The 60,948-nt window shown below is 45.9% G+C and overlaps 1 protein-coding gene across 1 annotated transcript; it reads left to right on the top strand.

The window, feature by feature from the left end:
* The first annotated feature begins 19,164 nt into the window (after nt 1-19,164).
* ETS2 (ETS proto-oncogene 2, transcription factor) lies at nt 19,165-33,627 on the top strand. The gene is made up of 10 exons (XM_009089549.4): nt 19,165-19,469; nt 22,512-22,583; nt 25,263-25,383; nt 26,950-27,069; nt 27,522-27,722; nt 28,349-28,432; nt 29,088-29,330; nt 29,562-29,825; nt 30,492-30,610; nt 32,066-33,627. Exons 2-10 carry the CDS (start codon nt 22,512-22,514, stop codon nt 32,279-32,281), a joined length of 1,440 nt encoding a protein of 479 aa, XP_009087797.1. The 5' UTR covers nt 19,165-19,469; the 3' UTR covers nt 32,282-33,627.
* Nucleotides 33,628-60,948: the final 27,321 nt, after the last annotated feature.

Here is a 60,948-nt window from a genome sequence, read left to right as displayed (position 1 = left end):
GAAGTCATTCCAGCCCAGGAAGCTGAAGAGCTGACCCCGTCCAGATGTTTCCACAGGACATTATCAGTTGCTCACAGAGAGAGCCCTTTGAGAAGCTGAAAAAACACCTGATAAAGTTGAGAGGCAGCCGAGCTGCAGCCACCCTGTGCCAGGCAGCATTCCCAGTGCTGATCTGGGAAGCAATCATCCCAAGCAGTTTAACACCTTGGCTTAGGGAACAAAGGAGAGCAGCAGTCTAAATTGAAATGGAGGGAAACTAGGCAGAAAACAATTAACAGAACTGGAATTCGGCCAGGACTGCCTGGATGGAGAGTCTGACATAAAAACAACCACGGGATAGTGATGGAGGCTGAGCAGAGAAAATCCCAGTTTTCCAAAAGGCTGCAGAGTCCTACCAGGGCTTGGATGGGACCGAGTTTCATGAATGGTTGAGAGCAAGTGTCAACTCCTTAATCACCAAACTGCTTCCGGCAGCACCCACGGGCTCAGTGATGAAACCTCAGCAATTATTGATTAGACTCAGCCCTCTTGAACATGCAAGATCAGATAAGGTCACAGCCTGAAGTGATTCACGGCTAACCTGGAAAAAGGGCTTCATTACAAAGAGCAACACTCATTAGCCACACTGCTTAATGGAAAATATGCATTTTAAAGGGGAAGAAAAACCATTGCCAGGATTACTGTTCTTAATTCAGTTACACACAGCTAAGCCTGAGTGCTTACACGTGGCTTTTAAATTGTTTCCAATTTGAGAAAACAAAAAGCAACCAACCCTACCAAAATCTCTACCTGGAAGATCTGAAAGATGCATTCCTCTATAACTTTGGCACTGAAAGAGGGCTTCCAAGGATTTCTTAGGCCTTTAATCAGCATTTTAAAAATTCATTTATCATGAATACATGTAGAAAATTTCATCAGATCACTCAGGTGTTTATATAAGGATTTTTTCTTTCAGAGCATCAGACACCACTTACACTGACTCACCCGTCTGCATTGTCTTCATCCAGATTGCAAACAACAAAGAACAGTGACTTTGATTAGAAAATTTCCACTTCAAACTTTTATTTTTCCCCCAACACAATATTCACCAGCCATCACAACAACAAAAAATTGCCTCGCTGAAAGTTCTCTGGTGACAATCAAAACAAGGGAAATGCAGAAAAAGTGTGATGGACTGCATCAGGCAGCAGGAACAGAACAGCATTTGAGTGAAGTGCAGCTTGGATGGATCCCAAAGAAGAGATGTGCTGAGATTGTTTACAAACACAGAGATGTGAGTGCTCAGGCTGGAGCTGATTGGCACCAGGAGGAATTCTCCAGGGGTTACAGCTCCCCTGTGGCAGATGCACTTCACTGCAGCACTGGGAAAAGGGAACCTGCAAGAAATGTGGAAGTTTCTCTCAAAACAGGCAACCTTCTCCCAGCCTTTATTCCCAGTCTGTGTTTTCCTGTCATCCCAGAGCTTCATTGTTGATCATGAAGGAGAACTGAGGCAGCCACTTGCTCTGCTGGGATGCTGGGCCTCTCCTAGTTTTGGGATGATTCCTTAAAGTCAGAGTCCATCTCCTGCCAGTGCTGCAGCCCCTTTGCACTTCTTGAAGATCACAGAGGGTCCATAAAAGTGACCACTCTGCTCCCTGGAAATTCTTCTGCAACACCTGGAATTTTTGTAGGGTGGCATCTCTGCACCATTGGGTTTGTAAGCCCAGAATGTCTCTGTTTCTCCAGGATGGGTGTGTGCATGAGGGAAGCTGCATCCAGGTGAATTCTCTGAACCACCATTCTCCAGCTTTCTTCCAAGAGCCAAATTCCCTCTCTGAGCAAGCTGCTTACACAGGAATATCATCCTTACACTTTTATCCTTTCTGCTGAGGCTCCACAGAGCTCTGGAGGTGAATCTCCCTGGCTGAGCATTTCACATGGAGTCAGAACCTCAGAGAATCCTTTCTGCAGTCAACAGGAAGGGAAAACAAACTTCTGGATTTATCCAAGCTCCTTCAGACACTGGAAAACCTCACATCCTAATGGGAATCTGCTGAGTATAATAATCTTTCCCTGTGGTGACCCTCAAGCTGCCATGCTGAGCAGAGAAAATCATATTTTGCTGGTTTTCTCAGCAAGTTTAATTTATGGAGAAGCAAAAGTTTCTGCTGAAAGAATTTTAATTATTTCTTTTCTTTGTAAGTGACGTCAAAAAATTCTGAGCTAACACTGACCTTTATCTGAAGGGCTGAGTGAGTCCTGGCCTGGGCTATCAGGACTATTAAAATGAAATTTAAAAAGAAAAAAGAGCAATAAATTTAGGCTTCAGCCACAGGACCAGAACTTACACTGGTGTGGACTGGCAAAATTCAGTGGAGACACCTATTCAGAATAGGCAGACCAAGCTGTTTTGAGTATTCAGTGTAGAAGATGTTGAAATCTTGCTTTAATTTTACACCTGGGCCTTTCTGTAGATTTCAGCAGCCCAACACCCCAAGATCCAATCCCCATTTGCACTGATTTATTTCCACAAAATTGGACTTCTGTTTTGCCTTGAGAAAGGTGTTCCTTTAGGAGCAGGGGGTTTAGGAGCAGGTCCCTCCCCAGCTCAGCATACAGGTCAATACCATAATTGGGAATATTTCAGTCCCAAAAAGATAAAATGTCACTGGATTCCATGAGGAGAACACAGATTTCCTGTCTTTCCTTGGACACTTGCAGGGATGGGGACTCCAAACCTCCCTGGGCAGCCCCTTTTTATGCTTGACCACCTTCCCCATGAAGAAATTCCTCCTGATGTCCAACCTGAGCCTCCCCTGGCACAGCCTGAGCCCATTCCTCGTGTCCTGTCCCTGTTCCCTGGCAGACATCACTGCCAGGGCAGCTGTGTGACCCAAAACAGCATCCCCAGGGCTGGCCACAGCTGTAAATGGTAACTCAGGAGCAAAAGCTGTGCCTCTGAGCCATAAAATGACCACATTAAATAGGAAGGAAGTGAAACAATTATTCCCGTTGCTTAAGGTATGGGCTGACAACATCAAAAGGGCTGATCATTAAAAATACAGTAATGTTTTCCCAAAGTCTCTCCACTCTTATTTCCTCTTTTGAGCTGCCTGGTCGGTGTTTTATGAAGTGTCATTTTATCAAGTTCTAAAAATACCTCCAGACTTGTTAGGAGCTGTCCTTGTCACCAACAGGACATTGAATCACTCTCTTTGCTTTAAAGGCACAAACCCTGCCTGGGCAAAGCCCTGGGGCAGGGAGATGGTTTGATGCATGTGCCCAGTGTTAACCTGGCAAAAATTCCACACAAGCCACAGTCTTGGAGTGCCTCATTCAAATGGGATTTGAGAAAAAAAAAACAAACAGAAAAACAAACAAACAAACAAAAGCCCAGACATAGGAAAAACTTAGAGAGCAATTATCCAAGTTCTGGAAAATGCATATGTGCTCCTGAGAGGAAAATCTGACAATCTTCTCTTAACTTTCTTGGGGTATAAACACCAAAGCTTAAAAAAATTAAAGTAATAAATTAATTAACTGAGCTTTCAATGAAATAGTTGAACCAACTTGTCTCATAGTACAAGCTCAACAGGTCTTTAAAAAGACAACAAAAAAGTGTGTAAAATTCAAATTGTTTGACAGCGAGCTCACCTCGGGATGCCACACACACCCAGGCACAAATCCACTAATCCAAGTCATGCCTCAGGCACAGAGAGAGGAGAAGTCTCCATGAGAGGAGGGCTTGGTGTCCCCACAGCCCTCCCAAGTGCCCAGCCCTTTTATCAAGGCACCTGTCCTGGGCTGCCTGTATGATGCTTTTATCCCCAATTGTCTGTTCTGTTTACACTGAATAATAAGTTTTGCACCTTTCAGACTTGTTCCAGAGGGTGAAGGGGGCAGAGAAGAAGCTGCAGTTTGTTTCAGACCCTGCCCTCACTCCTCCACATTCCTGCTCCTGCACTGTGCTGTCTGCAGATGGACAGACAGCAGGACAGAGCTCTCCTTTGCTCTTAGTTAGTTTAGCTAGCTGAGGCAAAGTTCCCTCAATTGTGGGGTTTTTTTTTTCCCTTTTCTTTGGAGCTGTTTAGGCCTTCTCCAGACTGAGCACCCAGCAGAGCACCGGCAGCTCCACCTGGGCCCACCGGGCCGGGCCTGGGCCGCGGCATTTCCAGCACTGGAGGGGCTGATCAGAGACTGAGTGAGCTGAACTGCAACTTCTCTGAGTTTGTCAGCTCTTTTGGAGCAGCAAGGGGTTTTATTGTTTTATATTGTTTAGGTTTTATTGTTTAATAAACAGGTTTTTTCCACTTTTCTCCAAGGAGGTATTTTCTCTTGGACTATTTGGGAGGAGGGGCCGACTGAATCTGCTTTCCTAGAGGAGCCCTTTGGGGGTTCTCTCCCAAATTTACCCTGAACCAGGACAGCACCCCAATGATACTGGTGGGTACCATGACACATTTTCTCAGCTCCTGGGTTGGGAAAGACTCTGATAGCATAATCCATGATGGCATCATGATGGCACTGAGGGCGCTAGGCCAGCTCTGCTCTGCCAGGCCGCCTTGGCCACCTTCCCACCAGCCGTGGTGCCCTGAGTCACCCGCCCGCCTTTCCCCAGCTGCAGGCACATCTGATGGCAGCACCCGGCTCCTGCAGGCAGCCTGCCCTATCCAGGCCATCTCCCTGCCAGTGGAATGCCACCAGGCAGGGCTGGGGAGGCTGGCTCTGGTTTCTCCATGCTCAGGGTGATTTCTCCCACACGTGGCGTGCCTGCCGCGGCGGTGACGGAGGGCTGAGCTTGCCCAGCGTGGGTGTCCCATCCCCTCGCTCCTTGAGAGGTGAGTGATGTCCCATCCCCTCACTCCTTCCTGGAGTAAATAATCAACAGGGAGTGGCTCAGGGAAGCCTGGAGCTCAGACAAATCCATAGGGACAAGCACCAAGGGGTGAGGAAGCAGGACTGTTACTCTCCTGACCACACAAATTAAGGATTATGAATAAAAAGGATGAAAGCCAAGAGAAGGGAATTTTTTAATAGCTTGAGGATTCATCTGGATACCCTGAATTTATCATGCCCTGCTATAATCCATTGGGCTTTCTGTCCCCAGCATGGGTGTCCCATCCCCTCACTTCTTCCTGGGGTAAATAATCAGCAGGGAGTGGCTCAGGGAAGCCTGGAGCTCGGACAAATCCATAGGGACAAGCACCGGTGGCACAGCAGGGTGAGGAAGCAGGACTGTTACTCTCCTGACCACACAAATTAAGGATTATGAATAAAAATTATGAAAGCCAAGAGAAGGGAATTTTTTAATAGCTTGAGGATTCATCTGAACGCCCTGAACTTACCCTGCCCTGAAATAATCCGTTGGGCTGTGTGTCACTCACCTAGTTTATGACCTCTGGAAATTTGGGCAAAAAAAGAAGGAATTCCATACTTGCACCACCTCACCTAATTTGTATTTACAGAATTAAATACCAGGCTGGTGTTCTGTCCATCTCTGCCTAGAAGATTAGCAATTATTCCACATTTTCAAGAAGCCATATTGCAAACAGTCAGTTCTGCTAATTGCCTTAATTATTCACCCCCTGATTTAAATGCAAGTTTTTCAGCATACTGCTGGCGACTTAATTAATTATAATTAGGTACAGGTCACGTTTCAGATATATAATCTTTATAAATGATAGACAGATGAGTAAGGATAGGAATCCAGATCACCAAACACAAGTTCAGCCCCCAATTAAAGAACCGTGCGCATCCCGAATTTAAATGCTGCATAATAATTATTTCTATAAATAATAGTATCTAGAGAAGGAGCTGATGACAGAGCTGTATCCCAATAATTATGAATGACTCCAACTCTGTTTACTATTCCCTAGAGATGCATGCCTCTTGGTTTTGTTTTTAAATGACCAGTTCATCCAAACACCTCGGGGTGTGCTATCAAATATTCAGGCTGTCTCTTCAGCCACCTGCCCTACAGATTTAACATTATCTCCCAGAAAAGTCATTCCTGGGGTGGAAATAGTTTGTTGTCCCAGTAAGGAAACCAAAATATCAGCCAACAGCAGGATACATTTATTCTCAGAGTTTTTCTCTCAATTTTTGGTCCATCAAAAGCCATTTCTGGAATGTTTTTAGCTCAAAAAAGAAAAAAAAAAGGTTAAGTACAGCATGTAACTCACTAAAGTGCATTCAACAGATGTTTAAAAGCTGTTGATTCTGATATTTTGCTATTTTAATCACATTTTTATAAGGAAATATGTGATCATGCTATATCTCACATGATTGGGCTGTTTTCCTATAATAAATTTTGTTCCCTTACCCAACTGCAGTCCTATTTGGCAGACAACGAGGTCAAGAATTAATTATGTTCCTACCTCTACTGAAAATGAGCAACTGGGTAGAGGAAGAGGGACCTTGTCAGAGTCCTCCGGTAAAGAGAAATTTGAATTAACCAGGAATCCAGGGACAGGGAAACAGGCTGCCAGTAACTATTGCTGGGCTTTGAGCCAGTATCCCACAGAGGAAGAAGAGGAGACACAATTCTCCAAATTTCTCTTCCCTTTGGACTGTTCCAGTCTCTCCCAGGTTCAAGCCTTCCCTCAGAGCTGAGCTGAAAATGCTGCCACTGAAGTCACCTGGTTTGTCCTTCCAACACCGTTTTCCCCCAAGGTTTTCCATCACATCAGCCACAGAATTCCAGGGATGTGACTCAGGAGACTCAGCCCCTCCTCCATCCCAGCTTTTGCACCTCCCCAGCTGCTCCCACAGCTCCCACTGCACTCCTGCAGGATCTTTGCTGCTTCTCCCCCCTGAAAAATGCCAAGCAGCTGGTGATGCACTGGGTTTCTTGTGGAGAGCACAGAAAGTGGGTTTAAATAAAGGTGTCGGACAGCAGGCTGATTAGTTAGTTAGTTCTGTACTAATTAATTCTCCTCTCCTGTAAACCTTGGCTCAAAACCTGCCCCTTATGTGGCACCAAGTACAAGCTATTTTTGCACTCCCCTGCCTTTTCAAACTCCACAGCAGGTCTTTGGGAAAGGAAGGAATTGCTCTCCTCGTGTAAAGCCCGACCTAAGAGTCCCCAGGCATGAAAACTGAGAGCCAGAGCACAAAGAAAACACAGGGCATAATTGGTAATTCGACCTTTGGAGTTTAGGGGGAAGATTAGGGTTAAGAGCTTTACAAAGTTTGCTCTTGAATTCGCTGTTTACAAAAGATGCCCGAGAGATAAGCAGAGATTTATTTTTGGAAACCCAGAGACAAAAGATGTGCAGGTCCCAAGTTCAACATTGCTAAGCTCATGTTTGAGGTCATCACCTGCATGATGAGTGTCACAAATATCACAAAACTGAATGGATCTCCTGTGGCCCTGCTAACAGGCATGGAAAATATAAATATGTGATTGACCATTCTTACTGAAATACCAGAAACTGGTAGGATTTGGGAGGGTACAATGAAATCAATTAGATTGTCACAGCAGAGAGAAAAGTGTCACTTTTCCCACTGGGATGTCAAGCATGAGGTCCTCACATTACCTACAGAACTGGAATATATATTTAAAATAAAACTAAAGAAGGTGTTGGAACCCTAGCTGCTGAGAATTTTAGATGGTTTATACTAACACCCAAGAAAACACTACATTTAATTTAAAACCATAAAAAATCTTTTAAAATTAAATAATAGAATGAAAATTATAAATATATAATTTAAACAAAATATATATCACATAATAAAAATTCAAAAATAATGTTTAAAATATGATAATATATATAATAAAATAAAAAGGATTACTTTTTAAAACAAAAAGCAATCCTTCTTCTTCACCTTCTTCATAAATTGAAATAATATTGTATAATTAAAGAAAAAATCCACATTACAAACCACAAATAATTAATTATTAAATTAAAAATAAAAATAATTTCAGTATAATTTCTTAATTAGACAATTTATCCTTAAAAACCTTATTAAAATACAACTCCATTTTATAGTTTATTAATAAAATACACTAAAACTCACAACTTATAAAACTATAACATAAATAAAAACTAACAAACATCTAAATCCAAACCAAAAAATACCATCTCAAACATTTAATCCCAGCCTTAAAAAAAAAAAGAAAAAAAAATCAGCAGGAAGGCATTAATGGCATTCCTGAAAGAAGGTGTGTGACTCAGCCTCTAGGCATGGATGGGTGCCCATTTTCCATGCCTGATCACTCATTCCTGGCAAGATCTGGCAAAGCCAAGTATCAATAGCAGTGGCCATTTGCCAAATGGGCTCCCAAGTGAAACTGCCAGCTCACTAATTATTGGAATTGGACTAACCTTCAGACAGTCAGGACTTTCAGTCATCCCTTACCTCCTCTGGGGAAAGGCTTTTCATCAGGGCTCGTAGTGACAGCACAAGGGGGAATGGGCTCAAGATGAAGGAGGGCAGGGTTGGATTAGATTTTAGGAAAAACATCTTTATAGTAAGATTGGGGAGGGCCTGGAACAGTCCCCAGAGCAGCTGGGGACTCCCCATCCCTGGAAGTGTCCAAGGCCAGGTGGGACAAGGCTTGGAGCAGCCGGGGACAGTGGGAGGTGTCCCTGCCCATGGCAGGGGGTGGAAATTGATGGCAATTAAAGATCCTTCCAACCTGAACCATTCCATAATTCCCCACTTCTGTGATTCTAGGAATGTTTCCATTTGGCATTTCCATTAAAGACCCTTCCAACCTAAACCATTCCATAATTCCTCATTTTTGTGACTCTAGGAATGTTCCCCTTTGGAATTTCCATTAAAGACCCTTTCAACCTAAACCATCCCATAACTCCCCACTTTGGTGATTCTAGGAATGTTTCCATTTGCCATCTCCTCGTGGAGTCACCCAGCCCCACCACTTGTAGGCTTGGAGCAGATTTCAGGCTGATCCTCAGGGCTGTGCTCTTCAGGCAACACTGAGACAGCAACACAGGTCTCTCACACCCCAGCAAACATCCCCACAGAGAACTGGCTCAGGCAGAGCCCAAGGAGAGCTGAGCAACCCCTGAACTGAGGTAAATATTACACCTCACCACAGCAGCACGGCCTTCTGCCAGCAGGAGAACAAATGATGCTGGGCCTTATCTCGTCTCTAATAACACACAAATTCTTATCTCTAGCCTGGTAAGATGTGAGCCCTGATCAAAGGTTCCTGTTAATAGCATTTATTTCTTGTGTGATTCTCTGGAAACAAATACAGTCGACCCCACGTTTCTTGCCTTTATCTCTGTGGGGGCACAAGGTCTGGTGTCTTTTATCTGCTCTGCTGCCTCTTATTTCTGAGATGTGTAAGAACTTTATTTCCCTCAGAACAGGAGATCCTTCCCAGCTTCGGTTAAAATTGACCAAATGGTTCAGAAGTTGTTTGGGGGAAACAGGAAGCCAGAAGAAAAAAAAAAGCCTGAGTGACTCCGTGACTCCCATTTCCTTCAGCTCAACCCAAACTAAAACACATCCTTGCAGAGAAAACAAGAATCCTTGGAATAATCACTTGGTAAACAAACTTCTTCTTTAGGGACGTGCTCCTTTCAAGGGAATACACACAGAGGTGGGAGAAGGGAATATCCTAGAAAAACTAAATTCCTTTAGGTGTTTTCTGTGTGCCTAAGAACAGCAAAAGGAGAGGAGTGTGCTCATTTAAAATCCCTTCACCTCTTCCTCAGCAACTAAACTCTCCACTGGAGCGTGTAACGACGCAGGATACAGAGACCTAAGGAAAGTGAGGGGAGGTTTTAATGTCAGAATATCAGCTGTGGGAAGCCAACACATTACTAAGGATTATGGGACATTTTCTATGTAATCCTCAAGGGGGTTTTTGGTTTGGTTTTTTTTTTGGTTGGTTTTTGTTTTTTTTTTTTTTTTTTTGGTTGTTGTTGTTTGTTTGGTTGTTTTGTTTTGGGTTTTGTTGTTGTTGGTTTGGGTGGGCCTTTGTTAGTTTTGGGTGGGTTTTTGGTTTGGTTTTTTGTTTTGGTTTGGTTTGGTTTTTTTCTTTTTTAAATCAGAATGGTGCTACTACATGAATTCTGGGCTTTATGGGTTAGAGTCCAGCAAGTCCCATCCATGCTGGAAGCATCATCTGTCCCTCTGTGCTGGCTCTAAGAGCCCCTCGAGGGCTGTGCCCAGTTCTGCTCCTGCAGGAGAGCCCTGGAGGAGCTGGAGCATGTCCAGGGCAGGGAAGGGAGCTGGGAAGGGTCTGGAGCCCCAGGAGGGGCTGAGGGAGCTGGGAAGGGGCTGAGCCTGGAGCAAAGGAGGCTCAGGGGGCCCTTGTGGCTCTGCACAAGTCCCTGCCAGGAGGGGACAGCCGGGGGGGTCGGGCTCTGCTCCCAGGGAACAGGGACAGGAGCAGAGGGAACGGCCTCAGGCTGGGCCAGGGCAGGCTCAGCTTGGCCAGCAGCAGGAATTTGCCCATGGAAAGGGGGCTCAGGCCTTGGCAGGGGCTACCCAGGGAGCTCTGCAGTGCCCATCCCTGCAGGTGTCCCCTGGAGGTGGCACTGAGTGCTCTGGGCTGGGGACAAGGTAGCCATGGGGCACAGCTGGCACTCCATGGACTGGGAGGGCTTTTCCAGCCTCAGGGATCCTGGGGTTCTGTGATTCACAACTCTGCCCCAAGTGCGTTTGGTGTTTGGGAGCTGCAGCAAAAGCTCAACCAGCTTGAGGCTGGGCTGCACACTGCAAAAACATTGGGAAGAGACAGAGGGTCCAAGTCCAGGGGTATTTAAGAATAACTGCCAACCATAAACCCTGGCACACGCTGGGTCTGGGTTCCCAGAAATGCCAGGTTATTGGGAAAGCACAGAAGGATTTAAAGAAGGTGAGATCAAAATCCCTATCTCTAAAAATCTGTTCCGTTTCTTTCCTGCCTGGCCAAAGTGTGTGTTCCCCTGAGATAAGAGCTCCACACAACTCCAGTTTCTCCTGGGTTTACTCAGGAGCACTGAAATAAATACAGGTTCTGCTTCAAGAAATCCAATGGGAATCAGCAGAGCTCCCCTGCACAGCACCTGAGAGTGTATTGCTTCCAAAGTTCAGTTTCCATTCAGAGCCAAAGCTAGGATGTGAGGGGCAATAGCTTATCACATTGCTAAAAAAGAAACTGAATTATTGCCATAAAGATCATAGCAAAATCTATATTCTCATTTAAAGGCTTCTGGGCAACCCTCAGCTTACTTTCTGAATCAGCCACGTGAAGGAAACCAGATTGCACTGAGACAAAGGAGAGAGACTGCACTACAGGAAAGAAAGGAACAATGTGGACAGTTTATTTCACTCCTAATTAAAAGATTTCCAATGCTGGCAGAAGCAACAACAAAGTCCTGTGGCTGCTTATCTGCCCCAGGCCAGAGAGCAACCCACTTCACACCTGGGAGTGAGCAGTGACTCCAGAAATCTCAGTGCTGTCAGCAGGACAGCTCAGCTATGGAAACACTCATCTCCTGTGAGGAGAAAAGCACATCTGGCCCACAGAGGGGAATTCATGCCACTGGGGAAGACTCTACATGGAGATCTGTGTGGAGAGGAACTGCTCACAGCACTCCCTCCCTCTGCTTGGTGTGTCCAGGGCTCCACCAAAACCCGCTGTTTGTGAAAAAAGACAACTCAAAGTGAAAACATGTTTTAAAACATTTAAAATAAGATTAAAAAGAGCAAAAAGAATACAAGGGTTTGATCAATCACAGCTTGGGTTTACTTTGTTTGTTGGGGTTTTTTTCAAAATGCAATTCACAGAGGGGTTTTTTTGAGCCTGACTTTGTTGTTCCTAGGGGAGGAAAAAGCCCTAATGCCTAAGGTCCAGCAGACTCTCAGGGCTAAGGAAATGAGTTCCCATTGTTTTATGCCAGCCTGGCACAGCCTGTGCCCCTCAGAGTGTTTGCTGGCCAGTGCCATCAGTCCTTTGTGTCACTAAGATCCTGCTGAGTGGTTGCAGCATTCAAGCTTCACACAGGTGGCCACAGTGGACAGGACAGGGACATGTGGCCCCAGAAGTGGCCCTGTCACACCCTGCAGGAATGTGTGTTCTGCTGGGAACATGAGCAAGGCAAGGGGACCACAGTGCTCCGGGGCCTCTGACACTGACAGAGCTGCACATGGGGTGGAACAAGACTTATGGGTTGGCCCCAGCTGGACACTAGTGTGGGATATCACACCCTATAACCCAGCCTCCCCTCCAAAAAATGAATTATTTCACACTCCAAATACATAATTTGCTTCCTAGGATTGATCTACACAGCTAAGTTCACTTTTTACTCTGCTAATAATAGCCTGTGAAACCAGGATTGTTCCCAAGATCTTGGTACACAGCATATGTCTTATGTTCTCCACAAATATTAAACATACCCCCGCCCATCCCTTCCATACTTCTCCCTCATTCGTTGCTGTGACAAAGATATTCTTTAATGAATCTCAGTGACTCATCCCAAATGTTGTTTTTTTGAATTGTGATAAGCACTAGACAGGGTGACTAATGGGCTGTGTGCAACACCTAGACAACGTGAGCAATTCCTTGTTTGCCCAAACCATATTAGATACTGATAACAGATCCAGGCATTGCACCTGCTCCATTGTAAAAAAGGAAAAAGCAACCAGGACAGATAGAGCAACTGCTGCTTGTATTTGTACAAAGTGAATTTATCTTGTCAGTGTTCCAGAGAATGTATGTTGGGGCTGCCATAAAGCTCCCTGCTCCTGTAAAAATGACTAATTTGACATTGTGCCCCTGGGGAAGTAAAAGCAGAGAGACAGCCAGCTTGGCTAGGATGGAAGTGAGCTTCCCAGAGATGGCTGTGAATGAAACACAGGCAGTTTTCCAAGTCTGCCAATGTAGGCACCAGTGGACACAACCACTTTCTCATCCACTTACAGCTCAACCTGGCATTGCCTTTGCTTTTCCTCCTTCTGTGGGAGTAGGGATGGATTCCCTCATGGACAGGCCTGAACAGCCTTCCAACAGAGAGGAGGTCAATCAAACAGGATGTAGATCTGACATATAGATTGTTTCAGTCAAAGTCACTCAGTAGATGAATTTTTGCTCAAGACACTTCAGGCTGAGATCCTCAACATGCAGTGGGATGAATGCTCCTCACTACAGTGCTCTACTCCTGAATTTTTGCTTGGGTCAGGAGAGAAGCCACTGACTTCTCCCTCACTCTTAGAACTTAGAAACACATATCCCAGTAGAATCCCAGAATCATTTAGCTGGAAAAGACCTCCAAGGTCATTGACCCATCCCCACCTTGTCACCAGCCCAGAGCACTGAGTGCCACATCCAGGGCTTCCTTGGGCACCTCCAGGGATGGGGACTCCAAACCTCCAAAGCTTAACAGCTCTTCAGTGCAGAAATTCCTCCTGATGTCCAACCTGAGCCTCCCCTGGGACAGCCTGAGGCCACTCCCTCTTGTCCTGTCTCTTATTCCCTGGGAGCAGAGCCTGATTCCCCCTGGCTGTCCCCTCCTGGCAGGAGTTGTGCAGAGCCACAAGGTCCCCCCCGAGCCTCCTTTTCTCCAGGCTAAACAACCCCAGCTCCCTCAGGTCCCAACACGCAGCACCTGCCCGGAATGAATTGCAAAATATTGTGTAAAAGAGATATTCTTATTCACTGACCACAGAGAGAGTCACTGCTGTGCTTTTTGTGAGGCTGTGTCTATGCACTGAACATGGGTGAAATCATGGCAGTCACTTGCCAAAAGGAATCAAGTGATTAGAAATTACTTTGTTCTCACTTTCGGTGCCACGAGTTCTGCCACTGCCCAGCACTTGGCTTGCACCGCTCACGCCGCAGGCCAAGGGCAATGAGGGGAAAAGAGAGCTGGGAGTTTGCTCTGGGAGGTGAGGGATTAATCAGAATATCCTGAGTTGGAAGGGACCCACCAGGAATATTAAAGTCCAGCTTCTGGCCCTGCCCAGACCACACCAACCCCACCCTGGGCATCCCTGGCAGTGCTGGCCAAAGGCTCCTGGAGCTCTGGCAGCCTCGGGGCCGTGCCCATTCCCTGGGCAGCCTGGGCAGTGCCAGCACCCTCTGGGGAAGAACCTTTCCCTAAAATCCAACCTAAATCTGCCCTGGCCCAGCTCCAGCCAGGATCCTGCCCCTGTCCCTCTCCCAGACCTCAGAGCTGTCCCTCGGGAGGAGTTGCAGATCCCAGGGAGCTCTGTCTGCTCTCAGTGTCCTCTGCTCCAGCTGAAAGAGGATGAAGTCAGCTGAGAATAATAAAGAAGGTAAAAGAAAACATAAAAGATGAACAAATTCTACGATGTCAAGGCTCGAGCCCTGACACACAGTGGAATCTGAAAAGAGCATGAAAAACATAATCTTAAGTCACTGTTCCAAAAATATTCCCAGTGCTCATAGGGACAGTTCCCACTTAGAGAAGCTCAAGAGCAGCAGTGACAGAGCTCTGAGCCATGGGCTCTCACACTCTGTGCTGTGAACATCATTATCTACACACCTAGGGCTAAGGCAAAGTTTTCAAACAGCTGTCACACCTTATCAAAGTGCCAGCACACAACTTTAACAGCCACGGAACAACGATGCCAAACTCCTCTACTTTTTGGTGAGGGGGGAAGAAAAGAGGGGCCCACACCCAGCAAGATGAATTCCTGCCCTTGCTGCACTAAAGGGCACATCACAGTGATTAGTGAGCTGACCAGGAGAATCACAAGCTTGTGCACAAGCAAAGTAAGTCTTAAATGAAACCAGCAGGGAATAAAAGAAAAAGCTCTGCTGCTAAAGGAAGCTCAAACAAACTTTTTTGAACCCAGTCATCCAAGAGCAATTATTAAGCTCTGTTGTTTCTGAATACACTTGGCCTTAAAATATTAACATGTGCTTTTTGTTTTATGCCTCAGACTGCATGAAATGAATTAAATACACCCAAAATGGTATGAGCAATCTCTCAAGCACTAACTAGTTTAACAACTAATCTTCTGCTTTAGTATGAAAGGTAAAGGTTTAGGTTTTTCAATCATATGAGGCATCATCCTACAGTTCATGTGTTAGGCATCTCTCCTGTCCACTGGCAACATTATTTGAGGCATGCCTGCCACATTTTCACTTAATTAAAACAAACAAAAAAAAAAAAAAAAAAACCAAAAAAAACCCACCAAGCAAACAAACAAAACACCAATCAAATGCATAACCACTTCAAATTTTTATATTTTATGCAGCTGGGAGTTCACCTGACTTCTCTGAGAGTTATAAAGGTAAAACTTTAAGGGCAAAATGTAGCAATATCTGCTGCTGCTCAAACTTTGACACAGTATTTATTTTTTTTTCTGGGCAGTAATTAGTCGTGTTGGTTTGCATGCGCTCAGAGTAATGACACACACACACAAATAACTCACTGCACTTTGTGACTCACTGCCATGCCTTCGCAGAAATTACCTTGGTCACACTCTGTGCACCAAACACCGTGGGGAGAACTCTCCAGTGGGGACAGCCAGCCTTGTTTTATTTTAACTGAACAATTCATTTCAGTGAACAATCTATGTCTGAGTGAAAAGCCATCCAACACCCCCTTCCCCCCCCCCAAACCTGTATAAATATTTTGTTTCAGTAGAGTTTGAATGGCAGACTAAATGAGTTTCATCCTTTGTTTCAACCATAACAGTGCCTTGTTTGAAGTTGCTATTTCAAGCTGGGAGAGCTGGGCCTTTATTTTTCAAAGATGTTATTTCCTGAGACCCTCCACTCTGTGAACTTACAGCCGGCCGCCACCACTGGAGCTTCATTGTTAATTGTCTTTTTTAGGGGCACAAATATACAGCCTTTCCTTTCAAATTCAGGATGGCTCTGTTTATTTATGCTGCTGAATACAAACTTGCTTTGGAGGAGGCATCCCTGGTGCTGCAGGGATGCCAGGAGCACTGGGAGGAGGTGCAGAGCTCTTCTGGACCATGAGAACCCAGCAGACATTTTTGGGGCTCCCAGGAAAGAGGTGCTGCAGGAGAAGGGAGGAGGAAGAGGAGGAGGAGGAGAAGGAACACGTGCACCCCAAACCTCCTGAGGCAGAGGAGCTGAGCCAACATGCAGATGAGGGACAGCACAGCACGAGAGGGATTTTCACTGCTGTGTGTGTCCCTCTGCCTCTGTGGCGCAAGAGGAATTCTGGAGGAGTAAGTCACAGCTGCTCCAGAGCTGCAATGCAGCCCTGCCACATACCTGCCTCCTCACATTCCCCCTCCACACTTCAAACCTTGGCATTTTTAGGATCTTATTCCCCCTCTTTGTTGTGCCCAACAAATATGGTGTGCAGACAGCAATGAAGCCTTTCCCTGACCATCAGCTGCTGCTCTTCTCTCCCTCCAATGAGCTCAGCCCTGCAGCTGCTCAGATCTGAAATATGGGGCCAAATAATCCCCTTGGACAGCCATCCATTGCCAGGTACTTCAAAATAATCTAACTGGTTCCTTTAATTAAGTTGATTACAAGAAAGTAACTCTTCTGCTTATTTCTGAGGCACTGTTGCAGATAAAGACAGTTAAAAAAAACCAGAACTCACTTTCAGCAGAGGTCCTCATTCAAACAAAAAAAATATGATTGAGATGGACTGAAAAAAGCCTTACGCATGTAGATTACCACAGAAAAGAGAACTTTGCAATGTTTTTTTCTTTATTCTTTGCCAGTTTTCTTTTTTTCCCTCCCTAGCTACTTCACTCTTGAGCACCACAGCTACAAAAAAACCAAAAAAAAACAGAACAAAACACCCAAAAGTATCAGAAAAAAATATCTCAGAAGATTGCAGCTAGATGCTGATTCAATTATCCTTAAATGGATACCTAACTCCCCCTTTTGTCTCTGGCTCACAGAGTGCCAGCACACACAGGAACAAAACCACAGAAAATTGTGAGAAGGACGGACAATTCCTAAAATAGAACCAAACATAGGGGCACAAAACAAAAACCAAGCCAAACCTACTTTTTCCTGTGACTCTCTAAGTAAGTGATGTGACATTTTGAAAGTGAGCTGTGCAGAGGGGACACAGAATTAAAGAGGAACTTGGACTGGAGAGGAAAGTTTCAGCTCTCTGCTCTGACCTGCTGGGCTTGCTCTGGGCTTTGGCCACTCCAGATCAGAGATTCCCCCAGATGAAGCTTTCACTCACACTGGGAATATTCATTCCCAAATATTGAATTGGCATTTTCCCTGCTGCCACTGTGCACCTCTGGAGGAGCCTGGCTCTCCCTTTGCTCCAGCCTCCCATTAAGGAGGTGAAATTAGCAATGAGATTTCCCATTAGCCTGCTTTTCTCCAAACTAATGAAACCCAGCTCCCCCAGCCCCTCCTCATACATCATCCAGCCCACTAAGCACAAACCACTTCTAATGAAGTCTATTTCTATACTAACAATAAGTAAAATTTAATGAACTTAAATACTCTTACATAAGAAGAACTGCTCTAAAAATAAGACCTTTCAATAGAGCAAAATATGGCCAGGTTAATAATTTTGCTCTGGGTCCCAGAATGTTAATTTAGCAAGAAATAAATAACTCCCAGCCTTTCATCTTATCTTTCTGACAGATGTTTCCCCTATAAAAAGGGTGTCATAATTGTTTTTGTCAGTGTTATAATTAAAATTGCTATGCAGCTGACATACAGTTTTTAATGGTTTCCCCTAGGATTATAGCAGATGTTGCCTTATTAGATCAGGGCTCTCCTGGAGTAAGAAATGTCATTGGCATAATCAAGACACATCTTTAAGCCTCTCAAAGTAGACTGTCACAATTTTCCCAGTAACATTTGACCCTAAGGGATGAAATATATCCTGCTTTTCTAAGGAGAAAGTTTTCTGAGGAGTTTGAAAGAAACACTGAAAAAAAAAATCCAGTTTTTGCTACAGCCAGAAACAGCTGGAAGATACAGGAGGGAGCCCTGACAACTGCACCAGCAAGACCAAAGAAACTTGTGGCTTTTTAATGGCAAAAATATTCACAGGCAAAGGTAAAGAATCAGCTGAAATCTGGTGAGGAGCTGCAAAATAGCAGTAAGTGGGCTCTTATAAGAGAAGTTCAACCGTATGACACAAGTGTTAATTTGAAATGGGACTTTAAATAAAGCAAGGTGTAACAGCAAGCTTGATTCTAAGTGCAATTTGGATCCCTGGTGTTCACTGCAAATCCAGGGAAGTCAAGGGGGAAGCAAGAGGAAAGGGTGGCTCCAATGGTCAGCCAGCTGGGAAGGGCACATGGGTCCCTTGTCTGAAGGCACACAAAGTGTTTAATATCATTATAAATCATTTGTAGGCAATTTGGCAAGAGAATCAGGCAAGTTGGGTGACTCCAAACTAAGAAAAGCCACACAGGCCTGCTTGTCCACGAAATCTCTCAGGGGGAACTCACTTTGATAAAATCAATTCAGCAGAAAGCAACTTTACATTTTGGTGTCACTGAGCTCCTTGCAACTTTCTAAAGGCCACCAAATTTTTTTTCCCCAAGGTGTGAGGAACGCCAACTCTGTTTCACAGGCTGCAGCGTCAGGATCTGCGATTCGCAGGCTGCAGCTTTGCCGCGTCGCATCCCGTTTTATATTAAGAACTCCCCAAAATAATTGCGGAAGGTGCGACATGACATAATCCCTGAAGTTCCACAGCACTAAGTGTCGCAGTTTACTGAGGAAAATCACAGAATCAGGGTGGGAAAGATCTCTTGAAAGCATCAAGTCCAACTTTTGACAGCGCACCAAACCATGGCACCGAGTGCCAAGCACCTCCAGGGATGGTGACTCCACCAGCTAATGCCTTAATCAGCCTTTTTGTGAAGAAATTCATCCTGATGTCCAAACAGACTATTTCCATTTGTAATTTTAGGGGTTAACCATCCTCATCTCACCCATCTCAACCAGAGGCATTAATTAAAAAACAAGCATGGAAAAAGTCCAGCATGAATTATATCACACATAACCGGGGAGTGGGGAAGAAACAAAATTATAAAAACAACATCCGTCTCTCTCGACATAACCCAGCTTTTTTTCTCCCCACTTTTCCTCCCCGAGCCGCTCTCGACATCCCCGGCGCTGGCGGAGCGCGGCTGTGCCGGTACCAGCGACGACAACAAGCGGAGGGGCCGGGCTTGAAGGAGGCGGGTCCGGCCGCCTCCCCCCGCCCGCTGAAGAGCGCCTGCGAGGGCGGGCGGGCGGCACAGCGCGGAGCGGAGCCCAGAGGTGGCGGAGCCAGCGCGGAACCAGCGCAGCATCACCGCGGGCCGCCCGCACCCGCGGCCCGACCGGCAGCGCCCACGCACCGCGGGCACCCGCCTGCCTTCCCCGCCGCATCCCGCCCCTTCTGTGCCCCCCTTCTTTGGCCGGGACTCTCCGCCGGGATCAGCGCCGTTGTTGTTGTTGGCCGGCGCGGCCGCATCGAGGATATTTTGGCTCGCCGAGAGGCAGCGGCGCCTCTATCCCTTGGACGCCGCGTGTGGGGCCGGGGCCGCTGCCGGGGAGGGAGCGCAGGAGCGCCGGCATCGGGGGCCAGGTGAGGCGGGGGGACGGAGAGGGGACAAAAGGGAAAAGGGCTCATCGGGGCTCCGGGAGCCTTCCTCGCTGGTGCTCCCGACCCGTGGGCGCCGCGGATTCTCCTGGGGGATGGCGATCACAGCCCCGGACCCCGCGATCGGCCTCCCCCGAGGGCCGTGAGGGCTTGAGGGGAGCGGCCAGGGGCTCATCTCCCGCGGGGTGCCGCGGCCCCGGCAGGAAGGGGTTAATGGGCAGCGCGCTCTGCATTTGGTTAGGAGTTTAAAGGGACTTAAGAAAAAGAAAATGCTGGGCTGTGTGATCTGCCCACCGAAGTTTTTTATACGTGGGCGAAGCGTGTGTCATGAGTGTGAGAAGCCGGGCAGGCTCCGGGCGGAGCTCGGGGGCTGCACGGGGCACGCCGTTCTCTCCTACCCTCTTCCTAAGGAGGCTGATTTTTTTCCCCTCATAAAAATTGCCATTTAAAAGAAAAGCAACAACCAGGCATCATATCCCCCAAAGAAAAACCCCCTAAAAAACCAAGGAGGAATAACATTGGAGGGACATCAGAGCCATCGGGGACACCAGCGCGCTTGCCTTGTCCATGTGGATGCTGCCCAGCTGTGCCCAGCTGTGGGCCGGCACCTGGCTGCTGCTGAGAAGAAGGCGATCAGAATTCAGGAGTATTAGTTAATAAGTGCCTGATCCTGTTGACCCTGTTCTGGTTCACCCACTCAGCTATGCGGGGGTGTTGAGGAAGGTGTCCTGCCAGTTAAACCAATTATAGCTGGCAAGTCGCAGTCATCAGCATTAGTGGAGGAGTTGGAGGTAAGGCCCAGTCACACCGTGTTGGGCCGTAGTGGCTTTTCTGAACTTAAAAAAAAAAAACCCAGCAGTTTTTTAAGTGCAGCAGAAAGGCAGGTTTAACCCTCTGTGCCAATCCGCATTGCCTTTCCAGCTCTGTTTGTCTGTAAGGATTTCATATCTCAGGGCTGGAAATTTGTGCTGCAGATGGGGAGAGAGCTGAGGTGGGATGAGCAGAGGGTATAGAAATTCCTCTGCTTGAGATATTCGGCTGGAGTGTTGCAAAACATGCTGAGGATCTCCATGTGTTTTTCAGCCAGGGCTCGGGGTCTTGTTTTTCCAAAGCTTTCCTTCGGAACAAAACCAGCATGGAGAAAAACGGTCTTGGGTTAATGAGCAATGCCGTGTAATCAACACTTGGTATAAACCTTTTGTCTTAGGGCCCTAAACGTCTCTAAAGAAACAACAAAAAAAAAAAAAAAAAGACAGGAAGGAGAGAATCCCAGCCCTTTCAGTGGACGGGCAAGTGCCTAACAGGATTTGTGGAGAGGTCAGAATTGCACACAAGTGCCAGGAATCTTATTTGTACTCCTAACCAGAGATCAGACCTCAACTTACAGAATATACATACAATATTTCCACAAATACTCAAATCCCCAAGCCAGTTATCCCTGGCCACCAGAGCAGAATTCATAGGCAAAACAAAGGGTGTTGGAAATTGCCATATACTTTTTAAAAAGCCCAGCCGAATGCAAGGATAAACAGTTGTTTAAACTGTGGCAAATTTAATGAACAGATTAGGATGCTTGCTGAGTGAGACTCATGCTGTGTGAAATTCTTTGCTGCTCAATGAGATGTGTAATTTAGATCAAATATTTGTACGTGCTGTTTGAGGTAAAAAACATCATTCATTAGATTGCACTTTTTGAGTAACATTAATGAATCTTCTTTTCGGTGTCAGTTGATTTATTTTGTTTCAATTAGAAGGCCCAGTCAAGTTGAAATAGGCCTTTCATGTTAAGGACTCTTGCTACTTTTTTTTTTAGTTTTATTTTTAAGTGATCAGCTATTTAAAAGGATGAAAGGATTCCTTGTCCTTGGCTGTTGGATGTTTTCATTTTCCTCTCTGTTTATATGGATGGCTTTTGAATGTGTTGCCATTTTCAACAAGCTGGGCTTATTTTGTTAAGATCCTAATTTATGATTTTTTCTAAATTTTAAAGTGATTTTTTTTTCCTCCTGTTAACATGGTGAATGATAGATTTGGCTTGTAGTAAGTGACCACAGTTTTGTGGAAATCTTGATAGTGTCCTCTGTGATTTAAGTACAAGTGCATGTTTTCAGGCAGTTGCTGTGGAGCAAGGGAATTCAGCCCAATGCTGTGAAAAAAAGGAAGGAAAATTAAGAGTGTAGCTTGATAAGGTATCATTCACTGACACCTGAATTACATCATGATAAACCTAAACAATAGCCATAAAACTGGCTTTATTCCTTATGTTTGGTCTTTCCCATTGCATATGAATCTTATCACTCTCCTCCTTAAGTGATATATAGCAGAAAAGTCACACAGGCCTCACACAACTCTGTTCCTGGTAATAAAGGCACTATGATAAAGGTTTGACTTCAGTGACATGAACATATTGATAGTGGTCCCATTATCAGCTTTTTCAAAAGAGTATTTTACTGCACAAACCCCATTTCAATTAAAACTTAAGCCCTCTAAAGCTTTATAAATGCCTTAATCCTGTGTTTAGAAAATGTACAAGATAATGTGGTTTGGAGTGAAGTAGTCAAGGCAGGAGGTTGGGAGCACTGGGAATTAGCTTCTCTGATTGTTCATGAAGGGTTGAATGCAGGAGGTGAAGGTGTACCACGGTGTCACTCTGTCACTGCTCTTCCTGTGAAAGGCAAAGTCTGAAGTGAATCATGGCCTGTGAGAGGGCACGAAAATAACACAAAACTGATTACCTAAGATAATGGGTGAGAAGTTGGAAAATAGCTCAAAGAGACAGGTACTCAGTGAGCAAGGCGTTTCTGTGGGCTTTGCAGGCAAACACAAATTCTGTGAAAGCTTTCCCAGCTGAAAACCAAGGGGGGAGCTGCCCTGTGTGGTTGGGATGTTGGAAAAGCTTTCCCTGTATCTCACTGCCAGAGCTCCTTCACGCCCAGAGCTGGATCAGGGTACATCTGGTAACATCTGGTAACATCTGCTTCCCCTTCCTTTGGCTGTGGATTTAATGGGACCCCTCTCCTTTTTCAGATGAGTGACTTTGGGGTCAGGAACATGGATCAAGTAGCTCCTGTGTCCAACATGTACAGAGGAATGCTCAAGGTGAGTACCCTGGAGCTGTCACCTCCCAAACCCAGCTGGGGCAGCTCCCAGCCAGTGCTTCTGTTGTGTTCCTGCAGTGCTAGAGCAGGAGTTGGACAAGCCAAGTGAGCACAGGTTTCATTGCTCCCTTCTGATCTTCTCCCAGAGTATTCCCACTGAGTTCCAGAGAGATGTGAAAAGCAGGACTGAAATAGGAAGGTGCAAATCTTGAACCCTCAACCTTCTCCCCCAACAAGGCTCCCTCTCCATTCCCTAAATGCTAAGACTTTAAAAGAGGTAGACAAGAACTAAGCTCAAATTTGCTGGTGTTAGTGGAACTTCTGCCTAAAATAAAGGTTAAAGGATGGGCAGCAGGAGAGGGTTTGTATCTTTAATTTGATGAGACTGGCAGAGGCCTGTTCTGATAGGACTGGTCAGGTTTGGTACCTTCCTGAACCTTGTTTGGATTAAAAGTAGGTTGTTCACTTCCAACTCTTATTAATGGAAGCCAAATACATTGTAATAACTCAAAAAATCATTAAATTTATTTTATCTTCAGGTAGGCTGTGCCTGTTACCTTGTTTTGAAAGGAATTTACAAACTGAGGTCAGCAGTATAAAGGCTCAGTCTTAAAGGGTTTCCCCCACTCCCCATTCATGCAAGTTGCTTTTTAATCCCAGTATCAAATTTTTTACACAGCATTGATTAATATAAACCAAGTAAAGGTTAGAGAGGCCCTTTCTGTTCTCATTAGCTTTGAGGAATGGCCATGGTTTGAAGAATCAGTGAGGCTCTGGGATGCTCATTGCTCTGATGGTTTATGTCCCCTCTTAAACTTTTTTTCTCTTCACAAAAAAATCCAAGAGATCCCCAACTTAACATCTGTGTACTCTTGACACAGTGGTTCTCTAAGTGTTATTCAGTGTTCAGTTGTTATAGAATTAAGTCAGAGATTTGTGTTCTGCCGTGCTGTGCCTGTTCACATTCCATTTTATTTCGTTCTGCAATAATTAAATGTATTGAAAAGCCAAACAGAGTAGTTGTGAAACTGATAGGACGAGCAGAATTCATCCTGCATTGTGTTTTTCCTCTTTTACTACTATTAAATGAAGAACATGCTTGCACATTAATTTTCTCCCTTTTGAAATATGAAACTAGCACGGTATGGATTTTACTCATTCACATGCCACAGCATTTTTTCCAGTGACTCAGGAGAAGGGTCATTTACACAAAATGCAGGAGTTTCCAGATTGTGTTGAAAGAACTTGCCCTTTCTTTTAGGTACTAGAGATGAGTCAGAGCTTTTATCTGGTAATGTATAAAGAATCTTTTACCAGCAGATTTGGCAGATGTTATTAACTTGTTTTATTCAGACATGAGCCTTTCCAAGGGCTGGCTTTGACGTGGGGAGTACCTGAAACAGGGGTCCACAATTTGTCCCTGCTGGCCAGGAGAATTTTATGTGAAAAGTTACGGAAGGAGAGGGAGAATTAACCCTAATTTTCTGTTCCAGGAACATATTTTAGGCTGCTTTTTGCATTGCACGTGAATACTGCCCTGAAAATCCTTGCCTTGTCCTCAGCTAAATCCACTCCTTTGGCACAAGCTGGCAAATCAGTGTTTGCCTAAACCAAATAAACATTTGCAAGTTGCCTTTGTCTCCAGCTCCTTGAAGAGCAGGAGCTGCCATGGGCCAGCTGCAGCTTTCCAGAGCAATGCTCTATCCTCAGGTGCCTTGAAAAAAAATCTCAGGGGCAACTTTTATCCATCTTTGTCTCAAGATGTTGCAGATAGGGTTTCCCTGTGACTAACAAGCAAGTTTCATAAGTTGTTTTTGAAGTTATTTCCTCCTCTGCTCACATTCCTTCTGCCCCCCAAAGACTGAAGTGGTTGAGGGGAATTTAGTAATTTCATACGAATATTTCTGGCATACACAGTTGGCTCAAGTCAAGTTTGAAAGGAGTCAGGTTTTCAAAATACTTGGATGTCAGTATATCAGTAGAACCCACTTTTATCTGGAACATTTTTATCAGTCTTGTTTATCCCTTGCTGTAAAATGAAAGTAGAAGTGTTTCACTGAGCATCTGAGCACTTTGAAGACTTCAAAATGTGGTTGCTGGCAAATCCAGTAAGGCAGAAGTGTAAAAGTTGCTGCAACATCCTTCTTCATGTCCTATAAAGCTGGCTGGGTAGCTTCAAGTGATGTGGTTCAGATGAGCTTTATTCTTTAGAAGAAAAAACCAAATTCATGAATTTACTGTAGGTTTTGCACTGGTCGTTTTCCCATAATTTACTGATCTGCCATCAAATCCTCATGGAGTGGATAATCAATTTAAAGGGTTAAGGAAATCAGGATTTCTTTAAAATGTACCTGGAAAGAAATATGTATTTATACACACATGTGTATTGTCTATTGTTAAAAGCCTCAATTACAGGAAATAACCCAAGAATATCTTGATCTGGCTTTACTGTAAGCTGCAGAACATCCCCCACCTCGAGGGCCCTTATCAGTGGGTTTTATTCACGTAGCAGAAGCTGTGCCCTCCTTGTGGTTACGTTTCAAAGCTGGCTCATTCAAGGTAGTGGTTGTGCATGATCTCCAGATCTAGGAAACCAAACCCAGACACTTCCTAGCAGAGGAGTTCACAGCTCCCCAGCAAAATGCTGACGTGGTTCTGTGTTTATTCTGTTCCTTTGCAGCGTCAGCCAGCATTTGACACCTTTGACAGCTCCAACTCGCTTTTTGCTGGATATTTTTTCTCACTCAGTGAAGACCAAACGCTTCAGGAAGTGCCAACAGGATTTGACTCCACTTCTTATGGTAAATCTTCACTTTGCTCTTTAGTCCACTTGGTAGAGCAGAAATTTTTGGGGTCTAACTAACATTTCCTGGGTGTGGAATGTGGATTTCCCTAAAAAGATGTGATTTAATACACAGACTTCTGTGTACATGCTTGGTTTTATTAATGAGAGTTTCATTGTGGACAGTTGTTGCTTTCTGTACTGAAAAGAAATAGGAGCTGGGATGCAGTAGCCTAATAAACTGATTTTTCATGGAAGAAGCCTTAGTAGGAGTTTAAGCAGAGCTAAGAGTTTAGAAATCTTTAAAAAGAGGGTTTTAATATATTTAAATTTGCAACATCTCAACCATCATTAAAGTGCAAATATTCTGGAAGCTTTTTCAATTCTCTGGTGTTTAATCTCAGTATGTTTTATTCCATACTTTAAAAAACAAGGTGAGGATGTTTCAAGATTTTTTTTTATTTAGATTATTTATGTGTGTGTAGGTCAGTATCCCACCAAGAGTGCTCTACATATCCTTGCCAAAAATCCCTGACAAAATGTAGTTATTTTACCTGATGCGGCTTTTATCTCCCCTCAGGGAAAGGAAAAAAAAACCCTCAAACCCAGAAAACCACAGGTCCTTTGTTCTAGTGTGATTTTAATCAGTCACCTGCTCTGGTCAGCAAAGCAAGTGCTTGCAGATATTAGGAAGGGTGTGGTAAAAGCACAGGTGCAGCCTGTAGATAGTCTGGGAGAGCAAGAAGAGCTGCACAGCTCTGAAGTGACTTGGAATCTGCCAGGAGTAACTGGCACAGTGGGAGGTGTCCCTGCTCTCGGCAGGAGGTGGCACTGGATGGGCTTCAAGGTCCCTTCCAGCCCAAACCATTCTGTGACATCATTCTGTGATAAAATGAGGCATCTTCTGGTGAAAATTGACCAATAGGAAAAGCTGAGTGGGAGCTGAATTTATCCTTAAAATAGAATCTTCTTGTAAATTTGAGTCAGTGTAGTAGATCAGGGTTTTTTAGTGACATATAATGGTGCCAGCTTTGTGGTTGGATGCATTATTCACCCCCAGCTTGTTACCAGTCACACTTTTTTGGTCCAGATGATGGAATAATCCATTGCACCATGTGCCTGGGTGATGAGATATGATAAGGTCTGAAATGCAGTGTTGAATAGTGCAAGCTGGCTCTTCACAACCCTGCTGTCAGTTACTTAGCTCTCAAATTAAATAAAGATTGTCTGGAGTTGCAAAGAAGTCTCAGGGCAAATTATAGGTGGTAAAATAGGAATAAGCAGTCTCATTTCCCTTAAAAAAAAAATCCTTGAAACAAAGGCACTTTATGTAAGTACTGAGAGTAAATAAGGATCTATGCATGGAAAGCTGCAAAGCTCTAATTAGTGATGCAATCTTATCAAACGAGTAGCACAGAGATTTTAGAGCATGGTCTCTGTTTTTAAAACGCCAACTTTGTAACTTTTTAGCATGCTTTTTTTCTTTTTTTTTAATTCTTCAAATAGTAAAAGCCAATCAGTCCTTTCAGCGCCCTGAAGTTAATGTGTCTTCTTCCTCCCCTCCACCCCTTTTCTTTTCTTGCAGAGTCGAACAACTGTGAATTGCCTCTGTTAACCCCGTGCAGCAAGGCTGTGATGAGTCAGGCCCTGAAAGATACTTTCAGTGGTTTCACAAAGGAACAGTGTCGGCTGGGTATCCCAAATAGTAAGTGTTTGCTATTTATAAGCTCTTTTTTTTTTTTTTCTTTTAATGCTAAGGAGGAGGCTGAATAGCTGCTCTTTGAAAAGGAAAGAATGATGTCAGTAGGAAATACAAGAATGGATCCTATGTGAATCTGGCACAGCTTGCCTTGGAGAGGCCAGACTTGCTGGTGTTAAAAATGGGTGCATGGAGATCTCATGCTTTGGCAGCAGGAGAGAGTCAAGCAAGCTGAGGACATCTCTGGTTGCAAGTGAATGCAGAAAGAAAAGAGGACTGGGTTGTTTGGTTTTTTTTTAATAAAGTCAAGAATACATTCATTCTGAATTCATTCAGAACTCACTAACTTGGCTAAACAATTTTAGGGTTTTTTTTTTTTAATTCACTGTTTTCTAAGGAAGATTATTTGACAAGGGCCAGGAGTTATCTCTAAATGTTGGATCCTTTCTGTCTTGCAGATCCCTGGCTGTGGACTGAACAACAAGTTTGCCAGTGGCTTTCATGGGCTACCAATGAGTTCAGCTTGGCAAATGTGAACTTCCATCAGTTTCTTATGAGTGGCCAGGACTTGTGCAACCTGGGCAAGGAGCGATTCCTGGAACTGGCACCTGACTATGTGGGTGATATTCTGTGGGAACACCTGGAACAGATGATAAAAGGTAGTTAGAGAGCCAGAAAAAGCTTTTGGTTTAGGGCTCTCCTAACAGAAACAGAAATGGGACTTGATTTCCACACGGGTTTCACTATGAAGGGTTTTACTGCATATGAAAACTCAAAATGAACTTTAAAACTTGCTTAATAAAAGCATTATCAGCACTGTCAGTACATCCTTGGTCTGCAAAGCACAGATGCAGATAGCTGCAGACATTCTGTGTGCAGGCTGAGTACATTTGTGGGCAGGTTTTATTTGGGAAGATCATTGGAATAAGTGAGATTGGGGTATGACCACTGTAAATTAACCATAAATAAAATAGTTAATCCCATAAATACAAAGTTAACCAACAGCTTGACCTTAAAGAACATTGCAATTATTGTTGGTTTTAAGTTTTATGGGAAAATTCAATTGGTGGGATGGTTTTAAAGCCTGTTGGAAGTTGGTTGGAGTTTTATTTTGGTGTGATTTCTCTCTGTCATGAGAGAAAATGCAGTACAAATAGAGCGTGATATGAAAATTTTTGTGAATAATGACCCCAAAACACTCCCAAGAGTCAGAAGCTTTCCATGACATACAGGTTGGATCTTTAAAACTATAAACTCAAATTTTCTCTCTTTCTCCTCTCCCCAGACAGCCAAGAGAAAACACAGGATCAATATGTGGAGAACTCTCACCTCACCTCAGTTCCTCACTGGGTCAATAATAATTCCCTAAGTAAGTATTTTTAAAAACTCATACTTTGCATCTCTTATTTTATTCTGAGCATGTCACAGATTCAGGGTGGAAACAAAAAGCACCAGAATAGTTACTGTGCTTGAGGAGAGCATTTGACTTCAGCTGCTCCAGCCTTCTTTCCTTGTATTGTTCAATTGTCACCTAATTTATATCGGAAATTGTTTGAAGAGCAATGGCTTTGCGAAAATGAAATTTCCTCTTGCTATGCCAAGCCCTCCATCTGTAGAGCAGAATGACCACTCCCATCTCTAGCAAACAGAGGCAAAAACTGAGAAGCAGCTAGAATTCTGTTTAGGCCTTTTTAAAGGCTCTGGAAGTGTGCTAGAGCTGTTGGGAGTGTGTGGGATGCAGTGCTGGCTCCCTCGGATTGTTTGATTGATGGTGTGTTTTATTCTACCACAGTCAGGCTTCAGCTCTGCCTGATTGCACTACTTAATGGGGAGAGCCTTGCTCAAAACCACTTAAAACTTCCCCAGTTCTTTCTGTAGTTTCCTTGAAGAATGAACAATGGGCATTTGTGGCTGGCAAGTTAGAGAGGGGGATTTGCAGAATCTGATTTGGTGTATTTAGTGTATTAGTTTGTTTAAGGGTCTCCAGGGGAAAAATCATCTAATTCTTTGGTTTCTTTTTTCAGCTGTTAACGTAGATCAGAATTCCTATGGAATGCAAATGCCTGGATACCCTAAACCCCTCAGTTATCCCAAACCCAGTCTCCTGACTGACGTCTGTCAGACTTCCACGGCACCGAATCTCCTCAACCCAGAACAAGACTTCCCATTGTTCCCTAAAACCCAAGCAGATGCTGTTGGTGTGAACTACTGTGCAGTAAACCAAGATTTCCCAAGGAACAATCTCAATTTGCTGATGGATAACTCTGGTGAGTCGTTATCTGCATGATAACCACAGGGCCAAGGCCATGTTCTGAATGCCTCTTCCTCCTTTGCACGATTTTTATGGACAGGCTGGATTGAGGGAAAGAAATGACCCACACTATTTTATTTATATTTATTATTATTGTTGTTTATATTTAGTATTATATTTATTATAATTATTTTATTTATTCATATTTATTTGTATTTTATTTATTTTACTGTTTTATTTGATGAAGGCAAGCTGAGAGAGCACGAATCCAGTGACAGTGGTGCTGAGAGCTACGAGAGCTCAGATTCCATGCTGCAGTCCTGGAACAGCCAATCCTCCCTGGTGGATTTGCAGCGTGTGCCATCCTATGAGAGCTTTGAGGATGACTGCAGCCAGTCCCTGTGCCTGAGCAAACCTACCATGTCCTTCAAAGACTACATTCAAGAGAGGAGTGATCCTGTGGAGCAAGGGAAACCAGTTATACCAGCAGCCATCCTGGCTGGCTTTACTGGTGAGTGGTGAGGCAAAATGGTCACTCCTATTTTTTATGTAACATCAGTGTTCCCTACAAGTGTGTGCCATGGGGATAGAGACCACGATTCACAAATAATTTTAATTTTTTTTTTTTTATGTTACTAAACAAAGTCTTGGGGATTATCCACCCAAAACAAGAACAGGCATGCATGTCAGATCAAGTAAAAACCAAATGAACTTTTTTGATCTGTTTGAAAAAGAGGGGAGCTTGGACAAAATCTCCCATATTTGGAAATTCCCACAGGTATTGTTAAGGCCTGTTAAGGCCTTGTTGCTGTAGTCCTTGCTGAAATTGGTTTTTTCCTGTAGGATCTTTGCCAAGCCAAAGACTTCAGGACAAGCCCTGGAGCTCAAAATGCAGCTGTTTGGGAGGTGGGAGTGAGGGTTAAAGGATCCATATGAGAGGGAAAGCCAGAATTTTTGTCAAATCCTTTGTTTCCATGAAAAACCTGACTTCATTTTCCCATGGGTAATAGCAGGTTTGTGCTATAAAGTAAAGCCTTAGGTTTCTTTCTGATCTATAAAAAAGATAAATCAGATTAATTACTAGGTCTGTGATACAAGTCTGGTCACATACATTGGTTGTGGTTTGAGCTGGCAGAGGTATTAATTTGTGGTTTTTCTGTCTCCTCTTTCCCAACAGGCAGTGGACCTATCCAGCTGTGGCAATTCCTTCTGGAATTACTGACTGACAAGTCCTGTCAGTCATTCATTAGCTGGACAGGAGATGGATGGGAATTTAAACTTGCTGACCCAGATGAGGTATGTGGCTAATTGGGGTGAAAACAAAGATTTTTGGGGTCTGATCTGACCTCTGTGGGCCCAGTCTTGAATATAGATGTGTGTTTAGCTGCACATCAAATATGGTAGTGCTACTTTTGAAGAATTTTGGGAACTTCATTCATTAAAAGTGATGTATTTTCATCTTCTGATACTGTTTCCAGTAGGGAAATTATTGTATTAAGAGATAAAAACTCCAGTGAAACTTTTAGATTTAAAAAAAAGAAAAAAGAGGGGAGAGGAATCATGAACTCCAAGGAACTTCATACCATTGATTTTTCAGTGAAGAGTTGTCCCCTGCTGCCTGATAGCTAATCAGTGGTAAAACAGGGGTTTTTTTTGAGAGAGCAGATTGAGCCAGAGCTGCAGGAGTGTTTGGGCAAAACTCTGAGGCACAGGGTGTGATTGCTGGGGTGTCACTGCAGGGACAGGAGTTGGGCTTGGATCCCTGGGGGTCCCTTCCAGCTCAGGGTATTCTGTGATTCCTGGGCTTGTCCTGTGCAGGGCCAGGAGCTGGGCTGGTGGCAGAGTCACTGTCCCTGGGGGTGTTTAAGAAAAGACTGGATGTGGCACTCAGTGCTGTGGTCTGGATGCCAAGGTGGTGTTGGTCATAGGTTGGGCTTGAGCTCAAAGGTCTTTCCCAGCCTGGTTGATTCTGTGACTCCTTCCAGCTCAGGATATTCTGTGTTTCTTGGGGTGGTCCAGTGCAGGGCCAGGAATTAGACTTTGGTCCCTGTGGGACACTGCCAGCTTGGGATATTCTGTTACTTCTCCCTCAACCTGACCTCCTTAAGCATGTTTTGGCCCATCCCCTACAAACTGGTGTCTGTTGCAGTGAGGGTGCCTGTGACAAACCTCTCTGGTTCCCTGACTTAGGGCAAGGGTGGCAAAAATGAGAAGGAATGGGTTTGAGGAGGTTGCCCAAAAGGAACTTTATTAAAGGGTAAAAACAACAAACGTGGAGCACAGTAGGAGGGGCAGGATCCCCAAACCTGAGATAAGGGGGAAGCAATAATATATACACTTGGGGTAGAACATTCTAGAACAATGACTATATAGGGGAAGCAAGTAACCAATAGGGGAGCAGGACTTGGACAACTTAGCAACACCAAAGGCTTCTGGGGGAACTCTCAAGCTCACCCTAAGGTAAACCAATGATTCCCAGGGCTTGAAACTCAAGCCTGGGTGTTTTGGAGTAAAATCTGCCTGACTCTGGGTCACAGCTGGGCCAGCTTCCACAGATGACCTTTGCTGTCAGGCACCTCCTCCTGGAGCTGCTGTTGAGGTCTCTTGTGGGATCAGTCACCAACTCTTCTCTTGTGAGGCTGGGCCATCCAAAGCAAATAAAACGCTCTGACTGAGAAAGGGTTTTCTTTAATCAGCCACTAAGAAGAAGACAAATTAAACAAATTTTGAATGAATTTTGCTTTCTGGCAGGTGGCACGGCGCTGGGGGAGGAGGAAGAACAAGCCCAAGATGAACTACGAGAAGCTGAGCCGGGGCCTGCGCTACTACTACGACAAGAACATCATCCACAAGACGTCGGGCAAGCGCTACGTGTACCGCTTTGTGTGCGACCTGCACAACCTGCTGGGCTACACCCCCGAGGAGCTGCACGCCATGCTGGGCGTGCAGCCCGACACCGAGGACTGATCCCAGAGCCTGGGCGTGGATCTGGAGTCACCGGTGGGGACAATGGCCGGGAGCCACGGCAGCCGGGCCCGCCGCGCTCGGGGGAGGCAGAGCGGGACCTTCATCCATTGTGTGAGCGCGGAGAGCGGGGTGGGAGCGGCCGCTGGGCTCGGTGGGGCTCGGGGGAGTGGGCACAGCCCTGGCTCTGGCTGGAGACACGGGGCTGCTCCTGGGGGCAGCGTTTCAGCTGCCTGCCCTGCCCCACGAAGCGCTTTGACACTGCCCTGGAAGGATGGGCTGGCTGTGGAACCAAAGGTTGGCTGTGAGAAACCAGCGGTGCAGCAGAGCTCTGGCTGGGATGTTTTCGAAACACCGCCGTCCTCATGCAGTTTATTTAAAAACAAACACAAACTATTTGAAATGAGCAGTAAGGAGACTGGTATTAGTTTTGTTTTAAAGCACGTTTTGTTATTGTTATTGTTACTACTCCAGAAATGTGCTGCATAGGTACATAAACACTCTCGTGTCCAAAACCAGATGTAGCAGCTGTTAACATAAAAAGAACCCCACCCTTTCATAGAAGGGAAGGAAAATCATACCATTTCAATATTCAGTTTGTATATATTCTGTGATTCCTCTGGAAACGCTGATGTTCCTATTTAACAGATACTGTATAGTGTAAATTAATCTAATTGTATGTGTGGTTTGAAATAGGATGAATGTAAACTTGTCAAATGTGGGGTGGGGGGGGTTCATGTTTGTCTAGAGTATACAACCTTCTGCAAATATTTAATTGGCCTGAGAGACAGCAGAAGTTCTATGCTCAGTGTGCATGCATTGGGGGGGACAGGGAGGGAGGCCGGGTTCAGGATTTTGCCAAGACTGAAGCTGGCAATTCTTTGTGCATTTTGGCATTTTTACAGGAAACTAATGTTGTATTCTGGGACATAAAAGGGCCTGTTTGTGGTTTCTTCTGTAACTGAAAAATAAAAATATTAATATGGGTAAAATTACCTTTTTTTCTTTATAAATGGCATATGTTTTTCAACTTCTATGCATGTACTTTTAAAAAAATTTATATACAAGCCTTATTTTTTCAGTTCACTTGTCTCTTCCTGCAGTTTATTCTGTATGATTAAAATATGAATTCTATTTTTGGAAATAACTGTGACTCCTTTTCAAAGATCAGGAGGGTTTTATGTAGCAGCTATTTTTACTGCAAAAAAAAAAAGAAAAAAAAAACACTGGAAAAATGTACTTTGTAAGAAAGCTTTATTTTTTATCTGAGCTTGATGTACAGTTAAATGTGTTGTACAGTGTGAGAGGTTTAAAAATATGACTCTTCATTAAAACCTCTTGAAAAGAAACTTTTGTGCGTGCTTTTTGATCTGGAAAGTTTCAGAGGAGTTCCTTCTTTGTTTGTTTGTTGGTTCAATCCTTGTCCATCCTTCACCACCCTCAACAGCTGCAGGATGAAAAAAATAACCTAAAAAGAAAATAACCAGCCAGGCTTGGGGCTTGTTGGAGAAAATACTGCAAGAATGTGGAGGCTGGTCTGGAGCTGAGCTGGATGGATGCAACCACTCTCTCTGGATAGAAATTCGTGTTAGCACCTTTGTGTTGTGCCTCTGAAAGAAAATTGGCAGCTCTGTGGTGTGAAAGATCTTGTAAAGTGGTGGGGGAAGATATGGAAAAACACAGGTGGGAAGACAACTTTAGCTTGAACTGTTCCTGTCCTGTGCAAAGGATCCCTGCTGTCTCCATCATCCTCTTCATCCCTCCACCTTCCAGACAAGCAGGAAATGCAGAAACATTTCCACACTTATAAAAGGTTAAAAATACAAATATTAAATAATGTTGGCCCTAAGCCTCTTGATCTTTCTACCAAACTGTGTCTTGCTGTTGCTTTTGATGTAGTCACCATGTGAAAAACCATGGGCTTGGGGGTTTTGGGGAATGTGTCTTTCTAAATGGGAGGAGTTGAGAGGGTAGGCCCCTGCTCAGCCCTAAACAGCTGCAGACTTATTTTTCCTTATCCTTCAGCCTTAGTTTTCCTTGGAAAAAGGAAATAAAAAAGGAATAAAGGAATTGAAAAGAATCATAGAATGGTTTGGGTTGGAAGGGACCTTTAAGATCATCCCCTTCCAGCCCTTTGCTGTGGACAGGGGTAGTGCTATGTGTGGTCCTGATCCTGAGGGAGTTATTTATTTTGCATGAAAATAAAGTAAGGGCTGTCAGGATGAATGTGAGATTTAATTTTTTTCCTTTCTCACACCATGGCTGTAGAGCACTAATTGTCTTCTCAACCTGGTCAAGTCCCACTTGCAGGCTTTTTTTTTCTCTGAACACGGAATTATTTCTTTATTTAGACCGAAACCATGGTTGTCTCTTGCGTGGGTGATCGTTGAAGGCTCCAAATTAGAGGCTAAAGGAAAGTTGTTTATTTTCCTCCCCCAGCAGTAAAAAAGAAATTTCATGGTAGTAGAAGCATCCTGATCCATGCAACCCACACTAATGTGTTTGGAAGAAATAAAAATGTTCAAGCACAATCACTGGATGGGAGGGGCTGCCCAGGGAGGTGGTGGAGTCCCCATTCTGGAGGTGGCACTCAGTGCTCTGGGCTGGGGACAACGTGGGGATGGGGCACAGCTGGGACTCGATGATTTTGGAGATCTTTTCCAACCTCAGTGGTTCTGTTTGATCCATTCCATGAAAACCTGCTCTGCTGCACTGGATGGGTCCACACAGGGGTTCAAGCTGTAGCCCAGGGTGACCCAGAAGACAACCATTAAAGGCTGTTTTGTCTCAGCACACACAGAAAGCCCTGCTCTGTGTTCTCAGCCACCCAGCATCAAAGAGGCTGTTGAAAGCAGTCTGGCTGAATTCTTCACCTTCTTCAGGACATGCCTCCCTGTGCTCCCAGCTGCCAGCTTTCCTCATGAGACAGCAGTCAAAATAAAGTCTTGCAGTTGGCACCTACCCCTGGCTGGCACATCACCTCTAATAACAGAGTTTGACTTCAAAGTATTTGCCCTTTTTTTTTTCTTTTTATTTTTAATTTAAAAAAAGAAAAAATTAGTGTTCCATCCCAAGTAAAACACCACCTCTGGATTGGGAAATCTGTGAGCTACAAATGCTCAGTGTGCAGGGGACTTTTCTGGGAAACATCTGTCAGCTGCTCCTCCTTCTCACACTCACCCTAGGTCTGAGCTGTGTGCCACAGCAGGTACAGGTGAGGAGTGAGGATGGGGCAGATGATGGATCACTTATCCCAGTGCTTTATCCTTTATCTCCAAACCTGGCCACTCTCTGCTGGTGGCTCCCCAGGTGAACCCCCATCCACTCACAGTGCTCAGCCTCTTGGAAGGGACACCCTGCCTGCTTCTCTTCCTTCTAACTTTGGGATTCCTCACCTTGGCCAGCCTAAAAGGAAAGAGCCCTTGGCCACTCTCTACTGCCTTGTCCTCATGCACTGGAGCCAGCACCTCATCCAGGCTCCGAGGTGAGGGCACACAGTCTTGTGCTCAGCAGCAAAACAAAGCTGGTTTAGCTGTACCCTCATGCTTTTTTGGCTTTTTGGCAGCCCCTGCACACTGAGCTGATGATTTCAGAGAGTTGTCAGTGATCCATTTCCTGGTAGCTACCATTTCCAAGTTCAGCATCACATACACTCAGCTTGGGTTATTTTTCCTTGGATGGATTTCTCTAAACTAACCTACTCTGATGCTCACCTGCCACCTTTTTGTGTGCTCTGAGGTCCTCCTAGAGTGCCTCACCAGCACTCTGGCATTTGGCTACTGAAACTACTCAGCATTATCTGCAAACCTGGAGGTTTCTCAGCCCTGAATTTCTGGCCCTGCTGGCTGTTAATACGCCAAGGACCAAAGGGAGGGATGCAGCATTCAGCCCTTCCTCTGTTTCTAGTTCCCATCTCTTCCATGGCTCTTTTGATGCCCTTTCCAAGGCTGACCCAAATTTTGATGGGGTAAAGAACTGCCAGACCTTGGCCATGCAAGTTTATCTGGTGTCTCATGTTTCTCTTTGTTTCTCTGTGTGAAGTGGAGCACAAATTGAACCCCCCGTGTTCCCAGCACCATGTGACTGCAGCAATGTTCATGTGCCAGACACGTGGACGCTCAAAAGGCTAAAGAGGGAATAAAAGGTGTCCCTGTAAGCCAGAAGAATGAAAAAGTCACCCTGGGGCTCACAGCCTTTGGGAAAGGTAGCCAGGAACTCATGTCCAGTGTTTGCCATGTGATGTGCCCTCTGCAGCCACACAATCTGTGAAGCTGTTAAAAATAAATAGGATATGCTGGTCAGTAACAGCGTCATTTGCTCCGTGCAAATTGAGATTTTCAAGTGTTTGTAAGGTTTTGGGTATGAATAAAGGAGTTATTAAGTAATTCTGTGCTTTGGGGAAGAAGCATCAGAGCTTGACATTTTTCTTCCTTCTGTCTCTACCTCTCTTGGCATTTACAACGAGGTGAATGATGAACTCAACAAAATATGAGTAGCAACTATATCAAATGTAATGAAACCTCTGCATATGCAAAATGTGGAGGTGTTGGAAGATATTTTTCCCAGCTGCTGTGTAGACAGCTAGAAAAATTGTCCAAAATCCCATATATAGAATGTTTACCATGGTTTTCTGCATCACGATCTAAAATGAGAGAGCAAATGCAAAATACAATTCCTCTAAAGCCTGCATACCCAAAACCTGTTTGTTCTTTATTGTCTTTCACTATGAGCAGAGCCAGAAGGGAAAACAGGTTTGTCTGTGCATTCCTTGGGCTGTGGAGGGAAACCCAGAGCCCAGAGGGAGGCGGGCAAGCTGAGCCAAAATCATGTGGTTTGGAAATGGAGGGAGATCCCACCACGAGTGTGGATGGGGCTGGCTCACCCCTGGCCTTCCATCCCAGGGGCCAAAGGCAACACACAGAGGGGCAAAACCTGCAATCCCTCTGGAAAGCTGGTGGCCATGTCCTTCCTTCTGGAAAAGCAGGGTGGGACTGATCCTCCTGAGGCCAAGGGGGGCAGGGATGGAGCGACAGCTCCTGACCCTCTCCGTGTACAGCTCACCTGCATGGTCTGGGGTGGGATTGCTCTGCCACTGGAGGGGCTCCAGAGCCCTTCTCCCACCTTTAACCATCTGAGTGAAGTGCAGAAAGGAAGGAAAGTGTTTTCCATGGAATAGCTGCAGGTTGAAAGTCCGGTGCAGTGAGAATAATTCCCCTTCTCCTTCATCTGGATATTTGAGCCTGGGACAGTGGAAGGTGCCCATGCAGGGGGTTGGAACTGGATGAGCTTTAAGGTCCCTTCACACCAAATCATTCCATGATTCTTAAGCTAAATGAACCCATTCCTGCTTGGCTGCCTGTCTTTGGCCTGCTGTATCTTGAATCAAACTTCATTTCTTTGTCTAACTTTTCTTTTTTTTTCCCCTGACAGAAGGCAAAGAACAAACCAGCAGATGCAGTTCTCCCATTTAGCTTCCTGCCATTCACAGGGAGCTCTCCTTCTCTTGCAGGGTGCTTTTTTTTTTTTTTTTCCTTTTCCCTGTGGAAGAAGAGGAGCTCTTCCAAGAGAAATATCATTCCTCCTACATGCCTCTGAACAGACCTGTTTGTTTGTTTTCCCCATCCTGAGTGCCAACCCTGGGAGATGCCAGGAACACACATCTTGCTGAAGCCAGGAGTGAGTCCCAAATCCCCTTCTCCCACACTGCCCAGTCCTCCCTGGAGCCACTGCTGAGCCAACAGGGACATCTCTGCCTAAGGATGGACTGGTTTGGAACAGTTCCCCCAGTGTCCTGTGCACAACACTCCTTTTCTTCCTCATCAGGGCTCTATGCCTGCTGGCATCCCATTTTTTTTTTTTTTTCCTTTTTTAAAACACATACAACCATTGTTGTTTATGTAGGGGAAAATTCCACTTTCTCCTCAAGGGGCTTTGCCAGGTTCCAAAGGCTTGGGGTGTATCTTTCCCACAGGCACTGCCTTCCAGACTTCACAGACCTCTCCTCTTTTTCATGCCCATGAACACTTTTCATTCCCTGTTTTTAAGCCATGTCTAAAATCCCCAGCTAAGCCCAGCACTGAGATTGAGTCCTCATCCCACAGCTGTGACAGGGAAGGAGATCCCCGCTAGTGAGGAGTGGACAGTGAGGCTGGTCCCTGTTTCTCTTCCCACACCTGAGTATCTCCAGCCTGCAGCAGCTCACAGATGGGGGATTTTCCATGGCCCCTGCAGGATCCCTGTGCAGAGCTCACCCAGGTACTCACTCAGTGCTGATTTGTCTCATGGGGGCTTCCATGAGGCCACTTCTCCAGGGTCAGCACAGCCAGTTCCCACTGGTGGCCCTCTCTCATCTGGCTATTTTCCGAACCTTGAGGACCCCCAGGGCCAAACTGCAGGTTGAGGGGGCAGATTCTCCCCCTCTACTCTGCTCTTGTGAGACCCCACGGCAGTTCTGCATCCTGGTCAAGGCCTCCTGCACAGGAAAGGTGGGGAATGTTGGAATGAGGGTGGAGGAGGCCATTAAGATGATCCCAGGGCTGGAGCCCCTCTGGAGCTGGGAGAGCTGGAGGTGCTCACCTGGAGAGGAGAAGGCTCCAGGGAGAGCTCAGAGCCCTTCCAGGGCCTGAAGGGGCTCCAGGAGAGCTCAGAGGGACTGGGGACAAGGGATGGAGGGGCAGGACAAGGGAGAATGGCCTTAAGCTGAAGGAGGACAAGGTTGGATGGGATAATAGGAAAAAAATTCCTCCCTGAGAGGGTGGACAGACCCTGGCACAGGTGCCCAGAGCAGCTGTGGCTGCCCCTGGATCCCTGGCAGTGCCCAAGGCTAGGTTGGACACTGGGGCTGGGAGCAGCCTGGGACAGTGGGAGGTGTCCCTGCCATGGCAGGGGTGGCACTGGATGACTTTTAAGGTCCCTTCCAACCCAAACCATGCCATGATTCTATGAAATGACCCCTGCCAAGGGTAACTCCAGCACTTTGACGATCATTGTGTGACTTTACCCAGCCCAGCCATGTGCAGTGACTCAATCAAAAAAACCAAAACCCATCAGTGGAGACCACAGAGTCCATCTCTGCTCCATCCTCCCATCCTAAGCGAGCAAAGCTTTCCACTAGCAGGAGAAAGATGTTTATGGGAAGCAGGATGGTGCTTCCAGCTCTCTGCAGAGCGCAGCAACCGGAAAAGCCAGCACGGAACAGCCTCTCAGGGAAGAGCTTTCCACTGCAGTGAGATTGGGCCCGAGATGTTCATGTTTTATTACATCCATTTTTCTCCAAGAAATATTAAAATGCTCTCCCTCTTTGAAGGGAGGGGGGAAATAAAGCACAGGAGGTGCCGAGCTGTCCCTAAGCAACGTATCAAATAAAACAATAAACTGTTCACAGGCAGAATGGCTGTAAAAGGACCCACAGCACTTGCAGGCTGTCAGGGGAAGAATAGGAATGGAAATGATTCTGAAAATTATTAGTAATACCTTAACAACAGCCCCTTAATAACTCCCACAGAATCTTCTGTCACCAGCACAGCCGAGCTGCTGCTCCATGCCAATTACTGTCCCTGCATTTCCCTCTGCTTGAGAGGGATTTGCAGAGGATCCAGCTGAGACCTGAGTGAGATTCTGCTGCTGTTGCAAGTCCCCACTGCAGCAGCAGAGGTGGTGTTGGGTGGGAGCTCTCCCAGCTCCCCAGAAATAGAGTTTAAATGAGGCTCAGAACAGGAACTTGGCCCTGCAGCTGCACTCCTGCAGTCCCTTCTCTGCAGGGACATCCCCTGCAGGAGCATGGAGTGACAGGACTGGGGAGATGGCTTCAAACTGAAAGTAGGGTTAGATTGAATATCAGATTGAATTTTAGGAAAAAAATCCTTCCTGGGAGGGTGGGCAGACCCTGGCACAGGGTGCCCAGAGCAGCTGGGGCTGCCCCTGGATCCCTGGCAGTGCCCAAGGCCAGGCTGGACACTGGGGCTGGGAGCAGCCTGGGGCAGTGGAAGGTGTCTCTGCCATGGCAGGGGTGGCACTGGATGACTTTTAAGGTCCTTCCAACCCAAACCATCATGATTCTATGATTCTGTGACGCTCACATTGCTCACAGAGGCTCTTTTTGCTTCGGTTTTACGCCCCAGACTCTTCCAGTCGAGGACCTGCAAACACTAAAGGCAGGGAGCAGGGAGAATGTGGCTTCTGCCTTGTCACTGCAGCTTGGCAAAGCCTTTCCCTGCCCTGTGGCCACCACTTGACTCCTCATTTCCTACGAGGCTTTTTTCTCCCATTTCTGGACAGCACGGGAGGGGCCAGGAATGGGAGTGGAAAGAGGGTCATGATCTTTATTGTTCCTTGTTCCTGTGTGTGGGAGGCAGGAGAAATAAAGAGAGCTGGTCCTTAGCAGCCTCTTTGGCCTGGCTATAAATCAGAGCAGCTCCATCCAGGAAATACCCAGAGCACCTTATCAGTCCCTGACAGCCAGCCCAGCTCCCTCCTGCCCTTCCTGACCAGCACAGGGGGGACAAGAGGGGACAGGGACTGCCTTGGCTGCTCCAGCTCCAGAGCTCTTGGAGAACTGTGCAGAGCCTCTGTCTGCAGGGAGGGAAACGATCAGATCCTAAAGCAGGGCTCAGGCTTCGAGTGGGACCTGCATCCTGGAGTAACTCTGCTCCCAGCATGGGACAAAGGAAGCCAGGGGATGCCACAGGGAATATTGCACTGCCACATTCACATTCTCTGAAAAATCCCTTTGCCCAGGATTTTTCTCCTGGGAAGATGAGAAGCCTCAGAGAAAAATGAAAATAATAATTATCTCATTTGATTCTCCTGTATTTTGCTTATCTGGAATGTGTTTGGAGATTGTTCACCCCCAGGTGATTGTTCCATTGCATTCTGCTGGGAGCTGTTTTCACTCTTTGGCCAATCAGGGCCAGGCTGGGTCAGGGCTCTGGAAAGAGCAATGAGTTTTCATTGTTATCTTTTTAGCCTTCTGTCAGTGTCCTTTTTGTATTCTTCAGTATAGTTTAGTATTCTTTAATATAATATAGTATCATAAAATAATAAATTAGTTTTCAAGAACATGGAGTCAGATTCATCATTCCTTCCTGCCATGGGGGTCCCCCAAATACAACATTGCACTGCTGCTTTCCTGATTCATTTTCCTACCTAGAATAGCCCAAAGTAAAAATAGCTCCAGCTTTCCTTTTGGGCCTGGAATGGGAGGGAAGAGGGAGCATGAACTGGCACAGAAAGTGTCCTTGTGGATACTTTTCCCAGCTCTGTCTGTGGGTGGGACAGCCCTTCATCCCCTTGGATTTCAGGGCTGGCTATCAAGCCACCATCCCTGCAAATGGAGAAGAGCAGGGCTGTTCACCCTGTCCCCAAAAATAAATAGAGGAACAGAACGTGGTCCCTGGGTGAAGTCATGGGTGTGAACACAGAGTTCTCCACCAGGTTATGAAACCCCAGCTGAGCTGCTAGGAAAGGGGTTCAACATTGCAGCACAGCCTCTCCACACTCAACCCTGCTGCTTTACTATTAAAAACCCAGGAAGTTTGCAACAGAAAACCACATTTGCAAAATGTGGGAGAAGATTACATCACTGTATTGTGAATGTCCTCACTGTTCTGGCCTTGGCAGGCCTGCATGTCAGGAACAAGTGCTCAGCTCTTGAGCAACCACGTGTGTCAGCACACAGAAAACCTGGCTAGGCATTCAACAGTCACAAGGAGAAGCTGCTTATCACATTTTAAGGTTTTTTTAAAATTGTTTTAAGGTGTTTTTTTCTTACCTGTAGAGTCAGGCTCTTAGGTTTAGGTGTTTTTAAATGCAGCACTCCCAGGGAAGATGCTTTGTGAGCAGGAGACCATTTACTTATCTGTCAGAAAATGCATGTGAAACCAGTTTAGATTATTCAGATTTGTGCCAGACTTGTCTGTCACTATAGGACACAAAATAAAACACTGGAAATTCCAAGGTAAACAGAAGGAAGTTTAATTTCTGACTTCAACATTTATAGATTTTCAAAAGTGACAGTGGAGGATGACAGTGCCATCTCTCCAATGACACTGGACAAACCAACAGCCCATCAAATTCCTCCTCCTCCAGTAAAGAATGCAAAACAATAAGTATTTACAGAAAAATGCATGAAAATTTTCATTTCAAGAATGTAAACATAAAAAAAAAAAACTTAGAAAAACTTAAAAAAAACCAAAACAACATTTGTCCCTGTTTCAGAAAAAAACCCCAACACCATACAGGATGTATTTGTAGACCTATGTTTCAAAATGTTCTACTGAAAGATCTGCTTTTTCATCCCAACATTTCTGTTCCTCCCTGCCTTTGCCCAAAATGAGAACTGAAAACAGAACATCCCATATTTTATGAATGAAAACTTTTATCTGGTCAAAAGGAAAATGTGTGTCTGGGGGTGGAGGGAAAAGCCATCAAAATGACACCAAAAAAAGAAGTTTTAATTCTTGTGTTTAAAACTAAGAATGTTTGATGTTTATCAGTCTCTCATTTGAATTACTTAGGAGTGCATGAAAACCAAGATAAGGTGCTTTACATATTTCCCTTGCTGGAGATGTGCTTGCAATGTACAAAGCAGTTTAAGCTTTACATTTTAATGTGACATTTTTATGGGAAATAAAGAAACAAACTACTTGCATCATCATGTCTTCAATTCCAATGCAAATTTCCTTTCCTACTGATGGAAAAGACAAATAAAACCAAGGCTCAACCCATGGAAGTCCAACAGCATCTCCCTTCCTCAGCTGGGCTCATCTTTCTCCTCTCTCAGGATATAAAATCAGTCCTTGTTACAAGTCCCAAGTCTGGACAAAGTCTGGATTTCTATGGAGAAAGACAAACAAATACTGAAAAAATTAATTTAGGGAAGTAGTCTGTTCTTTGGTTGGTTGCTTTTAAAGGGAAATAAACAACTGAGTAGCAATTCACGAGAGAATCTCAACAGAGAGCAGGAGGATTTTAATTGGGTTTTCTCCTTAGATCTGCAGAGTGCTAAATCTGCTTTTTAGCTTGTTGAGTCAGGTTTGTGATTATTTTAATATTGGAGTCTTCCTATTTGAAGCTTCACGTGGAAAAATAAAAAAAATCCTATTTTTTTACTATCCATGAATTCAATCCCCCCACACAAAGCATTACCAACAGGAAAACTGCCTGGATTTGGATTCAAAGGCAAGGGTAAACTCACAATTACAAACATTTTTAGTGTTTTCCAGGCTTGGAAAGTTTATCAGCTTGGAAGACATCCCATTCCTGAAACGAAACACACCGTGACCAAACAGGACTAATTCTCAGAAACATTTGGGACATTTGTGCTCTAGTCTGGAACTCAAACTTCTGGATATGGCAGGAGAGGCCACCTCAGGGAATGCACAAAGCTCAGACACATCCAAGGTGCTCCCTGGGGAACATCTCAGCACCTCCAGGGATGGGGACTCCACCACCTCCCTGGGCAGCCCCTCTGAGGGCTTGAGCAGCCCCTTCAGTGAAGAAATTCTTCCTGAAATTTTCTTGGGAGGGAAATGAGTCTGGTGGGGAAAACTCAGCCTTGTGGATCGTTTCTGAGAGCTGCTGATCCTCAGGGAGGGGAACAGAGGGGACAGATTCCTGATACAGGGACAGCTGGGAAGCTGAACTCCACAAACTCAAGACAACTGAGTGCAAAATCATAAAGCTTGGGGGGAAAATTGGGCTAGGGATGGGGAAACTTTGACCATGATGGTGTTTCTTTTGAGAACAGTTGTGCATAATCCTGGAATCATGGAATGGTTTGGGTTGGAAAAGACCCTAAAGATCATCCAGTTCCAGTTGGGTGAAAGGAATCTCCATGAGCCCAGGCTGCTCTGGATCATCCATCCTGGCTCTGGGTCATCCATCCTAGCTTTGAACACTCCCAGGGGCAGCCACAGCTTCTTGGGGCAACCTGTGCCAGGCCCTCACCACCCCGAGAGGGAACAATTCCTTCCTTAAATCCAATTTAACCCTGCTCTCTGTCAGTTTGAAGCCATTTCCCCGCATCCTGTCACTCCAGGCTCTTGGAAATAGTCTCTGTTCACAGGATGAAGTCCCCAAAAACACTCCTGAGCCGTATGGCAGAAATTGTATCACTGGAAAATGCAAATCTGATGATGGAGTAGCTGATAAAGAGTCAAGAAAACTCAGTGTCTAAAAATTAAAGCCAGAAATGAGTGTTCTGTGGAAAAATAAGCACATTTTTCATAACCAATGGAAACAACACTTCCTGTTGTGTGCTGGATTCTTCACCTCTAGAAATGCCATCATCATGGCAGGAAGGGGGTTTTTTTTTCAGCTGATGTGCTCAGGCTCAGATCAGAATCAGTCCAAGGAAAACTCAGTTCAAGGAAATCCAAGAGATGACGTGATGGGTCTGACATCAGATTGTGAGATCAGGCAGGCCCCTGTTTCTCTTTGAGCAGGAAAGGCAGCCCTGGGACTGTCTCAGAGGGGTGACAGTGGCACAACCTACAGCCCCCCAAGAGCAGCCTGAATTAATGGGATTTACACTAAACAGTGAGGCAGAAAACCCCTCTCACCCTTCCTTTTGCTGTCCTCTCCTCATACCCAGCACAGCTTCTCTGATTCCCCTAAATTCTCCCTGCTTTTCTCACCAAACAGAGGCCTCAGCTTGGAATGCAATTTGATGGAGCTTTGTTTGTGCAAATGCCTGGACAGACCTTCCACGAACTGCTCCTACGGAACATCCCCGGGATGCCCAAACACGCAGCTCCCGCTGTTGCTCAAGATCTTCTGACGTCTCATGAAAGAGGCACCGCTGCTTAATCCTCATTTTTTCCATGCCTTGAAAAGCAGTGACATTTCAAGAAAAAGGGGGCAGGTTTTGTTTCTGGAAGTGTCTGTACTCTTTCAGTTTCCTGTTGGGTTTCACGGCAATCTCACCCTTAATAGGTGCAATTTTGAGGCTGCGCAACTTCGCCTGCAGTGCTGGATTTTTGTGTTTGGGGTGTGTTTCACACAATTGCAGCTCCAGCACAGCCACAACCGGCCAGGGGAGTGCTCCTGACACCGTGCCAGGCTGAGACCACACGTGCAGTGGCTCCTCTTCCAGCAGCCAGCTGCCTGAGCAGCTCAGGAGCAAACTGCAGGGCTCGCGATTTTGTGGGCAAAATTGTAAGTGGGATAATGCAAACCCCTGGCTCTAAACCAAAATCAGACCTCCAGAAGCCAAACTCAGCCCCTGGTGCTGGATGGAAATTGGCAGCTGGGTTTGGTGCTCCAGCCTGGCAGGAGGTCTCAGGGCTAGATGAAGTTTTTCTAGGAGCAGTGGAGTTGTCAAGGGACTCAAAGCTGCCACAGAGGATGATCAGGGCAGCCACTCACCAACCATGTGAAATTCAGCAAGGGAAAATGCCAGATTCTGCACAAACTGGGATGTTGGAATCCTGGGTGCTGAGAATTCCAGAGTGTCTGTGCTGCCAGGCACTGACCCCCGAGAGACACTGCATTGACCTGAGGGCCTGGAGAAGCTTCCAGAATGGAATGGCAGAGCTGGGATTGTGGGTGTGGAGTTTGGATAGAAGTGTGTGATATCCCAGGGTGGGAAACTCAGAGTTGAAGGGTTCAGAGTACAGTAATAGATATAAAACAAGATAGAGGTTTTAAAGTGGTAGCCAGTCCTTCTTCATCATAGGTTTGGGTGGTATTTTGTGATTAGACAGAAAGTCAGCATCACAGGACACAAAAAATTAATTATTATTTTAAAAGTGAAAATAATTTACGTGTCATTTCTTAATTAGGTAGTTTAGCATCAAAGGGCTTATAAAGAAAGATAGGCCATTTTGTACCTTGTTAGTGAAATACTGCACAACTCACACCTTGTAAGTCTGTGATACAGATAAAAAATAATAAACACCTGAGTCTGAACATGAAATATCATCTGGAATGCTTCAATCCAGCCTTGACAGAGGCAGGAAAGAAGCCAAAAACCAGCACTGGGGAATGAGAGGCTGAAGAGCAGTGCCATGGAAAAGGGAGATCCTGGTTGATGGCAAGTTGGATCTGAGTGAGCAGTGCCCTGGGAGCCAGGAGGGACAACCCTGTTCCCAGCCCAACATCACTGGCTGGGACAGGGAGGGATTGTCCCACTCTGCTCTGGCCTGGGATGGCCTCACCTTGGCACTGTGGGCAGTTTGGGCACCAAAACATAAGGAAGACATTAAATGACTCCAGGGTGTCCAAAGAAGGGCAGGGAAGGTGGTGGAAGGCTTTGGGGGGAAGCTGTGTCAAAGCACTTGGTGTGTTCAGCTGGAGAAGAGGAGGCTGAGGGGAGACTCCACTGCAGTCTGCAACTTCCTTGTGAGGGGAAAAGGAGGGGTCTCAGGGGTCTCTGTGGCCAGGATGACCCCGAGATGTGTCAGAGTCTCTTTTCCCAGCCCAGCAACCAAAGAAGGAGCCAGGATTGCTCTGTTCTGCTTCTCAAGGTTGTTTATTTGCTGTTGTCCATCACATTCTTTCCCTGAGCTGCTGAGGTCTGTCCAGCAGGTCAGTCCGTGGCACACTGCCCACCCTCAGGGTGGTGGTGTCTTTTTAAACTAAAAACCACCTGTACTTTATTTACAATAATCTTCCAGTACCTATCACCTGTGTTAGACAGTCTGTCTCTGCCTTAAACCAACCCAAAAGTGCCACCATCACCCAGGAGATGGAGGCTAGGAAGAAGAAGAAAGAAGGACAAGGCACACCCAAATTCCTCCATCTTGGGATCCCGAGCCCCCATTCTAAAAACCCCAAAATTCAACTTTTCACCCTGTGACAAACTAACTATCATTCTACTTAAACTTTTGTGGCTTGTAAATCCTCATATAAGGTTGGTAATTTTGTCCATGGGTCAGAATCACAGGCACAGGGGTCCTGGGCTCTGTGCCAGGGTCTCTGAGCCCCCTGGCAGGGGCTGGAGCCAGAGGGATGTCCTGGGTTCCAGCAGAGGGGCAGGCACTGATCTCTGCTCTGTGGTGACAGGGAACAGCCTGAAGCTGAGTCAGGGCAGGTTTAGGTTGGATATCAGGAAAAAGTTCCTCACCCAGAAGGTGGCTGGGCTCTGCAACAGGGTCCCCAGGGCAGTGATGACAGCAGCAAGGCTGGCAGGGCTCCTGTCTGAGCTCTCAGGCTGTGGCTGCTGGGGATGGTCCTGTGAAGGAGCAGGAGTTGGACTTGATGTTCCCTGTGGGTCCCTTCCAACTCAGCCTGTTCTGTAATGGGTGGAAACCCCCATCTCCATCCACCCCTGGAATTACTCACCCTCCAGACACTCAGGGAATTTGCAGGTGCTGCAAGAAGCAGGCAGCTTGCCAGCTCCAGACACTTGGCCATGGCACCATTGCCCAACTCAAGAGCAGCCTCACCTGAACAGGCAACATGAAGACAATTCAGATATCTAATCACAGATCAAGCCCTCTGCTTCACTGATAGTGGGGACAAGAGGAGAAATACCAGCAGAGGTGGCACTCCCAGCTGAGCACAGTTTGCACATTCCTTGTGCTGGGGTCCACCTGGACAGGGCAGAGCAGCCAGCAGGAGCCACAACACACAGGACAGAAATGCTCTCTGCTTTCATTCTGGCATTAGTTTCCAACCTGGGGCAGCAAAACAAACAGCAGGAGCATCTGTGCTGCACTTTGAATCCAAACCCTGTGTCAGTAGGGTCCTGGATCATTTCTGTCACAAGATTGAAGGGTGCAGCAAGGTAACAGGATCCCACCTCCCATAAAAATCTGCTTTTCTCAGAAATGAGCCTTGTGTGTCAACATCTTTCTCTGAATCAGGCCTAGACAGCCACTGTGATCCATCATCCCCAGACCCCTGTCAGCCAGGGATTCCAGAGGCTGACAAATCCCTCATGATAAGGGGATAAATGATAATCAGCTGTTGTTGTGAAGGTTGGGCACACATTTATTGCAGATGCATCTGCTGGGGCAGCTCACGACACGCCACCAGCTCTTGGAGTGGTGCAGCCCTGTTCCCTCAAAGGAAAATTGAGAAGACAAGGAAATAAAAAAAAGCAGCTTGTGGTTTGCGTGGTCTGTTTCATTCCAGCTAAGGATCACAAATCAAATGGATTCTTGAGTCACAAACATTTCCTACAAAGCAAAGCAAAGCAAAGGCAGATTTGCATTTAATCTCATTTCAGAGCTTCGTCACTGAAAATTGCTGCCACTCTTTGGGGGGGGACACTCCTGTGCTCTTCTCTTGGCTGCCCAGCTGAGTGGTTCAGCACCAGGAACTTGACAGAGATGCTGCTGAAGACAAGTAACAGGTCATTTCAAGCCCTGTGTGTTTAAACATTGTGAAACAGGAGCACTTCACTAGGAAACAGCAGGCAAAGAAACTGCAGGGGCTGGGCCATACATGTGAGGCCTCAAGGAAAGTTACACAAACGGTTTGAACTTCAAAAAGGAAGAAAAACCCAACCACACACAAACTCTTTAGGAAATGCACCTTTTTTCTGTCTCCATGTCCCTCATGAGGAGTACTAATCCTCTTTTACACCCACAAGAGACACTCTTTAACCTGTGGGGGATTAGAGTGGCTTTAACTCATTTCTCACTGTGATACCCAAGAGCAACAAAAAACCTCCAGACAAGGGACTTTTCTTTGAAACCTGCCCTGAGGTGAAACTAGGCTGTGACTCACCTCTCACGCAGCCAGCTTAGGTGGAAGCCAAGAACATCTGAGGTGTCAACCAGAGGTGACCAGAAACCAAGGTCAGAAAAATACCAGAAACAATTTTTTGTCATGGAAATTAAACTAAAGATCTCCTGAGCCTTTCAAAAGCTACCTGGGAGTCTGCTTCCCAAAAGGATTGCTGGCACAAACAAATCCAGCTTCATCCCAGCTGGATCAGCCTCTCTGACCCTGGAAAACTCTTCCACTTTCTTCCAAGCACTTCCCTCTGAGAGTCCTTGCATGGGCACAGTGGAGGACAAAGCTGAAACTCTTCCCAGACTGCCTGAGAGAAGAACTTCTCAGTCAAGAAAAGCCATTAAAAAATGTCAAGCAGTGGGGAGTGCAGGCAAGGGGGAGAGCAACAATAAGAGCCAATGCTTTTATAGTTTTTTCCTGCATGTAATTTGTGTGAATTGATCTTACTAGGGGCTGCTTCCACGTAGTGTGATGTGACCTTACAGAAATAAATGATTTTAGGAGGCAAATGGTGTTTTGTTCTGCTTGGATTTTTCTTTTTCTCTTTTTTTTTTTTTTTAAATCAAGTGGTTACTCCAGAAGTAAAAGAATCTTACATAACTCCAAAAAAAAAAAAAAAAAAAACCCTAAAAAAAAAAAAACAACTGTGAAAATAATAAAATCTAAAGCAAAAGAGGCAAACTTCTTTCTTCTGCAGACCTCAGCTCATGGTACTTTCACAGACCCAAGCAGAAGTGGGTTAGAGCTCAGTGGATTCTGACACATGAGTTAGGGGTGAAATGTGCTCTGCAGTTCAGCTGCAGATGTGATACCAAACTGTCATGGGGCAGGGTTGAATTCCCGGTCAGGACATCCTATTTTGCTTCTGATTAACTTCTGGTTTTGCTTTTCATGTGATGCCCATTAAACTGTTTGGTTTGCTGACTGAAGCAGGGTTTTCAGCTGCTGAGTCCTTCCAGCAGCTATTTAGTAAAACCCTTGACATTCCCAGCTGAATTTTCCTGATGCCAAGAAATCCAGAAAACAGTTCAGCACAGATTTCCAAGCCTTTCATCTCTGGGTTGCCAGCAGGAATGTATGACTTGAGATCTGTGGACTGCTTGGTATATGCTCCCTTACTAGAATTTCAAATAATATCCCTTAGAAACAATAATAAACTCAATTCAGAAACCATCCAGGGCTGTAAAGAAGTTGTCCCAGTACTCCTGCTGAAAACTGCCTTTGGATCTCACAGTTCTGATGGAGCAGAAGTGCATTGTTTCCTGGCTAAATTAAATAAAAGCAAGTTTGTGTGCATTCATTCCTGTGCCCACACTCACTTCCCCTCAGTCCCTCACTCCCTGAGGGGATCAGGAGGACAGGAGGACGTGCTGCTCTTTGCTCCAAATTATTCTCTACTGTAGAGAATTACTTGGAGCATGCAAAGCCCCATGTAGAGCCCACTGGGTCCTTCTGGTGACCCCTGGGTTTATGATGATGCAGCAGGGTGGTGGAGGAGCAAATCAGAAGCACATTACTTGAGAGTCTCTTTTGCACTCATTCCACAAAAATATCAGGGAGATAAAACTTCTGGGGATAAACTTGTGGCTCTGAGGAAGTGGCTAACACAGAACAGCAATTTCTTTTGCAGGGGCCAAGGGAAATGCTGTTGTTTCATCAGGGAATTCCAGTAATGCCAATTTTTCCAAATGCAGCTCACCCTGAGTGCAGCTCCTGGAGATACAACAGCTTCTCTTTCACACAGACTTTGTGAACTCCAAGTGTTTCAGCTTTCCAGATGGAGGAGATTTTGTGATGGGATGCTGTGCCCATGCTGGCAGGGCTCTAGGCAGCACCAGCTCCCTGCACAATGCACTGACAGAAGTCTGGGTAGATGGGTGTGGAAAACTGGGTTAAATTCCCCACATGCTGCCCTGAAATCAGCTGAAGATTTAAGTCCTGTACTGGTCAGAAGATGCAAGATGATGACAAGGCTCTCAAGCATTACAGGCCCTGCAATGAGATCCCTTATGTTGGTAAAGAGATGATTCCTGACCTAAATTTGGTACTGCTGCCAGCACTAACAGTTAATATCTTTGGGGCAGGATTTGGCAGTTAGAGCACTGTCTAGGTTTGGAAAGACAGGTGCCTGCTAAGGAAGGCAGGAGCCTCCTCTGAAATGGAAAATGTAACTCCAAACTGGTATAAATTTTAAATTAAGGGGCTCTCAGGCAAAAAAAAATATGGGAGCAGGAAATACAAGTTCTTTACTAGAGAAGAAAATAAAAAGATAAAATAAACAATGCAGTAAACCAAAACAACACTGACAGAGTCAGAGCACACCTGACACCTGTGGGTCAGAGCACACCTGACACCTGTGGGTCAGAGCACACCTGACACCTGTGGGTCAGGGTGCTGGCACAGTCCCATTGGAATTGTGGCTCAGCCCTCCTGCAGTGCCAGGGCTGGCTCTGCTGGAGCAGGGATCCTGCAGAAAGGTGTATTCTGCCTCTCAGATCCAGTGGGAGAGGCAGCTGCTGTTCCTCTGGGAAATCCAGTGGAGAAGCTGTGCTGGCGTTCCAGAATCTCCAGATTCTATCCAGGCAGGAATGCTTGGCTCCTCCCTCTGGGCTCACATCTCCCAGTGGATGCTGCAGTTCTTATCAGCCATGCAGGGACATTCAATGGCCTCTTATCAGCAGGTGTGTCCCCAGAGGGAGGAGTGGGTGTGGAAGAGATAAGGAAAACTGCCCACTTGACAGAAGACAACTGCCACACAGATGGCAAACAGAATACAATCTGCTTGGCAATCCAGGACAGAGCATTTCAGGGACTGTTCTCAAAGGTGGATTGCACAAAGCCACCTTGTTTTGGGTGGTGAGCCACCTCAGCAGCACAGACACGGGCTGGGCTGTGCCTTGTGCTGTCAGGAATATCCCTGGTCACATTTAACTGACCACTATAGGCCCAGCCTGTGCTGCTCCTTTGTTAAAACAGGTTTAGAAGTGAGTTCAGTTCTTCCACCCATTTGGTGCCAGTGTGGATCATGGAGCATCCTGTGGTCCTGGAGGGAGAAGAGATAAATGTTTGTGGCAACTGAGTTGGCACAGTTAATTCCTCACGCAAAATCTCAGCCAACCCACTGGAAAAAAAGTTTCCATGTTGGCTAAAAAAAAGTAATTTGGCACTGAAAACCTTCCAACTTACAAGGTCCTACAGTACAGGGATAACTTCTTCCTCTCTGCTGTTTGTATGTTTGTTTTAATTGAAATCAGATTTTTTCATTGAACTGCTTCAGATGTGTTTAGGGGTGAGTAAACACAAAGGCTGAATGTTCAACAGTGTTAATAGGCATGCTTGGAAAAAAAATAGACAGAGTATTATATATGAACATACATATATGTGAACAACTTTCAAATTTGTGCATGGCTGAATCATTGTGGCCATTCAGCACCTGAAGGAAGCCTGCAAGAGAGATGCAGAGAGACAATTCCCAGGGGATGCAGGGACAGCACCCAGGGAATGGCTCCCAGTGCCAGAGGGCAGGGCTGGGTGGGATCTTGGCAATGAGGAATTGTTCCCTGGCAGGGTGGGCAGGGCTGGGATGGAATTCCCAGAGCAGCTGGGGCTGCCCCTGGATCCCTGGCAGTGCCCAAGGCCAGGTTGGACACTGGGGCTGGAGCAGCCTGGCACAGTGGGAGGTGTCCCTGCCATGGCAGGGGTGGAAGTGGGTGATTTTTAAGTTCCCCTCCACCCCAAACCCAACCTGCTTTGGAAAGAAGGGCACCCAGGATCTGTGAGCCCCCAGCCATGAGAGCAAAGGGCTGCCTGCTGCAGACCTGGAGCCAGAGTCTAGACCAGGTGAGGCTCCCCCAGGGCCAAAGGCACCGTTGAAGCCCCAGGGAGACAGCAGAGGAGCAGCCATGCCCCTGCCATGGAGTTTGAACCCTGCTGCTCCTGTGCCCCTGCTCTGCAGCAGGCAGATAATGTTTAGGACTTAATAGCAGCCAATAACCTTTTATTGTCTGCAAAGTGTTTTCCAAAGAAGCTGGTTTTGAGGGAGTATAATCTTTCCGAGAAAAGCAAGCCTGTTCCAGTAATTATCTCTGACAGTTACATCAACCCTCAGCTTATTTGAAAGGGATGATGGAGGAACAAGCCTTTGCAAGCTGGAGCCTCATCCTTGCCCTCTAAGAATAGCATCCATCCCTCCCAGTCAGCATTCCCTGGAGACTCAGAGCATGCACAGAGACCTGCAGGAGCAGGGGTTGTGTGCTTGTGCACCTTTGCCAGCCCCTCTGCTCACCTAAGGCCTGGAAAGTCATCAAAACCTGAAAAAACTTGTTATAGGCTGCTTATAACATCCAGAAATGTTTTTTGTTTTTTGGGTTTTTTTTTTTAATTTGCAGTAGGGAAGGAGAGGCAGGAGGAAGATATCCACACTAAGCTCTTCCAGTGACCACTGCCAAGAGCTGGCCTGGCCAAAAGTGACCCCTTGGGCACCAGGGGAGGTTTCCCCTCTCCTGCTGCCCCCGTGGCCTGGGGGCTGAGCATCAGCTGCTTCCCTCTGCAGGTATTCTCCTCTCTGCCCTCCAGTTCCACAAAACAGCATGGAGGGGTACAAAGCTGGAGAAAACTGCCACTGGAAACCCTCCAGAGTCAGCAGAGTGGGATCTCTGCCCCCTGAGCATCTCCTGTGGTAACACCCACAGGTCATACACTGAAAAGATGAAGGCACCCAAATTAACCTGGCCTTCACCTCCAGTTTTGGAGGCTGAGAGCTCCCTGGGAAAGTCTAGGGCTGGCCAGAGTTTGGAAAGAGGATTGACACCATGAGGTCACTCCAGCCCATCTGCTCCCTGACATTTTCCAGAACAACCCAGAGAAGGTGACTAAGCCTGTGTTGGTTTGAGGAGCACAATTTGATACTCTTGGTCTTGTTGGCCTTGCTGCAAGACTCTGCATCCCACTCAAACCCAGCCTGGTGTTAAATCCCATTTGTGCTCCCCAAAGCTGGGACCTGCTGTGTCCCCCAGTGTGACACAGCTCCTTGGGGAGGGAATTTTCTCTTGCTGCCAGGGTACCAAGGGGATGCTCATGGGGACCACCCCTGCCAGGGGGAGCAGGGGACAGGCAGAGGGTGGCAGCTGGGGTCAGACCCCTTCACAAGGCAGCAATTCCCCAGGCAGCACCCTCTTGCAGATGCAGAAAGTAAAGGCCAAGGGTGTGCCAACTTTCACAACACTCCCTGGCTTTCATAAATCTGCTTTATGAGCCACCTCAGAAGTGAGGCTTAACACCTGAGGTCCTGACCTGTGAGTAAAGCCAGGACAGGGAGCAGCCTTGTCCTCAGAGCTTCATGGGAGCACAGCCCATGTCAGCTTTCCAATTCTCTGTCTGCAGGAGCAAAGGTTTCAGCAGAGGGAGAGGGAGCAGCCCTCATTCATCACCTGAACCATACCCCACCTGAATCACTGTCTGGGCCTTATCTGCAGCCACTGGTGTACAGCCAGCTCGCTGCCTCTTTGAACTCCTCCTCACCATCACCTGGCCACACCTGGGAGGTCCAAGCTGGAACAGGTGTAGGGAGAGGCTAGGTCATCCCCTCTGAGGCAGGATCTGAGGACACAGAGGGACTGAGCAGAGAGAGTGGGGTCTCAGAGGTGCACAGTCCCCTTCTGCCCATCCTGGGACCAGCAGCAGTGCAACAATACATGAATTCTGCTAAGGTGTGTGGGGCATTGCAGAAAGCAACACGAGAGCTGCCCAAGCCAGCATTTAGCTGCTGTCAGCACCTGTGGATTCTTTATCCTTCCTTTATAGTGAAGGATTAACAGCTATCATTACAGCTTTGGCTTTTCTAGATGTTTATTTACAAGCTGGAAGAGGCTTTTTAAGGCAAGCAGGAAGGATGTGGGCAAGCTTCTTGCTGAGGAAAAAAAAGAGTAAGAATGAGATCTAGCAGCAAAATGGAACAGCAGTCAAGAAAAAGAGGAAGAGAGGGGTTAGAAAGAAAAAGAAATCCCACAACCCAGAGGAGCCCCATGCCATCAGAAGCTGATTTCTTTCCTGCTGGTGCTGTGGGCTCCACAGTGTGTGGGTGCAGCTCCTGGCTGAGTGCCCACAGTGTGGGAGGTGTGCTCAGTGCCAGGGTTCAGGGCTGCCAGCCCAGCCGTGTCACCTACCCCGGGGACTTTGTCCTTTCAGCCACGAGCTGATCACCTCCCTGGAGCACACAGGGTGTCCTGGCTGAGCCCAAACCAAGCACAGTCTGGGAATCTGCTGGCACAGCTCACCCTGACATGGAGTGATGTCACTCTCAGGACAGAGGTGCCCCAGGGTGCCCAGGAGGGCTCAGGGGTTGTCAGAACCCAGGACATTCCTCTGACTGCCCTGGAGGACTCCAGACCCTGGCAGGGGCTCAGAGACCTTGGCACAGAGTCAAAACCAGCTGTGCCTTCCATTTTAGTCCATGGAAACAATTACCAACTTTGTGTGAGGAGTTACAAGCCACAAGAGTTTGAGTAGAATGATAGTAAATTTGTCACAAAGTGAAAAAGTAGAATTTTGAAGTTTTAGAATGGGGGTTCAAGAAGCAAGATAGAAGAATCTAAGCATGTCCTGTCCTTCTTCCTCTTCTTCTTGTCCTCCATCTTCTGCTGTGATAGTGACACTTTCAGATTAGCTTAGAATAAAGACACACTGTCTAACATAGGTGATAGGTATTAGAAAATTATTGTAAATAAAGCACATGTAGTTCTTAGTATAAAAAACTAACACCACCCCAAGAGCAGTGGCTGTGCCACAAACCATCCTGCCAGACAGATCTCAGCAGGGCAGAGAAAGAATGGAATAGATTAAAAAATTAAACAACCTTGAAAAACAAAACTGACGAATCTCAACTTCTTTTGTGGCAGAGCTAAGAGAAAAAGACTTTCTAATACCTCGGGAACCATTTCAACCACAGAAACCCAAAAAGGGGTGGAAGAAGAGGGACAGTAATTCTGGGAGTGAGGCGCAGAGGGATTCACACCCAGCAAAGCAGTGCTCACCAGCAGCACATTTACAAAGGCCAGGCACAAGGAGGTGTAACCTTGGCCTGAGCTGCTGGGACAGGAGCCAGCACAGCTCCAAGCCTTCCTTCCTTGGCTGTCCAGCTGCTCAGAGCAGCCCTGCTGCCCTTGGGCTGGGCTGGGGGCAATCCTGCAGCCCAGGAGGGGCTGTGGGCTCTGTACTCACTGGGATGCAGCCAGGGAAGATGAGCCAAGAGCTCCTTGCCAGAGCCTCCAGGAGCTCCTTGCCAGAGCCTCCAGGAGCTCCTTGTCAGAGCATCCAGGAGCTCCTTGTCAGAGCATCCAGGAGCTCCTTCTCAGAGCATCCAGGAGCTCCTTGCCAGAGCCTCCAGGAGCTCCATGTCAGAGCCTCCAAGAGCTCCTTGTCAGAGCATACAGGAGCTCCTTGTCAGAGCCTCCAGGAGCTCCTTGTCAGAATCTCCAAGAGCTCCTTGCCAGAGCCTCCAGGAGCTCCTTGTCAGAGCCTCCAAGTTTCTGTCTGGTGTTCTGTACCAACACTGATGGTGCATATCTCCTGCTGCTGGGAATGTGGGATGAGAAACTGAAGAAACAGCTCTTTTGCCCCAGTGGCAGTAAACCCTGAGTGAGGGCCTTTGCAGGAAAGGATTGTGGCCTTTTCACAAAGCCAGTTTTCTCTAAAAAAAAATACAGATCTATAACAGAGTGTCCCTTATGAGCTACACACATGGCTGCTGCAGGGATAACTCTTCCTATCTGCACAACCTTCAGGAGCAAAGCAGCAGTTTCAGACATTCTTCTTGCCTTCTGTTTTAAAAAGATTCTTTAAAAAAATAACAAAGACCAAAGTAACAAGCATAACAGTTTAGCCACAGGTTACTTGAAGGCATCCCTGAACTGCAGCATCTCCCAGGAGCTCTCTTCCTGTTTGTCAGGACAATGGAACTGCACAGACACCAAGAGCTGCCACTGAGACCAAGGGTTTTTCCTTTCAGTGCTGGGACACACTTCCCAAGAATTTGAGCTTTGTTCAGGACAGAATAAGAGAGTGGCAACTTCTCTTTTATTCCTTTTTCATCCTGAAAGGAGAGAGGTTTGAGGCGTTTTTGAGGGTCCCTCCTGCCCAGTCCAAACTTCACAGAATCACAGAACACTTTGGGCTGCACAGAACCTTAAAGATTATCTTGTTCCAGCAGAATTGGACATGGTGAGGTCACACCAACAGGTCACAGAGTGTTGCTGCACCATTCCAGGGTTTGCTGGGGGACACACACCCTGTCACCTCTGTCACAGAGAAAACTGAGCTCAGATGATGCTGGCTGTGACAAAGATTACAGAAATGCCATCTGGGCCTTTTCTGGATCTGAAGGAGGTGAAACTGTGACCTAACATGCTCTGCACGTGTCATAGGGGCTGTGCCCTGTCATTCATTCATCTCTGGTGAGCCACTGTGCCCCAGGGAGCCTGGGGAAATGCTCAGGGCTCTCTGCACATGGCCAAGCAAAGCCTCTCACCAGAGCCAAGGCAGCACCTTCAGCTGCCCAAGCCAAATTTTATTCCTGTAACATCCAAGCCCAGGAGATGCAAAGCAGATGTAAAAGGATCACCCAAGCCCTCATTCCCAGGTGGGAAAGCACTGGAAAGGGAGGGAGTTAAATCTCCCTGCAGCTGGCTGAGGTTGCTCATCAAAGAGTCGGAGAATGGGTTGGGTTGGAATGGTCCCTAAAGGTCCTGCCCATGTCCAATTCTGTTGGAACAAGATAATCTTTAAGGTTCTGTGCAGCCCAAAGTGTTCTGTGATTCTGTGAAGTTTGGACTGGGCAGGAGGGACCCTCAAAAACACCTCAAACCTCTCTCCTTTCAGGATGAAAAAGGAATAAAAGAGAAGTTGCCACTCTCTTATTCTGTCCTGAACAAAGCTCAAATTCTTGGGAAGTGTGTCCCAGCACTGAAAGGAAAAACCCTTGGTCTCAGTGGCAGCTCTTGGTGTCTGTGCAGTTCCATTGTCCTGACAAACATGAAGAGAGCTCCTGGGAGATGCTGCAGTTCAGGGATGCCTTCAAGTAACCTGTGGCTAAACTGTCATGCTTGTTACTTTGGTCTTTGTTATTTTTTTAAAGAATCTTTTTAAAATAGAAGGCAAGAAGAATGTCTGAAGCTGCTGCTTTGCTCCTGAAGGCTGTGCAGATAGGAAGAGTTATCCCTGCAGCAGCCATGTGTGTAGCTCATAAGGGACACTCTGTTATAGATCTGTATTTTTTTTAGAGAAAACTGGCTTTGTGAAAAGGCCACAATCCTTTCCTGCAAAGGTCCTCACTCAGGGTGTACTGCCACTGGGGCAAAAGAGCTGTTTCTTCAGTTTCTCAGCCCACATTCCCAACAGCAGGAGATATTTCACACACCAGGATTTCAATATTTGCAGTTCAAAATGGGGTACTTCTAAGTTAGGGAAAGTACTGGTAAATATGTAGATTTTCAGATGTGTATTTTCATATTTTCCAGAGCTGAGCTCCCAAATCCTTAAGCAGCAGATCATCAGCCCTGGCCCTGATTTTTTAACATGTCCACAAAAGCCCAAGGCCAGCCTGACATCTTCCTCTAGCTGCTGCAAGGAGCTTAACAGAAACATTCCATTTCAAAATTAAAAATAAAAGTGCTGGCCTTCCAAACATCCACTGCTCTCAGAGTTTGCCAGCACTCCTCAGCTGCATTCCTGGGAACATTTAATGACAGTTTGCTTTGCTCTGCATGCATGGGTAATATATAATCCTTGTGCCACCACTTGCTTTGAGTGTTCTTCATGACTGGAGGCTTTTTTTTTTCTTTTCCTTCTTGCTTTTGATCTCAGGGAGACTGTTATTCCTGTAGTAGCAAAGCTATTTGTCCTTTTAAGTAAGCATGTGGTAATCCACAAAATCCATGATTCATTATGAAATTGGCTTCAGTCTGCAGGAGTTTAATGGTTGTCTCAACCCAGGACAACTGGAAATTTTGGCAGGGAGCACTTCAGCCCCTCCTTGAAGCAATAACATCTAAAGTGTTGGACAAACTGGGTAGCTGATGATAACCAGTATAACACATGATATATGGCATAGCTCTGGGTAAATTAGAGAGTGCTTTAATTTGAGCTTGTGCAACCATGTTTAACAGCAGTGCTTGTTTTGACTGTGTTAGTGTAAAATTAATATTACAATTGGGCCTGACTCTTAAAGACCTTTTAAGACCACCAGCCATGCTGTGCTCTCCACTAGACCAAGGCATATGGAAAAAAAGCAGTGTATTTTGAATGCATATAATTATATATATATATATATTTATATTTATATATATATATAATGTACATAATATTTTGAATTTTGCTCTTGAATTACAGAACTAAAGGTTCTCTAATTCTGTTCTGTTCACACCAAGACTGCACAGGGAGCTGTAACATTTTTAAACCAGCTTTGGGGTTTTTTTAAAATGACATGTATGTTCCTCTTGTCCTATATACTTGCTATGCAATATATTTATGTCTTTGTTTTTAAATAGAAAGCCATGTTGGCACTACAGAAGTTAGGCTGGTGCTCTTTTAGAAGAACACCACCCCTTCATCATGCACAACCTGAAATGCACTTGCTGTACCCTCAGCACTCTGCTGGAATGTACATTTGAGGGCCATTCCTTTCAGCCCAGTGTCCCAGAGTATTTCACTGAACCTGCCACCTGCTCCCCCTGATCTGCACTGAAAACCTGTCCCCTGCTTCAGAAACCATGGCTTACAAATGATAGGTGGTCCAAGACATTCTTTTAACTTGCAGGAGGAAAGAAATAGCCTGTTGGTAGCTGTGGCTGAGCACACACAGCTTGCTGGGTTTGGTGAGTGAAGCTGAGCCAGTCCTTTGTTTCTTTAGATCCATTAAAGCCTGGGCCCGTTTCCTTCTGTCACAGCAACATCACAAGCAGCAGCATTCAAAGCAATGTTTGTTTTCTCACCCCTTGTTTATGCTCTGGCTTTCTCAAGGATGTTCCTGTTGGTTAGAAGTTTCCCAGGATTAATTTTAGCTCACAAATGATTTTTTTTTTCTTTTTTTTCTTTTTTTTCTGGTTTTTCTTGGAAAGCCAAAACCAGAGAGCGCCTGAACAGGGACTCTTGGCACTCTAAGAACAGACACTGTGTCCCTTTAAAAGCAAAAAATGACAAGTGGTCTTTGTCTTCTGCAGCCCCAGGAGGAAAACATAGCCTGTCCTTAAATAAGCTCAGAGGAAATCAAAAAAGATCCACCAGATGGGAGACCTGAGAGGAAGAGGAGAAAGAATGTGAGTGTTGAAAATATCCTTGCACCAAGAGTTTCATGGTTTGGGTGCTTATCTACATTTTTGGGTGCTTATCTACATTTTTCTCCGATTTAGCTAAAGATGGAGGGAGTAAATTATGTGTGCAGCACAACAAAAAAATCAGCTCTTCTTCTGGTGATTCTTCTCCTGAGCAGTGCAAGCTTGGCTCAGAGGTGGAAATGGCCACATGAATCTCCTTGAGGCTTTGAAAACACCCACAAAATCTGTAAGCAAACCCAGAGATTCACCCAAACACTGCTATTTTTTGGCATTTTCAGCTTCCTGCAAAACAGCTTTCATCTGAGTAGCCCTGACTGGTCCATGCCTGTGCTAGAGCCAGAACTCATTTTTGTTGCCAGCTGCAAATTCCCCACTGAAATTAGGGAGAAATGTCAGAGCTTCCAGGAGACCTCTCTTCACCAGGAGCATCCCAGGTGTTCCTGGCTGTCCCTGTCCACCCAGGCAGCCAGGCTGAGTTTCACCCACAGCACCACCTGGGTGATGTTTTCCTTTCAGGATCAAGGATTTTTCTGGGTGGAATTGCCTTTCTTCTCTTCACCTGGAGCACTGAGCTCCAAGTAAACCTCCACCCTTGGGGAGCCAGCAATGATGGTTTTTAGGTCATCATCATCTGGATTTTTTTTTTTTAATCTTGGTCTC

The sequence above is a fragment of the Serinus canaria genome, chromosome 1 (assembly GCF_022539315.1).
Source record: "Serinus canaria isolate serCan28SL12 chromosome 1, serCan2020, whole genome shotgun sequence".
Classification (NCBI taxonomy): domain Eukaryota; kingdom Metazoa; phylum Chordata; class Aves; order Passeriformes; family Fringillidae; genus Serinus; species Serinus canaria.
Note: the sequence above shows the minus strand (reverse complement) of the source record. Positions and strands in the feature narration are given on the sequence as shown.

What these genes read in the sequence shown, in the direction of transcription:
- ETS2 (XM_009089549.4), top strand. Translation starts at nt 22,512, where the DNA reads ATGAGTGACTTTGGGGTCAGGAACATGGATCAAGTAGCTCCTGTGTCC. An exon ending in CATCCTGGCTGGCTTTACTG is followed by an intron (nt 29,826 to 30,491) that starts GTGAGTGGTGAG and finishes CTTTCCCAACAG; the next exon opens with GCAGTGGACCTATCCAGCTG. An exon ending in AACTTGCTGACCCAGATGAG is followed by an intron (nt 30,611 to 32,065) that starts GTATGTGGCTAA and finishes GCTTTCTGGCAG; the next exon opens with GTGGCACGGCGCTGGGGGAG.